At 36.8% G+C, this 72,089-nt stretch overlaps 4 protein-coding genes across 5 annotated transcripts; 2 read left to right on the top strand and 2 right to left on the bottom strand.

Moving 5' to 3' along the window:
• The first annotated feature begins 10,505 nt into the window (after positions 1-10,505).
• LOC130470071 (FAD-dependent monooxygenase apdD-like) lies at positions 10,506-12,014 on the top strand. The gene is made up of 6 exons (XM_056839640.1): positions 10,506-10,640; positions 10,751-10,863; positions 11,037-11,133; positions 11,267-11,328; positions 11,621-11,721; positions 11,939-12,014. Exons 1-6 carry the CDS (start codon positions 10,544-10,546, stop codon positions 12,012-12,014), a joined length of 546 nt encoding a protein of 181 aa, XP_056695618.1. The 5' UTR covers positions 10,506-10,543.
• A 15,814-nt stretch (positions 12,015-27,828) lies between these two features.
• LOC110777575 (uncharacterized) lies at positions 27,829-35,937 on the bottom strand. Its single transcript, XM_021982176.2, has 16 exons — positions 35,549-35,937; positions 35,251-35,349; positions 35,061-35,152; positions 34,861-34,961; positions 34,315-34,405; positions 33,058-33,116; positions 32,839-32,959; positions 32,207-32,272; positions 31,541-31,593; positions 31,343-31,451; positions 30,855-31,025; positions 30,560-30,718; positions 29,638-29,730; positions 29,023-29,208; positions 28,602-28,780; positions 27,829-28,481 (listed from the first exon to the last, which is right to left on the bottom strand). The coding sequence occupies exons 1-16, from the start codon at positions 35,679-35,681 to the stop codon at positions 28,106-28,108; spliced, it is 2,088 nt and encodes a 695-aa protein (XP_021837868.2). The 5' UTR covers positions 35,682-35,937; the 3' UTR covers positions 27,829-28,105.
• Positions 35,938-36,765: 828 nt separating this feature from the next.
• LOC110777573 (uncharacterized) lies at positions 36,766-41,517 on the top strand. The gene is made up of 9 exons (XM_021982174.2): positions 36,766-36,925; positions 37,170-37,400; positions 37,598-37,690; positions 37,815-37,959; positions 38,066-38,176; positions 38,284-38,366; positions 38,449-38,506; positions 39,397-39,488; positions 41,111-41,517. Exons 2-8 carry the CDS (start codon positions 37,173-37,175, stop codon positions 39,474-39,476), a joined length of 798 nt encoding a protein of 265 aa, XP_021837866.1. The 5' UTR covers positions 36,766-36,925; positions 37,170-37,172; the 3' UTR covers positions 39,477-39,488; positions 41,111-41,517.
• LOC110777571 (protein PIN-LIKES 7) lies at positions 40,514-55,015 on the bottom strand. Of its 2 annotated transcripts, none has more exons than XM_021982172.2 (11): positions 54,725-55,015; positions 43,552-43,757; positions 43,371-43,450; positions 43,146-43,270; positions 42,702-42,826; positions 42,431-42,616; positions 42,233-42,331; positions 41,615-41,715; positions 41,406-41,458; positions 41,129-41,314; positions 40,514-41,016 (listed from the first exon to the last, which is right to left on the bottom strand). In XM_021982172.2, exons 2-11 carry the CDS (start codon positions 43,684-43,686, stop codon positions 40,895-40,897), a joined length of 1,212 nt encoding a protein of 403 aa, XP_021837864.1. In that variant the 5' UTR covers positions 43,687-43,757; positions 54,725-55,015; the 3' UTR covers positions 40,514-40,894. The 2 variants fall into 2 exon arrangements, with proteins under 2 accessions (XP_021837864.1, XP_056696764.1); XM_056840786.1 differs by lacking the exon at positions 54,725-55,015 and adding an exon at positions 47,452-47,718.
• Between the last annotated feature and the right edge of the window lie 17,074 nt (positions 55,016-72,089).

Raw genomic sequence — 72,089 nt, 5'->3', positions numbered from 1 at the left:
TGATATTCGGAATCGACGGATCTTGGTTTCAGTGGGAGATGAGATCGGCAAAGGCAAATAAATGAATCCACCGGACACGATGATATTTCCGGAAACGGAAATATAGATCGTATCGGAAATATAAATATTATCCAAGTCGTAGATATTTCCGGAAACGGAAACATGGTACGTATCGAAAAATATTATCGGAAATGAAAATATTGCCGAAATCTGAAATATTGCCGGAAACGGAAATATTGTCGGAATCGGAAATATTATCGGAATCGAAAAATAATTTCGGAAACGGAAATATTAAATATTCGTTCGAAACGGAAATTAATTCCGGAATCGGAAATGTTAAATATTGTTCGTATCGGAAATGAATTCCGGAATCGGGAAATTAATCGGAAGCGCGTCGTACGAATTAGCATCGGACGAGCTTGCTAGACGAAGGCCCAGCACGAAGCCAGGCCAGCGTCCAGCAAGCTAGCGCGCCACACAAACAGCCAAGACCACGCCAGGCCCAGCGCAAGGCCAAGCCCAACAGGCCGTGGCTACGAGCGTAGCCGCGAGCAGGCTGCGAAGCTCGCGTGGGCTTGTAGCTCGCGTGGGCCGAGGGACCGTGTGGGCTGTGCGCGGGCATGGCCTGCATGCTTGCGGGTCGTGCTCGTGTAGTGTTTGTGCTTCCGTACGAAACCTAAAACGTATGAGATTCGTTTAATGATTAAATTCCTAATCCTAATGGATAAATTAATTAATAAGAGTTCTAATAAGATTCTACTTAATTAATTCGTATCCTAGTAGGATTCGATTACTTTTTCCATAGCCTATAAATATGAGATCAATGCTCATAATTTAAAACGAGTTTTTTTTAAGTATTCAAAAGGTGAGAATTTTGAGCGAAAAATTCAGTCACATACTTTGCCCATATTGACCGAAAATAATAGTACCTTAAGGGCGATTCTAGGTAGTCAATCTTAAGGTGGATCCGGACGTGCTGTGGACTTTCTACGGAGGGACGACACTTGGAGTCCTAAAGACTTGTTCTTGTTCGGTTCGGGCGCAGCAAGGGAGGGCACGCTACAAAGAGTATGCATCCTAATTATGCTAATTATTATGTGGCAATTAATTTGGAATCCTGGCATTTATGGTTTTTCCGCATGATTTATATTCGTTTATATGTATCATAACCTAACACAGTTTGTGCACGGCCACCGCCGGATCAATGCCTGGCATCTCCTCTACCGTGAAGGCGAATATCTCTTTGTATTCTCTTAGCAGTTGTACCAGTGCCGCTGCCATGGGGTCGTCAGGAGGAATTCCAATGGGAACTGTTCGAGACGGGTCCGCTGGGTCTAGGACTATATCATAGTGCGCTCCCACCGGCTCAGGACGTCTGTCCGCATTATGTGCCATAGGTGTCTCTCTGAGTTTACGCTGGCTTTTCAGTGGTTTCAACTGTTCGTTTTTCTTTGGAGAGGCTCCCCATGCTGGCGGTTCCAGTATTGATAAGTAACAATCTCTGGCCAGCTGTTGGTTTCCATAGAGGGATCCAATGCGTCCATTGCTTCCTACGAACTTAACTAGTAGTAAATGGGGAAAAATCACGGCTTTTAGGTCATTGAGTACTGGACGGCCGAGTATGATATTAAACGTGGTGAGGCTTGCTACAATCGTAAATCGGATGACACCTTCTTTGGTCACTGGAGGGGTGCCAATGGAGACTAGGAGCAGGATGGAGCCAATTGGGCGGACGATACTTCCTCAAAATCCTATTAAGGGCCTGAATACTTTTTCTATTGCTCTGGCATCATGCTTCAATTTTTGCAGGCACTACAGGCTGATTATGTCGGACGAGCTTCCCGTGTCTACCAGTACTCTTTTCACTCTGAGATTAGCCACCTTAATCTCCAGGACCAAAGGATCATCATCATATGGTGCTGCCGCCTTTCGGTAATCGTCTTTGGAAATTTCTACAGGAGGTAAATCCATTTGCGCGGGGCAAAGATAAGACGAACCTGATTGCCGTCCTTCTTTACATGGTTCTCCTGCCGCTATCCCTCCTGATATCACTGCAACGAATCCTTCGTCTGAATAACTGTTTTTATTGGTGGGGAGACTCGACTCTTCGCTTGCATTTGTCAAACGGATGTACTGACGTAAGTGTCCTTTAGCCGCGTAGTCATTCAGTATCTTTCTCAACATCCGACGGTTTTGAGTGTCGTGCCCCTCTTCTCTGTGAAAAGCGCAGAACGGGGCATTTTGTTTCGAGGCAGCCTGGCGTCGGGGGGGCCGCTGCTCTATTCCCAGATTCCGTCCCTCAGCCGAGAGAATATCTTCAAGAGCCGTGTTGAATATAAAGGAGTTTCTTGCTGACGGCTTCCTTCGTTTCCTTTTTACTTCAGTGCCTCGACCACTTTTTTCCCGGGTGATGTTCACATGCCGCCTTCTAGAAATCATGGGGGAGTGATAATCCCGGGATTCGCAAGTCGTCTGCCGTGAAGATAGGCTCGTCCGCCTTCCCGGACGCTCTTCTCTTACATGCTGACTTTCCTTCTCCGTGCGTTGTCCCTTCCGGGGTGGATCATGGTCATCTGCTACTGGTTCCACCACTCTGCCGCTACCCTGCTCAGGGTTGGCTTTGCTGAAGGATCTGGTGATTTCTTCTTGGAGGACGTTCTGAAATCCCTCTTGCCATTCATCTGCAATGTTCTGATGGAGATCGTATAACAAGTACCGCAGGGACCTCGCGGAGGCAGGCCGGCTGGTTGCGGCGTCACAATGATTGCTAGTCTTGTTTTTAACAGGGAGCTGCCCTCCGTTGGTAGGAGACCGTGCTCGTTCCCCTGATCCCCCGTTGTGCTCTTCGCCCTCAGATTGCAGTTCGGCCATGACATTGTACCTCCCCACATACGGCGCCAAATGTTGTGGGATCTTTTACGGTGATGATGTGTCACGCGTTCCTTGGGGGTATCAAGTATGAGCTGACACGAACCCTCTGGCAACCTACAAAACAAGAATATTCCCGTAGAAATATTCCCTCCGATGCCTAAGTAACTATAGGCTAGAGAGAGAAGTAATTTAAGAGAGAAGGCAGAGCAAAGATGGTTTTAGGTAGGTGGGAATGAATTGATTACCCCTTACCTTGGGATCTGAGCTATTTATAGGGCTAGGGTTTCTTGGGAATTGATCCCTCAACCCTAGCTGTGGGATGCGTGCCCCTTGGGGATTTAGGACACGTGTCTTTTGGCCAACAATTATGAGCCTTTTACAAATTGGGCCTGGCTTCTCAGAGAAGGTGGGCTTTCCAATAATAAGCCTTTGCCCTTATTTCGTTTAAGTACCAAGGTCTGGGCCTACTTCCTGGGCTTGGGCCCATGAATCGCCTGGGCCGGCCTATATTGGTCATTCTAGCTTTTTTGGGCCTTATGGTGGAGATATTCAGGCCCACATCAATTCGTTTCATTTACTATACGATTAGATTTGCGCAGGTTTAATTGTATTAGTCTAGCAATATTAGGTTAAGATTCGAGAGATGCAATTTGATATTTAGGCTTGTTTCAATAGGTAGAATTGGGATTAATATGTAGCGAGAGCCCGTTAATTCTAAGTCTATGATTAGTATCGATTCGAGAGAGCATGCTAGTCTAATTAACTGCTTTATTGATTATTATTGATTGTTTATCATTCTGGATTGTTGTTCATTGGTGAACCTATGCCCTAGACCTTTTAATATCTGAATTCCTCTTTGTTTAATTATTGTCGTAGTTTTAGTTTACAAATCAACCAACTTTGTTGTTTGCAAATAGTCTAGACCTTAGTTTTAGTAATAGAAAGAACGCCTGTTTTCCTGTGGATACGATCCCTACTTCCCTTACTATCTTGTTAGTGGACTTAGGTGTATCTTTGATTAGGTGATACGACTTTAGCCTGTCACTGATCTGGCGCCGTTGCCGGGGAAACGGTTTTATTTTCTGCTATTAATTTTGTAGTCTAGTTTATTTTATTGAGTCTCGAAGAACTTCCAGTTCTTTGAGACCACGTACATATTTTCTTTTCTTTAGTTTCTCTTTGAAAAAAAAATGGATTATTACTCTTTTCCAGTTCCTCTTTGTGAATCTTTTGCAGGTACTTGCTGTACTTACAAAGAAGAGGTGAATGCTTTGCAGAGAGCTCTATATGGTGAAGAGCTTGTCCACCATGAATGCCAAAAGACAGAGAGAGTTATTTCATTGATCATTGAGGTTGAAGAATCAATAGTCCGCAAAAAAACTTCCATAAGGAGAGTATGCCTACATTCTCTTTTCCTTCTTTTTCCTATTCTTCTTTTATTATTGTTTTTTTTCTTTTTGTTCTTCTTCCTTTAGGCATCCTACTCCTTACTGGCATAGAATTCGTTCGGACTTTATGCAAATGTTGTTGTTGATTATCGTGCATGTCTTCTTGCACGAAAGATGTGCGAGTGCGCGCGCATGACAAGCTTATGCGCTCGTTGGTTGGTTATTTACTAACCAATTGCTCTGCGGGAGGCACATAAGAGTTTGAGCCGGAGGGGTTCAATGAAGATTGAGACCCTCGATATCTACTCTTTCAAGCACTGAGGACATTGCTGAGTTTGGCTTGGGGGAGGTATGTGTTATTTCTTTCTAGAGTAGTTTATCGCTTTTGAAAAAAAACGTTCCGTTGAATACATAATCATGCTTCCCTATGCCCCTTGATTGAAAATTGTTTTGATTCTTGGTTTTTGATGACAAGCAATGTTGATATGTTGGCCATGATTTGACATTTGACAACTTTGATGCCTTGACATGAGTCAACTTTGACCAACTATTTGTGGACTTGGTGCTTGGCTAGTTGATTTGGTTAGGAATGTGTGATAACTTCATGTTATGTCATTGATTTTGAGTATTGGTTTGCAACTGTTAGTAATGTTTTATGGCTCATATATATGCACATTGAGGAGGACGAATGCGTTTGTTTTCTATTTAGGTAGCCTTCAGATGAAATTAGATACATTTTTTCCCTCTTTTCTACCTGTAGACACCTACTTTTGTCCCCATTCCCGAAAGGGAAGGTTCGATGATGAGAACATAAATCTCCACTTGGCAACGCATCTCCTATAAAATAACGAATCTCAATCACCCTTTTCATTTCACCCGAAACCTGCTTTTTATAGGGACCTGCTATTTATGGAAACCTGCTAAAAATAGTAACTGCCGTAATGGGTAGTTGTTAAAAGTGGCAAGTCATAAAAGATAGAAACCTGTCAGAATTAGGTGTTGCACTCCAACATAAATCCTAAATGAGATAGAAATTACAAGAGGAATCCTATTCCCAATATGATTCGAAAATAAGAGTTACGTATTAATTAAAATCCTAACGAGCTTAGAGTTCGTAACGGGCCCATACGCATTCCGTCATAAAGTTAAAAACGCGCTAAAAGACTCGAATAAGTCTCAAACACTCCGGATTCTAAGAGTCCAAGTCTGACAAAGAACTCGGCCCAAACATCATTTTCAACCCACAGGCCTGGGCGCTGGAATTGCCTGGATCCCATTTTCAACGCCCAGAGCTGAGCGCCGAAATCTTTAACGCCCAACCCTGGGCGCTGAAAATACCTGGGTCGTGTTCTCTCCGAATTCTTCTTGGATTAGAGCTCTACAATTCTATCTTTCCACGAACTCTTCCCTATAAATACAGCCCCAAATTCGACGTGAACACAACACACAATTCGTTATTCTGAGTATTGACTCCAACCCCTAAGCCTAAGCCTCACGCTGCGAAATTGATCACGCGTTCTGTCGCAATCGATCCAAAAATCGAACAGAACGTATCCTGTCCCGTAAATTGAGATTCGTTAAATAAAAGGAGCAATAGCAAAGTCAAAGTGGTTAGTTTTCTGAGAACCGTGACGCACCTCTCAAGGGTGCGTCGTAATGTGCCCCTTCGCATGATTTAATTGCTTTCCTCGCCCTTTTATGAACTGTTAAACTAATCAAATCTGATTGTTCTATCACGCCTAATAAAGATAATATGTTGGGAAATTGGATTATCATGCTAGGTTCCTTAAAACACTCTAAATCAGATAATCGTGATCGATCTAGTATTATATGTTGCATATTGTTAAAATCAACTCAGATTAGTTTAATAGTTAACGCATGTCCCTTCAATTATTTATGCTGAGCTAGTAAGGATATCCTGCCTCTGGAGTTATCGAAGAGCGAGTACTCCTCTCGGTAGTTACAGTCCCCCGAACCCTCAATCTCTACCTTGCGGGTGTATGTTGAGAGATCCCCACACCAGGGATCACAAGGGAACCTACGGCCGTCGTGGTCAAACATAATTACACTCCCTTTATGTCACGATAACCGGGTTTTGTCAGTTTTTCTCATTGTCGTTAAAAACTGAATGGCGACTCCTATATTACTAGTCAATTGGGTGTAAACTCACAGGAAATCCAATTACACTTGATTTGACAAAAAGAAACGTCACACCCACGAGGGACGAGGTCACGCATTAGCCTCGTGCTTTTTCGACCCCCTCACAGTGGCGACTCCACTGGGGATAGTGAAGGAAATACTCGTGCTCGTAGGTAATCAAAATAGCCGAAGGGTGAAACGATCCTACCCCGCGTTTATTTCCCCATCAAGTTGGGACGACCTGAAAATCAGCATATTAATGTGAACGGGCAGAACCGCATAACGAATCTTGGCTCCCTTAGGGAGTTAGGACTAAGGATACCCATCGCCAACCGGGGGGTGCATACGCTTCGAATGTTGTCCACTCGGCACTTTCGCTAGTAGTACACCCATCCCAAACCGAATCGCTCGCCCATTAGGTCCCTCTCATTGGTGCATGCCCCCTTGGCTTACATCGTGATTGGCCTCTTGGGCGAAATGCGTCTGTTGAAGGCACTACCTCAACCGGGGCATGTGTTGGATCTGCGATAGAAGCGGTACCAAGCCAGGCGCAAATACTACCCATAGAAGCCTATCATAAACTACATGACATATTTTTATTGCCTCATGATGTAATGTTAGTTATGTGTAGAGAAATATGTGATTGTGTGTGACAAACAACGTTAGAAAACAAACGACCTTAAAAATTGCCTAAACATTCATAAACCAATTGGCCAAAGAGTTATACAAAAATACGTGTTCCGCAAACCCGAACGATCGTCACAAAAATAAGCGACGCTCGGGATGGCCTGTAACAAATCCCACAAACGCTGCACAACGCGTAAAGGACGTTATTAGGCAAGCACACAAAATCGAAGTCGCATAAACAGAAAGTAGACGCAAACAGAAAACGAGAACCAGCCAGGGACGCATTTTCAACGCCCCTGGCTGGGCGCCAAAATTTCTCACGCCCTACGCTGGGCGCTGAAGTTGCTGCCTGGCCTCTTGGTCAGGCACAACAGCCTCGGTGCCCACGCATGAAGAAAATACGTAGCAAAAAAAAAACTTTTCGTAAAATAAAATTTGCTACGAGGGCGTACGAAAAGGCACTCAATTCTAAGACACCTTATAAAATAAACAACTCTTTGTGTCGTCATTAGGCCTCCTATGACGACAATGTTCGGCACCAAAACCGAGCATGCTAATTAAATGACCTTGAATGTCACATGGGCAAAGTATTCAAAAATAATGTTCAAATGGAGTCTTCAAGGAAAAATAATGTTCGAATAAAAAATAAATCCGAGTCTAGACTTGGCTATGCCAAAGTACAATCTAAATCCTAAGTCTTAGTTGTCTTATCCATAGAATCGGTCCTAATGCTTGGTATCGTTCTGCAAGTTAAAAGGTTAAACCATATTGAGTCTCCCTTTCTAACATTTAAATCAATAAGCACCCATATGTAATTGTCATCCCTTGCTAAGAATCTACGGCCTCAATACTCTCTCTCACCAATAAAAAGAATATATTATAGTATTTGCAAAATGGAAACGGTCACATTCTGAAAATCATTCCCCCATAGTCGCATAACCCCCAAAGTGAACCTAAGGTGTCAATACCATTAGCAAAAATTAATGGCCTCAAGGCTTATGATCACATTGGGTCACGACTATCATAGTCCTCTCGAGCCACTCGCTCCTTAAAATACTCCTAAGTACGGACTAAAAGATTTTCCATAAATGCAACATGACGAACCATGAAAATACCCAAATCGGCATACCATAAGGCTACCATTGGGGTAAAGCAATACACGCTAAGAGGGAAGCCGCACTAATGATTCTAGTCTTGCAAAAATAAAAATTCGATCTCCCCAACTAACTACCTTGCCAACATTAAGCAAAATGGTGCATGACAAATGAACACCCAAGGGTTAAAATCTAAAGTGTCAACCAACGAAAGTTATGGTCCAATTAGCCTAAGTCTGAAAGTTGCTTGGTCAAGTATTATAGGCTTACGCCACGTCATTATTTTGAGTCTAGGCCACCTCCTTGTATTCCTACACGGGTTATAATCAGAAAAATTAATGAAAGTTCGAGTCTAAATCACAACTTCCAATTAAATCCCAGAAACTGGATTCTGAAAAGAAGCAAAAAAATTATTTTCGATGTAATCCTTTCGTTAAATTTCAATAAGGTAAAAATAACATTTTGAATCTACGCTATTTGCACATTTTAAGAAACGACTAAATACGCTTGCAAAGTAAGACAATTTAAAGGTCCACCCTAGGCCTACTAAAATTAAAGGTCCACCCTAGGCCTACTAAAATTAAAGGTCCACTATAGGCCTACCAAACGAGGCTCACTCAGTCTCGCCTCGTGACTCAAAGACCACAACCATCTACCTTTTAGCCCAAATAAAAAAAATCTGAAGGATTTATGTTGGGAGAAATCCCAAGCAAAAAGAAAAAATAGAAAGAGAAAAGGGAAAGCGAAAAGAACGAGCCATGAAATACTTAGCCCGTACCTCCCAAAGTGCGAAATTTACCCAAGTAAACGAAGGAAAAGAATTGAGTCAACCAATCCAAATCATGCCACAAAAACTACATAAAGTTCTACGATGTCTAGCATTTCCAATCCTTATGTTATTAGACGCCTTCGCTCTGGGGCCCCTGTTCAGCTCAATTAACCCATCCATGTTCTCATTGCCATAACCCAAGAAACCATTACCTCGACTCTTGTTTTTGAACTTGTTGTCAACGGCAAACCACGTACGGCCATTGACACGTGCGTCATGTCCATGATTTCCAAAGCCCAAACCTGCTCTTACACCACCATTAGTATAATGACCATATAACTTGTTTGGATACACCCTTGAGTCGTCCCCATGCTACTCATTGGCCTTGGTTGATGTAAACTCATGACACTAGCACGAGGCTGCAAATTGTGAGTCCTAACAGATGTAATCCTCATGCTTGACTAATACTTATACAAATTATCCTATCTCATTCAATCCATCTTTCAAACCGTCTTAAGTCACGAATAAAAAAAAAGACAAATAAAAAGTACAAAAAATAATAAATAATAAAAAAGCAAACTTTGCAAAGCGCCTTTAAAAGTTCATCTAAAAAGAAAAAGAAGCATTTAGCGCACCAAAAAAGATCCGCCCAGAAATCATTTTCAGCGCCCACAGCTGGGCGCCGAAATCTTTAACGCCCCAGCCTGGGCGCTGAATCTCTCTGCTTGCCAAATTTTGTCCAGAAGTGCTCGTCATTTTATCCGCACATAACGGAAAAATAACGAACACTTGGGGGGGTACATCACGTATTCAGATATACGTACCACCAAAAAATACATGTACTCAAAAAAAAATATAAAACAAATTTTTGGCTTACGGCAAGGCAGCAGATTAAAATAATAATAAACTTCACTTATTCCACCCACTAGTGGAAAAAACCCCTGTTGTAGCCCCCTTGTTGAGGGGGGCATATATAAGTGAGCCTCAATAACCCCTTAGTCAACGCGGGTCAAAAGTTTAAGCATGTGGTTGGGGCGGGCTTTTGTTATGTTCGCTTCTACAGAACCTGTTGAAGGGGGCTTTAAGTTGCCCGCCTCAATAGGTAGTATTCTAAAGGGGCGGGCTTCCCGTTGTTCGCTTCAATAGATATTCACAAAATTTTAAATCAACTGAAACACACCGCCAAACAGATAACACACAATCCCCAAATCTGTATTCGAAGCAAGAACCTTCCACCGCTCCTCACCGCGCGCTCCTCACCGCTCCTCACCTCCTCTTCACCGCGCGGCTCCACCACCACCACCACCTTCCTCGCCTCCTCTTCCATAACAGTCGCCGCCGACCGTCGTCTTGCCTATCTCGGTTGACTCTATTTCACACAGTGACGCAATATATCAAGGTTAGTTTATAATTGATTCTTGTTTTGCTTGGTCTTAAAATTCAGTTTCTCTTCAATTAGTTGAGCATAATGAGTTGATTATGCAGAGAATTTAGGCTAATCTTCTAATATTGGATGAATTTACAAATTAGGGTTTGATATTTATGGTTTGGATGTTTTGGATGTTTTCCCCCACCAGATGTGTGAGGATTTGATTTTTTAATTGGTTGGTCATGAGCTTGAAGATATAGCTATACTCGATATTAAGCCTTGGGTAATGCATGCTGAAGTTGCTGAGAAGTTTTTGTCCTTTGAAAACCAAGTTTTTCTAGCTGGTGATGCCGCTCATCGTTTTCCTCCAGCCGGTGGATTTGGTATGAGAAAATCTACTAATTTACTAGTTTCTTGAGTTGAGATGTGAGGCACATTTATGTATCGCAACTGTGCCTTGTAGCAATGTACTACTTTTTCATGCTATGTGTAGGCATGAATACTGGGATTCAGGATGCTCAAAATCTTGCTTGGAAGCTGGCTGCAGTTGTCAACGGTATTGCTCCAACCACACTTCTCAGCACATATGAAACAGAACGGAGGCCGGTATTGGCATATTTTCTTTGGTCTGCTATCTTATTTTTATTACTTCCTGAGTTTCTCGTACCTCAGTTTCCCATTTCTTAACCATTTTTCCGGTAATTGTCAGATTGCTATGTTTAACACTGTCTCTTATTCCTCAGTTTTTCATTTCTTAACCATTTTCCGGTAATTGTCAGATTGCCATATTTAACACTGCACTTAGTGTTCAGAACTTCAGAGCAGCCATGGAAGTCCCTGCTGCCCTTGGACTTGACCCTACAGTTGCAAATTCAGGTGCTCAAACTTCAATTGACTCGACATTCCCAACCAACTACTTTTAACTTCCTTATTCGTCATTTTTCTATTGCTGTTAGTCACATCTCATCAGTTGTTCAATCTTTTTTCTACCTGATGGTCTTGTGTTCAGCTTGTTTTTTTTCCTTTTGTCTTGCTATGTACCTTGCAGTTGCCCAGATGTCTTTGTCTCATGTTTTCTGTACTCAGCTCTAGTTTTGCATTGTTATGATTGACATAGAGTAATTATATCACAGTTTGTTGTGTGAACTCCGTTAAGGCTAGTTTCAACAACAGCTGCCCTCGTTCTATTTTTCCTAAGATGCTTGCTTGTTGAATTTTTTTTAACATTTTCAGACACAAGTCCTGATTTCCAGTTCCCACCTTTTTATATATGAGTTTTGCATTTGGCTTGGGAGCTATTTGAATTAAAAGCACAAAGCAACCAAAGTGTAGGATCTTTAAGACAGATGGTTTTATTTTGCAGCTATATATCCAAGTCCTGCAGCATCTAAAGCTGAGTTATGAAGTCATGATCAGTATGGTTTATTTCAGGATCACAGCCATGCTCAATGTGGAATTACAGAGGTATTCTACTAATTGTTTAATTTCAGAAAATAGGTTGATGCATTTTTTTGCTTGTATATACATATACTGCTTTCCAATTTCCATCACATGTCTTGTATTCCTGGCTGTCATCTCATGGCTTTCTGAATTAATGTTCTTTTATAATGTTATGTCTGTAAACAAATGGAATGAAGACGGTGTAGTAAACTGAAGGCCTTATTGAGTTGTTGACCGGCAGGCTGGATCATGTCCTTGATGCTTGTTACCATGGATCTAAGGTTAATGATGTCCAGTCAACACCTTTTATACCCTAAATTTCTGTCAGACCTGTTTTATACCAAGCCCACAGATATTGTTTAGCCTGAAATCTGATGTATATCTCAGCTGATTTGTTTTAAATTGGGAAAATGTCGGTGGTATGCCACTACTTTGGAAGCAAATCATAGCTCCATGTAATCATATTCTCATAGGTTAAGGTCTTCACTGACATATATAGATTTGAACTCATCAAGTCTAGAAAAATGATGAAAGATAAGTTAGGATTGGAGTCCAATCAGCCAATTTTCCTCTTTGACATGATGAATCTAGTGATTTTTCTTGTTTTCTTTGCTCACATTTAAGCTCGAACCGATCTCATGGAGTGATTGAGTACAAAGGGACATGTGCAGTAGCCTTGAAGGTTCTAGGAAATTCTGCCTTTTAATTTTCATATTAGCAACTCATTTGACTCTTATTACATGATTAATATGCATATTTTTAACTTTCTAAAACTCATTCCAATCTACATATGCACATTTTAAGGCTCATTGAGTCGTTATAGGTCATATTTAGAGCTAAAATAACATTTCCGCTCCCAACTTTGAACTAAAGAACCTAAGGACTCATTTGATTCTTATTACATGATTAATATAAATATTTTTAACTTTCTAAAACTCATTCGAATCTATTTATGCACATTAAAGGCTCATTAGGTCGTTATAGGTCATGTTTAGAGCTAAAATGACATTCCCGCTCCCAACTTTGAACTAAAGAACCTAAGGACTCATTTGATTCTTATTGCATGATTAATATGCATAGTTTTAACTTTCTAAAACTCATTCCAATATACGTATGCACATTTAAGGCTCATTGGGTCGTTATAGGTCATATTTAGAGCTAAAATGACATTTCCGTTCCCAACTTTGAACTAAAGAACCTAATGACTCATTTGATTTTTATTACATGACTAATATACATAGTTTTAACTTTCTAAAACTCATTCGAATCTATTTATGCACACTTAAGGCTCATTAGGTCGTTATAGGTCATGTTTAGAGCTAAAATGACATTTCTGCTCCCAACTTTGAACTAAAGAACCTAAGGACTCATTTGATTCTTATTGCATAATTAATATGCATAGTTTTAACTTTCTAAAACTCATTCCAATCTACGTATGCACATTTAAGGCTCATTGGGTCGTTATAGGTCATATTTAGAGCTAAAATGACATTTCCGCTCCCAACTTTGAACTAAAGAACCTAAGGACTCATTTGATTCTTATTACATGACTGATATACATAGTTTTAACTTTCTAAAACTCATTCGGATCTATTTATGCACATTTAAGGCTCATTAGGTCGTTATAGGTCATGTTTAGAGCTAAAATGACATTTCCGCTCCCAACTTTGAACTAAAGAACCTAAGGACTAATTTGATTCTTATTACCTAATTAATATGCATAATTTTAACTTTCTAAAACTTATTCCAATCTACGTATGCACATTTAAGGCTCATTGGGCCGTTATAGGTCATATTTAGAGCTAAAATAACATTTTCGCTCCCAACTTTGAACTAAAGAACCCAAGGACTCATTTGATTCTTATTACATGACTAATATACATAGTTTTAACTTTCTAAAACTCATTCGAATCTATTTATGCACATTTAAGGCTCATTAGGTCGTTATAGGTCATGTTTAGAGCTAAAATGACATTTCCGCTCCCAATTTTGAACTAAAAAACCTAAGGACTCATTTGATTCTTATTACATGATTAATATGCATAGTTTTCACTTTCTAAAACTCATTCCAATCTACGTATGCACATTTAAGGCTCATTGGGTCGTTATAGGTCATATTTAGAGCTAAAATAACATTTTCGCTCCCAACTTTGAACTAAAGAACCTAAGGACTCATTTTATTCTTATTACATGACTAATATACATATTTTTAACTTTCTAAAACTCATTCGAATCTATTTATGCACATTTAAGGCTCATTGAGTCGTTATAGGTCATATTTTTAACAACTTAATTATCTCTATAGTCTGCAACTATATCTTTTTATGCTTCAATGGAATGTAAAGATAATATCGTGAGTGTGAACTTTGGTACTCTATAGCTCATATATTTTCCTTCCATCTTGCAGGGATCGAGTCGATTGGAATTAGAAAGTCAACACGGCCTTAATTAAGGTTTGTAATGCATGATCTAAAGGGATCTAAGTGGCCGGATTAGAGAAATTTGTTAGACTAGCTCTCTAGCCTTTTGTCTTTATTTGTTAATATTAGATTTAATTTGTTAGAATAGCTAGCTAGGTGTTTAAAAATTGTAAACGTACGTACTATACGCTTTTCTCTATTGGGTTAATATAAATTAAGTTAATTTAATGATTTATTAATAAAAAAATAAGCAGATTCATACCTTTGCTATTCTGGTGTTGATTGGTGCGTGTACAGGTTTCAATACTCAATGGTGTATATATATAGATTTGGTTATTGCCATCTATTTTATATTTTAAAAGAATTTGGGAAAAAAAATAATGTTGTTGAAGGGGGCTTTTAATGTACGCCTCGACAACATATGAATTTATGGCGCCAATGTACAGGTATTGGCGCAAAAATACAGGTCTGTTGAGGGGGGCATTTAAGAAGTGAGCCTCAACAGAGGTGTCTGTTGAGGCGGGCTTTTGTAAAGCCCCCCACAACAGGTCCTTATTTTTCTCTTTGGTTTTGGGCTGTTGAGGCGGGCTTTTGAAAGCCCCCCACAACAGACCCCCTGTTGAGGCGAACAAAGCCCGCCTCAACAGCTATGTGAGCTGTTGAAGCCACGTCTGTCGAAGCGGGCCTTGTTCGCCTCAATAAGCCCAAAATGCCCCCCTCAACAGGTATTTTTTCCACTAGTGACCGTTTCAAATAATAAGTTTCCACCTCAGAACGTACTTGTTTAAAATCGGCATTCTAAGAAACCATTTTCTAGGCTAAGGACTACGCAAGACCTGATTCCAAATTAAATCTATTTAAGGCGGATACGTAGGCAATCCATGATTCGATCCAACCAATTTGCAAAAATATTAAAGCCTATAGAAAAACAAAAATAAAAAATAGAAGTCCCTTATTGAAATTTAATTACTTGCAATCCAAGTCGAAAGAAAAATTTAAGTCAAAGGAAGAATCCAAGTCATCAAGATGCCAAAATTAATGAGCACACGTCGAAAAATAATAAAGGCACGTACCCTTGCCAGAAGGAGCACTCACACTCCTAGGCACTTAGCCAAGACTCAAAAGATCGCTTTGCCTCAATTGAATGGGGGCTAGCGCAAGCGTCCATGACCTCTAAAGTACTCAACTTGACCCTCCCTAAAGAGAACTAACTCACTTAAAGACCTTCTTTCACCACTAGACATAGTCGTTCGCTTAAAGACCTTCTTTCGCCACTAGACACAGTCATGATTGCCAACAAGTAGTAAAGGCAGTAAGCTTGCAATAAAGAGGATTGTTCTACGGCATCGCCCCATCGTTCCTTCGAACTCAGGACACCCGTTCATGGTAATTCAAATGCTTGCTAATCCCCTTTGAAAAAAAATCAGACATTGTCAATAGGTCTTGGCACTTAACCAAGGCTCACCCTACTCAGACATATGACACGGGCATCTGAAATCGAAATCAAAAAGCATCATTAATGAGAAGACATAACAGCAACTGGGGGCTAAAAAATTGAAATGAAAGAGCTAAGGAAAGAACTAAGTATACCTTGACCTTTTTGTGCAGACATACACCAAATAAATCTAAGTCAATTTGAAAACGGTTTATATTCCCGCAATTCCGGAAAAGATAGGCCCTAAAAGCCCAAAGCATGTGCCACACGAGTAATATCTTGACGCTTGCACCCTGGCTTCCAGCAAATCCTTAGACAGCATTCCAAAAATCGTAACAGTATTTTGATTCACTCATGTAATCCTGCACGAACCCTTCTATAAGTCAACTTACTTAGGACACCTCGGATTGTACACAGTAAGACTCGGATTTCAAACAATTTTCAAAGACTTCTTCGAACATAATAAAGAATCATTGGTTTAATCTAAGTATGCGTTTATCTCGACGTTGCAAGTGAGTCAAAAAGATTTCTAAATATGATTATGGGTAAAGAAAGGCACCTAGCTTTTGGGCAAGGCACACTTCAACATGTGACTACCTTGACCATGGCAATGTCGCACAATACGACATTTACAAGAAAAGTAGCAAATCACTACTCGAACGTACCTCGCACTAAACGAGTCTGGTTCAAACTATTCATGATCCGTGTCACCATGAATGCATAAAAACGTATGCCAAGCATTATAGCACCAAGCCAATCCCGTAGCTACCATTGGGGGCTTGAGAAAAACACTCTAAAAATGCTCGAAATGACGATTTTATCGCAAATTCTCGACGCTAATGCTATACACACGTCATAGGGGCACAATCCTAAGGTTTGATCATGTAAAATGAACCTTAAAATGGCTACAACCCCTCCTAAATTCTAAGCGCTACTTAGAATATATAAAGTCACCCCACTAACAAGGGTAACTGAAAATCGCGAGTCACCAAAACTCCGATCAAACTACTGCACATAACGCTCGCCCTACAAGCGCCCGTTACACAGTCTACGCCGTTCCAAAGCAAAAGCGAAAGAAAAATCAAGGATAAACAAAAAAAAGGAACATCTATGAATCCTCGCATCGAACGAAGTAATAAGCCATGCACACCCACGCAGAAGGTGCTACACTTGTTCGAGCACCAGAACGAGGCGTGATGAAGTACTCCAATGCAAAAAATAAATAATGATATCCCAACACCTGGAGAAATGTTCTAATACATGCGGTTGGGCCACACAAGCCTACGTCGCACCATAAGTTCAACCATCCCACGGTACAAGTCTAAAAAAAGAGAGTAAGGCATATTGCACTAATGCGGGCACGACCAAAGAGCATGTGTAAAAGAGGCAAAGACTACTTATCGCCCAAAATCAAAATGCAAGCCACACGACTTCTACATTAAGGATTAAAGGTAGCAAAATATTACCTACCACGGAAGGGATAGCTCGCACCTACACGAGCGGAACCCCAAGGCATCTTTCTCGAAAGAACCTACAAAAATCGTACGCCAAAAGGAAGCATCCCAACATGCATACTTGGGGGCTCCAAGCTACGAAACAACCATGGAAAAATAATAAAATCTCGAAGCAAATGTTTGAACAATCGAAAGGGCACGATGTTTGAGCCCACTTCATGAATGGGCCTGAACCCTACCAAAGCTTCTAAGCAAACTATTCAACATCAGTCATTGCTCAAAAAAAAATGATTCAAGCGAACTGATTAATGGACCGCACGCAACGGCCATTCTATGAACGCTCGTTCGCACGTACATTCTAAGTATCGAACATTCACGAACACGTTCAAAAGGGAAAAATATATATACGTTCAAAATAACAACAAGATCGATCAAAGTCTTACGCCTCAAGGTATGTTCCTCGGGCCATATAGACTCGCTCGACTATTGCAAAAACTGTACGCCTTAAGAGCGATAATTCCTTTAAAAAATCGCCCCAAAGCGACAAACCCCGTAGTCCACCAATCAGCTACGGCTTCTTGAGAAATCATCACGAGAAAGTCCTGCCTGGGAAATCAACTCAATTAATTGTGATCTCTAAAATTCTACGAGAATACGTAGAATTTCCAAATAAAGAAAACGAACGAACGAACAAGAGGCCAACTGTGTCACCAAAAAACCTCGCCAGAAATCATTTTCAGCGCCCAGCGCTGGGCGCCGAAATCTTTAACGCCCAGGCATGGGCGCCGAAAATGATCCCAGACCCAGAAAAGGCTCTGACTTCTATAGGGCCCTGCCGTATCCATTCGACTCGAAAATTGCCGATTTCTTTACTAAAAGTCGCACCTCACGGCTTTGTTAAGAGTAGCACACCACTACAAAGATCGCTCGCACTTACGAGCACAATCCCAAACATGATCAAGGACATCACAAAATGCGTATCCCAAAGGAATCTCTTTGACAAGAAATGACCATCAAGCACGAATGCTTGGGGGCTCGAAAAAAAATATATATTTCAAAAGAGAGTATGCAAAGTTAAAACAATATTCCCAGACTACGCTGTACGAAGTCCCGTGTTTGGATAACCTCAAAAGATAAAACCGGATTACGACCTCAAGACAAAGGTCGCCGTTGATACTTATACATAGTCCCCTAATCAAGGACCCAAGTAGTGGCAAAATTGAGCCGTAAAGACTAGCTCAAAACCATGAAAGATGATGACCACGAGACAATGGTCCGTCTAAGCACGTTGTCAACCCACATTCAGGTTGCAACTAAATCCGAGCATCCCTCGAAAGAAAATAAAAAAAAAACAAAAAACAGGCTCGCCCACCTTCAGCGGGCGGGGTCTGCGCCACTAACCGCTCAGGTCCTCAGTTTTCGAAAAATAAAATCTTCAAATTCAAAATAGGCTCGCCATCTTTAGCCGGCGGGGTCTACGTCACAAACCGCGTAGGTCCTTATTTTCAAAAAAAAGCAAACAAACTTCAAAAAAGATTCGTCCACTTCTTTCGGACGGGGCGTCCACCCTTAGCGGACAGGCTCGCCATCTTTAGCCGGCGGGGTCTGCGCCACTAACCGCGCAGGTCCTTAGTCGCTGCAGCGATAACTTTTTCTGGTTTTCCCTTTTTTCCAAAAATTAAAGGATTGGTTTTCCGTTTTTCCAAAAAAGAACGATGTGAGTAGTTTTCCTTTTTTCCAAAAATTAAAGGATTGGTATTCCGTTTTTCCAAAAAAGAACGATGTGAGTAGTTTTCCCTTTTTTCAAAAATTAAAGGATTGGTTTTCCGTTTTTTTCCAAAAAAAAGCGATGTGAGTAGTTTTCCCTTTTTTTCAAAAATTAAAGGATTGGTTTTCCGTTTTTCCAAAAAAAGAACGATGTGCTGGATTTTCCTTCGTTTTACGTCCCATAAAAACAAGGGGGTTTTCTCGTTTAGCTAACCCTGAAAATGAGAATCTTTAAAAACCTTTTACCTCGTGATTGGGCTTGGCCAGGCCCAATTACACTTTATAGCTTTGATTTCGAAAACATCTGTAGCTACTCCCAATGACAAAGTGAGGGAGTTTCTACACCTCTTTAGATACTTCCAATGACAAAGTGAGGGAGTTTCTATACTATCCGTTGACAAATCCCAATGACACGTGAGGGATATGTCGACACTTCAAGTGATGACCCTTAAGTCAAATGTTATCACTCGGGGGCTCGTGAGACCCTCGCAAAACAAGTCACATACACTATGGCTTGTGTGACGCACTCCGTCTGGTACTTTGACCATCGTCTCATCCCGAGACTCAGTCAAAGTGGGGGCTAACTGTAGACACCTAGTTTTGTCCCCATTCCCGAAAGGGAAGGTTCGATGATGAGAACATAAATCTCCACTTGGCAACACATCTCCTATAAAATAACGAATCTCAATCACCCTTTTCATTTCACCCAAAACCTGCTATTTATAGGGACCTGCTATTTATGAAAACCTGCTAAAAATAGTAACTACCGTAATGGGTAGTTGTTAAAAGTGGCAAGTTATAAAAGATAGAAACCTGTCAGAATTAGGTGTTGCACTCCAACATAAATCCTAAATGAGATAGAAATTACAAGAGGAATCTTATTCCCAATATGATTCGAAAATAAGAGTTACGTATTGATTAAAATTCTAACGAGCCTAGAGTTCGTAACGGGCCCAGACGCATTCCATCATAAAGTTAATACGCGGTAAAAGACTCGAATAAGTCTCAAACACTCCGGATTCTAAGAGTCCAAGTCTGATAAAGAACTCGGCCCAAACATCATTTTCAACGCCCAGCCCTGAGCGCTGAAATTGCCTGGATCCCATTTTCAACGCCCAGAGCTGGGCGCCGAAATCTTTAACGCCCAACCCTGGGCGCTGAAAATACCTGGGACGTGTTCTCTCGTAATTCTTCTTGGATTAGAGCTCTACAATTCTATCTTTACACGAACTCTTCCCTATAAATACAGCCCCAAATTTAACGTGAACACGACACACAATTCATTATTCTGAGTATTGACTCCAACCCCTAAGCCTAAGCCTCACGCTGCGAAATTGATCACGCGTTCTGTCGCAATCGATCCAAAAATCAAACAGAACGTATCCTGTCCAGAAGTTTGAGATTCGTTAAATAAAAGGAGAAATAGCAAAGTCAAAGTGGTTAGTTTTCTGAGAACCGTGACGCACCTCTCAAGGGTGCGTCGTAATGTGCCCCTTCGCATGATTTAATTGCTTTCCTCGCCCTTTTATGAACTGTTAAACTAATCAAATCTGATTGTTCTATCACGCATAATAAAGATAATATGTTGGGAAATTGGATTATCATGCTAGGTCCCTTAAAACACTCTAAATCAGATAATCGCGATCGATCTAGTATTATATGTTGCATATTGTTAAAATCAACTCAAATTAGTTTAATAGTTAACGCATGTCCCTTCAATTATTTATGCTGAGCTAGTAAGGATTTCCTGCCTCTGGAGTTATCGAAGAGCGAGTACTCCTCTCGGTAGTTACAGTCCCCCGAACCCTCAATCTCTACCTTGCGGGTGTATGTTGAGAGATCCCCACACCAGGGATCACAAGGGAACCTACGGCCGTCGTGGTCAAACATAATTGCACTCCCTTTATGTCACGATAACCGGGCTTTGTCAGTTTTTCTCATTGTCGTTAAAAACTGAATGGTGACTCCTATATTACTAGTCAATTGGGTGTAAACTCACAGGAAATCCAATTACACTTGATTTGACAAAAAGAAACGTCACACCCACGAGGGACGAGGTCACGCAATAGCCTCGTGCTTTTTCGACCCCCTCACACTACCTATGTTGTTTCCTGTACCCTTTTATTCGGTGACTAACCATATTACAAGCCCATTAAGCCCCATTGGTTACTAGTCCCAAGCTTGGCTTGGGGGGAGCTATTAGTGAGTGAGGCGAGGGAGTTGTAGTGTGTTTCATTTGAGCACGACTTCGGTATTGGATAAAGAAAGGGAGTTCTTCTTATTCTTGTGTGGTGATTAGAAAAAAAATTAAGTAAAATATGAGAAGAATTGAGAATGTGAAGGTTCCCAATAAGAAGAAAAAGGAAAAAAAAAAGAAAAAAAAATTGAGCAAAAAGAAAAAAATCATTACTTTTGGAAAAATTCAAAGCATTAATTTCACTCCAGTATTGCAATTCCATATTCCTATGAGTGATCGGGTTATATAGATGAAAAGGTGAAAAGGTATTGTGTGGTTTATTTGTAGCATTCTCATGTGTTGAGTGGGAGAGTTGTGGTCATTGTTTATTTTTTTATTATGAGATTTGCTAGGATTTTGGCTCCCCAAAGCTAATTCTTTGAGCTCACATTTTATCCAAATTTACCGAAACCCTTACCTAAGCCCAACATTACAAGATTTGAAGACCTTCCGACCTTTATGCATAGAGTCATATTAATGTGAAAGTAGTTGTTTATTAATGCAAGTTATGACATGACATATTCCGAGTCGACTGTTAGCTAGGTTGAGTGCATTTTCTTTTAAACACACGAGTGTTGTGAGTTTGCGAGGGCATTGTTCACATACATTGTTGGGAGGAGAGCGAACGGGTACATTTTTTACCCGCCACACAAATGAGTGAAGAGTGTGTAAGCACTAGTCTTGAATTCCATGTATACTTGTGGTTCGCTCTGCGTGACGATTGTTAGGGAGGATTTGTGGTCGAATAAATTTGATTGGTTGGCATTGATGCATGCTTGTTGGATTTTACCTTGAATCGTATCCATTGTTTTGAGATGTGTTGGGGATGAAGTTGATTTATGTATTCATCGATGATTTCCTTGCTTAGGGACAAGCAAGGATCTAGCTTGGGGGAGTTTGATATATGCGTTTTATATAGAGTTTTCACCCCTGTCCCTTAGTACTTTTTGATCTCAAATGAGCTCTTCGGAGCGATTTTTAGTACTAATGTGCTCCTTGTAGTGTGTTTGTAATTTCAGGTTCATCATTGTAATAATTATCATATTTGTGTGAATTTTCTACTCATTTGAATCACTACAAGAGATTATGTACTTACGAGAGCGCCAACACTGAGTTGGAAAAATTTTCAAGCAAAACGAATAGTGAAATAAGTAGAAAACTGAATCTCGACCACTTTTTTTTTATCATAACGCAAGTTATACAACTCCAAATGCAGCGATTCAAATTGAGTTGGATTCTAGACTTCAAGATCTTTCCAACGAGTGGTCACTCGCCTAATTCCGACTTATAACGAAGGAGATATAGTGTTTTTAAGATACGGGATCGTGCAGTTTGACGAGCAAATCGCCCGATCGGGCGGCCCATTTCCCGATCGCCCGATCGGGCGGCCCATTTCCCGATCGGGCGACGACAACCCCTGGGCGCGGTTTATAGCTTATGTTTCCGGTTTTTTCTTCTACTTTTGGGCAAGAATATAAATATAGCCTTTAGTCATCTTATTTCAGCATCTTATTTTTTAGACTCTTAGTTTATTACTTAGTTTTATTCTCTCTCTAAACTTTTGTTAATTACTTTTATTATTCAATTCAAGTTTCAAGCTTTAAATTTCATCCTTTGTTCTTCAATTTGGTATTTCTTATTTCTTTCCTTCGTTATTCAATTTTAATTATGTTTTCATTAATCATGTTTGCTTTGTTTAAATTAAAATTAAATATGTGTGAGTAGTTTATATTCTAGGGTATTGGGAATCCATGAATTAATATGAAGGGATGATTGAATGTTGTTGATTGTTGGTATTGTGGATAATTCCTATTGATTGGTTTCATTTACTATGCGATTAGATTTGCGCAGGTTTAATTGTATTAGTCTAGCAATATCAGGTTAAGATTCGAGAGATGCAATTTGATATTTAGGCTTGTTTCAATAGGTAGAATTGGGATTAATACGTAGCGAGAGCCCGTTAATTCTAAGTCTATGATTAGTATCGATTCGAGAGAGCATGCTAGTCTTATTAACTGTTTTATTGATTATTAGTGATTATTTATCATTCTGGATTGTTGTTTATTGGTGAACCTATGCCCTAGACCTTTTAATATCTTAATTCCTCTTTGTTTAATTATTGTCGTAGTTTTAATTTACAAATCAACCAACTTTCTTGTTTCTAAATAGTCTAGACCCTAGTTTTAGTAATAGAAAGAACGCCTGTTTCCCTGTAGATACGATCCCTACTTCCCTTACTATCTTGTTAGTGGACTTAGGTTTATCTTTGATTAGGTGATACGACTTTAGCCTATCACTGATCTGGGATTCCTTTGTGGATAGGAAAGGTGATAACCAGGATATCTGCGAGTCTCCTCCCCCGTTTCCTTTCTTGAATTCCCCTACTGAGCTGGACGACACCCTTGAGTAATTTCTCACACTCTTGGGTGATCTTGGAGTCGGCCCCTCCAAACTTGTAGGCGTCCCCCTTGGTTCTTCTTCCGAGCGATGGCCCTTCCCTGTGGCCCATTAGTCGCTCTGCATCAGTTATGGCGGCCGAGAGGGTGTCAACCTTCGCCCTCAAAACTTCACACTGCCCCATTCTTTCAACCCGTGAACAAAGTTGAACAACCGATCATTCTCATTCATGTCTCGGATATCCAACATGCAAGCCGAGTATTCCTTCACATAGTTGCGTATGGAGCCCTTATGGTGGGACATCCGATCCTTCCTGTAGCTTCATTCTTGCAACAAACTCGATGTTCTCGGGGTAGAACTAATCTTTAAGTTCCTTCTTGAACTCTTCCCATGTATCTATCTTTACTTTCCCTTCTACGATGTCGGTGTGCTTTGTGCGCCACCATAGCTTCCCATCATCCGACATATGCATGGTTGCGGTATCTAGTGGCGGAGCCAGGATTTCACGGATGGTGGGTCACCATCGTCCACCGCTCACCTTACAATCAATAATCAATGCTCAAATATAAAATTTTACTACTTAAAAAAAAAAGTATCCCAAAAGTAACATGTACCAATATTGCAACAAAAAAATAGTTCAAAATTACAATATGTTTTGATATCTTTCTATAATATCATTCATATTAACATTCAAAAACAAATCTTTTCTAGATAAGTAATCAAACAATCATTCAACATTTGATCTCCCATCAACGAGAGGTATGCATTTCATCCACAGTTGGAATCCAAACTAAATCCAAATTTTCACTTTAGAATAAAGGTTTTAGTGTTTTACAATCAAAAGAATTTGACAACACAAAAATAAAAGAATTAAGACACAAATAGCATACGTATCAGTAATAATAATAAAGAAAAATAGCATTGCATAATCTAAATGGGTTCAATTAGTTAATGAACAATCTTACTGGGAGAGTTCACACAAATTCATAAATAATATCAATCTAAATTATCTAATGCCACTGAAAATAGAAAACATAATAACAAATTAGCAAGTGGCAACCAACAAGATTACAATTTTGAGGAAGAAAACAAGTAGAAGCACAAATGCCAATTTAAATTCAAATTTACAAGGAATTAAAAGTGAGGAACCCTAACTATTTTATAAATTAATTAAATAAAGTACCTGTAAATCTTAATCTGCAATGGAGTTAGAGAACGGCGAGCAAGTGAGCAACCAGAGCAACCGGCCAGCCGTGCAGGGTTTCTGACTTCCTTCAATCGACGACGAATCGACGAGGGCCACCGGCCACGACCTGCTCTGCTGAGACGACTGGACGAGGGCCACCGGCCACGACCTGCTCCGCTACGCGACTCGACGAGGGCCACATGTTCCGCTGCGGTCAGCAGTTGGGGCTGGGCGGTGGTGGACAGCAGTAGAAGAGCTCAAGAGGGGTTTGCGACTTTGCGTAATTGCTTGAAAATTTAAAACCTAAAGTATGAAACTTCATTTTCGTAATCATGCGTCACGTGACATACGATGACACAGGGTAGCTCCGCCCCTGGCGGTATCCACCTTTAGAGTGTCACTCAGTTGACAAACTCTAAAGTACTGCTCCATGTCGAAGAGGAAGTTATCAACTTCCTTCGAGTCTCTAGCGCCGCTATAGCCTCGAGGCTTTGGAGGTTTGATCTTCATTGCACCACCTCCACCCGAGTCAGTCCTTGCAGCGCGCTTCAGTGTCGTGAACATATCTTGTGCATCTTCAACTTGCCCTTTGATAAAGCTAAGTTGCTCATACAGTCCTTCTCTTTCTTGCGTGAGCTCGTCGACTGCATTCTCGAGTCTCTCTATTTCTTTGGCTTGGCCATTCTCAATTTCCTCGAGTCGGGTCCAGTTCTCTGACTTGCCTCTCTAGCTAGGATAGTCTTTCTTAGATCAATTCCATCTCAGATTGCTTGCTCGGGTCTCTTGATGCCTAGGTTTGAACCTTGGCTCTGATACCAACTGTCACGGTCCGAGTGTATTGACACCGGATCGTGCGGCGTGCTCTTGCCTTTAGGGCAGAAAGGGCGCAAGATTTGTGCGGAAAGTGAATCCCAAGGCTTGGGGCACGTGAGGATTCTTGCTTCAGAATGGGCACTCTTGCCTATTGGCGACAAAAGCGAGGGTCGAGGATCGATCGGGGCACTTGGGTGCGCACAACAAGCACAAGCAGGACCAACGAAAAGAATGTATTTGTTTTGAGGGAGACTTTGTTGAGTCTTGAAAAGCTTAAAAACGTACGACAACACAATATCTATAAAGGCTAACAACAACGCAAGTGATTAAGCAAAAGAAATTTCTGATGAGAGGTATTGTTTCATACCCTCATCGAGGTTTATTTTGAATTACCTAAAACCTGCCAGAACCCTGGATTAACAGAAACAAAATAATTCTATCTAAATCCTAGAAAACTATTAGAAAGCTCCTAGAAAGCATAGATAAGAAAATACAAGTAAAAGTTGAACAAAAGGAAAAAAAGGAAAAAGAACAGTACCCAAGATGCTTCTATAAACACCCTATGGTGTACTCCTATGTGATTCTTCTCGTGATTGTGGTTGGCCCGGTGGGACTATAAAATCACTTAATTAATAAAGAGATTGCGCGATTGACCTGTTCGAAATGTTTTGAAACAACCCATGTCTAGGTAAAATCTTTTGGGAAGTAATCTAGTCATGTATATAATGAGGTGTAGTTAACGAGCCAAGCCCGTTCGCGAACTACTCGATGCTCGGCTCGATAAAGTGTTGTTCGAGCAGGCTCGTACGTGCTCAGGTTCAGCCCGAGATCTTAATAAGCCAAGTCTGAGCTATCGGTGACTCGGCTCGAAGCTCGTGAACAAACTCGAGTATAAAATAATTTGCATAAATTAATTTTTAATAGATAATTGTTTTTAACATATAAAACATGAAAATTTTGATAAACATTTGATGATCAACCTCGAACGAGACTATCGAGTTTTGAGCTGAATCGACTTCACTTTTAATGTTTCGAGCTCGAGTCTTGACTCGGCTCGGTCTTAACTCGGCTCATTAACACCCCTTGAGCGGTTGGCTCCATTCTATTCAACTTATTTTGTTTGAACTTATATTATCCAAACTTATCTGAACTTAACTTATCATGACTTATTTTATTTGAGAAAAAACTTATATGTGTGTGAAAATGTATGAATTTCTGAATTTATATTAAGAACTTGTCTAAACATACCTAAATATATTTGAACTTATTTTGTCTAAAATATGTCAAAATAAATCATACAGAGACTTAGATTAAGGGCAGCGCGTCTCCTGTGAGACCAGTCACACCATCAACTTGATGGTGTGACAAGCGCGAAACCAATAGCGTACATCCCCTAAAACTAAAAAAAAAGTAACAGATCTAAACTATAGAAGTAACATACCTAAACTAAAAAAGTACTTCCTCTAAAATTATATATATATATATATATATATATATATATATATATATATATATATATATATATATATATATATATATATATATATATATATATATATATATATATAAGTAACATGTCTAAACTATAGAAGTAACATACATAAACTAAAAATGTACCTCCCCTAAAACTATTCCATATAAAAAAAAAGTAACATGTCTAAACTATAGAAGTAACATACCTAAACTAAAAAAGTACCTCATCTAAAATTATAAAAAAAATTAACATGTCTAAACTATAGAAGTAATACATAAACTAAAAAGGTACCTCCCCTAAAACTAATCCGTAAAAAAAAAGTAACATGTCTAAACTCTAAACTATAGAAGTAACATACCTAAACTAAAAAGGTACCTCCCCTAAAACTACTCCGTATAAAAAAATAACATGTCTAAACTATAGAAGTAACATACCTAAATTAAAAAAAATACCTCCTCTAAAATTATTAAAAAAAAGTGTAACATGTCTAAACTATAGAAGTAACATGCCTAAACTAAGAAGACATCTCCCCTAAAACTACTCCGTATAAAAAAAGTAACATGTATAAACTATAGAAGTAACATACCTAAACTAAAAAAAGTACTTCCTCTAAAATTATAAAAAAAAAAAAAAGTAACACGTCTAAACTATAAAAGTAACATACCTAAACTAATAAGGTATCTCCCCTAAAACTACTTCGTATAAAAAAAGTAACATGTATAAACTATAGAAGTAACATACCTAAACTAAAAAAAATACCTCCTCTAAAATTATAAAAAAAGTAACATGTCTAAACTATAGAAGTAACATACCTAAATTCGCAAGTGTGAACTGGTCTCACCATCAGTTGATGGTGAGGACAATCTCATATAAGAATTTGGGGATTAAGTGAGGGCGTAGATATTCCTTGAAACCTTAACAAAAATAAAAATAAATGAACAGAAAGAACTCATAAGCAATCGTTCCTCGAACACGCTAATACGTTTAAAGATCAGTACAACGCAACTGTATTGCCCATGATGCTGAACATGATTCACATGACATACTACTCAGTACTCACACTAAGATTTCCATCAAAATAGTAAGCTTTAACTTTTAAATAACACATATCGTTTACAAATTTTATAATACTAGACACATAATGACATAAATACCATCACAAATTGCAAGGTAAAAAAAAAGTAACAAAATTTTCTGCTTTGACCAGTTAGTTAAACTCTATAATCTCAAAATTGACCTCTTCCTCGGCCTCTCCCTCGACTTCCTCTTCCGCCTCCTCTACCTCCTCTGCCGCCTCCTCTGCCACCTCGGCTCCTCCTCTCATAGTTTGTAGGCTTAAGACCTAATGACTGAACACCCCTTTTATTACGTCGTGCATCTTTACCGTCGTCATCTTCCCGGTACTTGGCTTTACTTCTAGAAACAAAGGAAATCTCTCGCGACCCTCCTCGTCCCACCTTAACACCACTAGGCAAACGAGATGCTATTTCGTCATCTTGCAAAGCTGCCACTCTCTCTCCTAAAGGAAGAGCGTCCACATCAGCAAGTGACACGCTATCCAAGAACGCTTGTGCATGCCTTTCATCCTTCACTTCATATAACCTGAAGAATTTGATCGAGGAATTTAATAATTGCAAAAGAAAAAGTGAAGTTATCTTGCTTTATATTTTATATAACTCACTGAAATAAATGGAAAAAAGAAAAAAAAACATAATAGCTCACCTAGGAGCCCGCGATTTCTTATCCAGCCTGCCTTCATCCTCAGAAGCATCACCATCACTCAAACTCATCTCATCCTCCATGATAGGCTCAAAGTGTTCATTCTCCAAACGAGTCCGCTTCTGGGGAGCAATAGGATGAAGAGCCATATATTCTTCGGAATTCTCGTCAATCTCAAAGTCCTGGACAGAGAAATTCAAAAAGAAAAAGTTACAATAATATGTGATGGAAGTGGAGCAAATGTCGGTTAAGAGTAGGAGGTCAGAAATAAGGTGCCTGGATAACAAAAAATCATGTTGTTTCGGGACATCGGTAAGAAAATTAAGTTGTAGCCTACATCAGGCACTCCTTAAGGTAAAACTAGCCAGAGTTATGAATGCGAAATGGAATATATTATAATGTTAATGGTATAATTAGGCAATACCGGATTGGCGAACATGGCCGCAAATCTATCATTTTTCAGTATGTCACTGCCCAATGCCCCCTTCTTTTTCTTGGAGAATTTCTTTCTATCAACATCATTACCATCTTCCCTCTCATTTTCAGCCTCTTCGTCCTCAAGAAGAGTACCCGCGAGTTGACGGTTAACCTTTGGTAGCCTCCTCTTAATCTGTGAAATATAATACCCACAAGAGAACAGAGGATATCAAATAACTATAAGCAAAAAAATTACATGATCAGGTAGAGACAATTACATCAATAACACAATGAATTCAAAATTTACTTTCTTTATTATCAAAATGCATGGCTGTCATCAAACTGGTGATTATATTATGACCCTAATCCAGACATATGGAAGGATCCAGAATTTACTGTCAATTATTTGATAAAATAAATGACAAGTTCTCAGATCTTAAAATTTTCAGAACAGAACAGAAATGATGTAACGTTAGCATTTGGTAAATCACAGAACACCAAAGTAGGGTAAAAAAATATGATATGCCAGGCTCACATGTTGCGCGTAATTTTATAAACTCAATATTGAACTGATGGGAAATAGTAAATTAGAAGCTACTTAGTTTTGAATGACAAAACTGACCGTTATGCGTTCACGATGCAGGGCCTCCAGCTTCTCCTTCTTACGCTGCTCGATGTAGACATCATATGCAAATGGATCCGCCATAGCCTTTGCCTGCAATTATTCCAAAATACTTTTCCAATCAACTGTCCACAAAACAAGGGATATCCAAAAATCTAATCCATAGCACTAGGAAAACAATAGAAAAAACAATGAGGAAAAGCTCTCCTATGGAAAACAAGATTACAGATCTCCCCAATTTCTTTGTAGTTCCCCAACCGAGTAACTCTTGAAAGCCCCACCCGCCTTAGCCCATAGAGATGATAAATACATGACCTTGACCCACAACAAGTCGGAAGTTAAAGCTGCTCACGTAGTATTGTTGCACAAAAAGCTTGTCATGCTTAGAAGCATGACTCTAGTCAGATGGGATAGGGCAAAATACCTGATGGACAACATGCCCCGCCTTCCATCTACAATTGTTCATGTGCTAGTGCTATATAGCCTCTATGTAATACTTCTTATGTTTTTTTACTTCAATAACCCCAAACATGAGAATAAAGTGGTGATGTGGTCACAATTTCATAAAAGCTGTATCTCACAGGTAGGTTTGCGTGCATCGAGAAGTGATTATAAACTGAAAATTTCCACTTTATCTTGGTAATTAAAAAGTTTCGTAACACATTCTTGAAACTAAAAACTCATGCTCCTTGTAGATTTTATGATGCATGAAACATGGATGTAACCCGATTTTAAAATAAATACGAATCGCGAAAAGGCTTTAGTTGGATGCCCTTTGCTTGTTCCTCCGTGAAAGAAACTCCCACACATCAAACTTATTTGGTCTCACGACATCACATGTAAGGTACATGCATAAAAATTAATAGGCGTAACCAACAAAATCGAAATTCAGAATGCATTGACAATAGATCAGACTATCTACCTTTTTAAATAAACGGTAATCAATGAAGAACCCATGCATATAAGCTCTAAGAAGGTTGGTTCCAATTAAATTGGTCAGGTTAAGTCTTTCGAGTTCTTCTTTGGTTAAGAACTTGTAATCATCGTATATACTTGTCTGAGCACTCTCTTCGAGCTCTTCCTGAAAAGACAGAGCAAAATGTGGTAAGACACTACAGCAGAGTATAAGGAACATCACAAGATAACTTAGCTAAGTATTTAAATGTCACTAACGGAAACTATCACACAGTACAAACGGAGTAAGGCCAAGTACTTACAGTCAAGTTTTCCAAATATGAGCACCACTTGGGGGCAGGCCCAAGAGCAGGAATGAAGTAAGAGGGTATATGACTTGAGTCTAGAGCCAACAACATTAGCCCGCTTTCACCGAATACACACATATCATTGATTGCGCCACCTGTTGGCTCAATATTGGTCATACCTTCACCCTGCGATTGAAAACCATTATTTTTAAGGAGCGATACAGACCAAATTTAGCAAAAGCTGATACAGAATTTGAGATATGATTAAAGGTCAAAGCTTCCTAAATGATTTGTCAAGCAACGAGATTAACTCAAGCACTATTATAACCTTAATCAAGCTAATTGGGGCTTGCTATTTCCAGCTAAATCTCATGCTTGCTGATAGGCCAGCTCATCTTGTCATAAATTACAGCACAAAGAAAAACAAGGGGAAAAAAAGACTTTCCAGTATTCACTAAGAACAACAGGTATAGACACTATAGAGTAAGGTGAAAAAGTCTCACAGTCTCAGGATCCCAAATCCTGACAATGTGATTATCTGCGCTGATTATCTTGGGATGTTCTGAATTCAAAGTCCGATGCCACTTGATATTCAAAATTGGGCTTCCATACCTGTTAAACAGGAAGACTAGACATCAGAAGGAATTGTTACCCTACCCATTAATAATCAAAGACCAACACCGTATAAACAGCATGCTTACATGTGATCCTTGACTCGAATAGGATGGGAAGATCGCAAATCATAGATCAGTACCTGTACCATAACACTTTCAATAAGACCGTTACGTAACTAAGAAAACTTGACTCAAACAGGAAGATCACAAATCATAGATGAGTACATGTAAGACAGAATAAAACAAATAGATCACATTGTCAGACACTTACAATACTAACAATAGGACTGTTATGCAGAGCAAACTTGATAGTAAAAAACAACAGATGTACTTAACAGTTCCAACAGATGTACTCATTTGTTACTTGATAACCAGAAAATATATTTTTCAACATAATACCAACTTTAGAATAAATAACGAAGATTAACTTGTTCCAAATGCAATTAAGGCCGTGTAGCACTACAATCTGTGCCTAACATATATTTACTCCATGTGAATACGGCTCCAGTTGAACAGCTGCATCACACCTGATGAGAGCCCTACAGTTCCAGTCGTCAACTATTGTGGTCCAAGTCACAGGTAATGAGTATCCACAATCATACATTACCTTTCGCACTAATATTGCATGAAGCAAAATTCTCAGCCAAACATGTCCAAACAATCAGAATCCCAACCTAGAAAGTAAACTAGACAAACTGTGCAGGGGAATAACAATATAAAGTTAGGAAATTGCTATAAAAATCCATATCTTACCTTTCCCTCACTGCTTCCTACAGCCATTTGGAAGCCTCCTTCCTCATCAAACTCAATTGCAGTTACCTTCAAGTGATGCAGCAGAAAAGTTAGCAAATATTCCTCATCTAAAAAACTACCGTCCTAATCTTTTCACCTGATTTTCAAAGATTGAGATAATTAAAACTGAGTTCTACCGACTAAGACTGATTTGAAATGGATATTTAAAAAAGAGCCTGTTTCGAAAAGATGAAGAAACCCAAAGACAAAACTGCATATTGGTACACAATGAAGGTAATGATACCACATAGTTCATCATTGACATGTCTACAATGAAGCCCACTTGACCCCTTTAAGCTAACAACAATAGCATATGGAAAATTTCCACAGCCAAATCTACAATCAGAAAAGTCCTTTTGACATACAGTTCAATTTTGCGCATCAAGCACAATAAAATGACAATGTGACATACAGTCAACATACAGTCAAGTACTTAATGCCACACATTGCAAATTAGTGGATGCCAACAATTTTAGTTGGATAAAGTCTTTAGGGGGAGATATCCCAAACTTGGAATCAAATCTCGTCTACTTCATTTTCCCGTTGTGGCTCTCTCTACACACACACACAAAATTGCAAATGGAAAACAGTACCTGACCGTCATCCTCAGCAGCTGCGACTGCATTAATTCTACCAACAGATGACCTCGCTCTCGTATCAAAGCATTCAACAGCACCATCCTCGCCACCACAAGCAACTAACCCGTGAAGATTGCTGTTCCACCAGTAAGAAGTTTTCATAGATATTAGAACAAAGAATAACTTGAGAGAGCGATACGCACCAAGAACTCATCAATATGACAGAATCATTACCTTCTAGATACAACATTTAATCCAGGAGATTGAGTAGTAAGAGGAGCAAGAAAACGACCCTACAAGGAGTAGTCACATAGAGTGTTAAAAAAAATTATATGCTCAAAAGATACAAGCAAGCTAAGGCTGATATCCAAGATGAAGCAAGATAGAGCAATATCTAAAGGAAAACTTCAGAAAATTAGCATGAGTCGAGTTCAAGGAATAAAAGAATTCATATCAAACTCCGGTTTGCTTGTGCTCTAATCAGGATAATAAGTCCGGTTTTCCCTCTTATTGTTTCAATAAACAACAAAAGGTAGACTTGGGGAAGCAACATACAAAATTCGGAAACCATCTCAGGGGAGGAAAGAATAGTCTTTAACTTAAGTTCGAATTCTGAAAAAATTAGCCGAACTTTATCTCAGCCGGACACATAAGAGCATTATTTAAGTACGGCTCCGTTCTATACGACTTAATTTGTCTGAACTTATCTTAACCTATCTGAACATATTTGAACTTAACTTAATGTATCTGAACTTATTTTAACTTATTTTATCTGAAAAAAACTTATTTTGTTGAAATAAACTTATTTATGTGTGCAAATGTATGATTAATTTTTTTTCCTGGACTGACTGAACTTGACTGAACTTATTTTGTCTGAAATAAGTCGAACTGAACAGAGCTTAAATGTATCCTATGTGCGAGTATCTAAACTTTCGGGAATTGGATATAAGTGTTCATTTTTTTCTAACTCTAGGTATCTAATACCTAGTCCAAAACCAATTGCAAATGCACGTATCAGATCAGGTATACAACCGTTCTTGAGGATACGGGAGATTGGTGGGTCTGCTTGACAAGAAAAGCAAATATCTTACTCTAGCTAGTTTATTTTTTCTAGAACATCAACTGACAACTTGCCATTTACCACAAAATTATCCAATGTTAGGCCATGTAAATGTAATGGTTGTATGTGCTATTCAAACACGCCCACAAACTTAAGCAATGCCCTGAATTCCACTCAAGTTGGCTTTTATGAAGCTGTGAACGGTGGCACATAAGCCGAACGCCTCATCAACAAACTTAAGCAACGCCCTAACTTCTTCTAAAATTGGCTTTTATGATGCTGGGAACGGTGGCACATAAAAGGGATTCTCCTCTCTATGAATAATGGCAAATATAAATGTACATTTTAATCACAGTCTACTTTAAGAGTTGGATCGGAAACCACAATAAAACCTGTCAACCACAAATCATTTGAGGGTAATCAGGGCAAACCTGCGCTAAATTTATTCTGTAAAGATCTGGCGAGGAGGCAGCACAGAGCAAATCGCAGGACCAAGAATCATATGCCATATCCCTTCCCATCCTATTCACAAGACACAATAACGATTCACAAGGCATGAAAAAGTTAAGTTTATATCCACCAATAAACACATTAGTATAAGATATATATGCAGGGTCTAGAAACTCAGAGATCAAGTAACTGCAATTTACTTTCACATTTGTACTTCCTGATAATAAGTTCGAAATGATTCGAAGAAAAAAATGATAACGTTCAGGTGATGTTTCTTTGTAGAATTTCAGAGACATGATCTAAAGATGAAGGTTAAATTTACGTGGAAGCTCCTTAAGTTTCTTTTCTCACGAGAGAGATAAAGGGACGTGAATTTGTCAACAAATAAAAAGCACGATGGAAACAACATTAACACAAGCAAATCCTCAAAACCCCAAACTATAAGAAACCATAACCTTAGCAATGTAATTGATAACATTTTTAAATTAAGTACAAAAAACACATGTTTATAGTATGGGGTAGCTTACCTAGGAATCCTCACATTATAATGACTTCCATATTTAGCATGTAAACAAACTGACCGATCAGCACAAAGAAATGCAATCTTTGAGTAATCATCGGACAACACCTGTTTCAGCCATGGATATTATCCCGGTTATCGGAAGTATTATTTGAAGCACAACGATGTTTGATAAGCTTTAATATGAAACAAAACTATAGAGTGTACCTGGAAATCAATAATTTCAGAAACTAAGTGTCTTTCAAACTTCAAGGAAAGTTCCCTTAATTCATACACCTTAACTTGTGGAGGGTAAATACCTAAATTTTAAGAACACTAATTTGATCAATATTGTTCTCCACGAAAATTCCAGAGATGCAATTCTCAAAAATAGGATAAATAATAAGCAGTAAATCACCTGAAGCAAGAAGAAATTCTCCATCAGGTGTGGCCTTGATTTTGGTGGTTGCGGTTTCAAACTTCAAGTCCTGGATTAATTCTACTCTTTGCATATAATCTGAACAATAGGACACCAAATTTTCCAACACATTTATAAATTTATACTTGTTATACATCAAATAACGAAAATATGGCAACTTAATTTAGCTTCATATGCAAATTCCGCCATTTTTTTAAGGTGGTTTGGCTAAAATCCTCCATTTTCCAGACTTTCCGACTATAAATTCAAATATTAATTAAAAAGAGGTGAATTTGACCTTTGTCTTTGCGGAGAGCACGCTGTTTCTTGGGGTTAAGCCAGGCGGCAAGAGAACGTTGATGGCCGGTCAAAGAATATACTTTAACGCCATTAATGGAGGTGGACTTGAGTGTGCCTCCATGGTAAGCCATTATTGTTCTTCTGGAACTTCAGAAAAAATAGGGTTTTGCAGAGAAGAGAAGAAGCAGTGGGAATGAAGACGATCAGTTACAACGGCGGGGAAGACAGCAGCCAACCTCCCTGCTCAGCTTTGCCCTTTTTCTTTTTCTCGCGGGCCGGGTTTTACACGGGTTTTGCTTTATATTTTTTTACCGGCTACGGACTTGACTGTAGCAAAAGTTTTAAACTACCCGCTTAACTATTATAGTGATATTAATAAATTAGCTTCGTTCAAGTTATGGGCAAGCTAATTTGCTTGGAAAAGAAAGTTGTCTAATAATAAGTTAATTAAAATAAAGTTAAAACTAAATGATAAATTGTAAAAGTGAAATCATTTAAATATCAAGTCACTTTGACAAATTAGTTTGTTTTTTTTGAGGGAATGACAAATTAGTTTGTTATTGAGATATAAACGCTAAAAAGTTAATTGGCTTAAACTATTAGGTGACATGTCATTACAATCTAAATTGATAATTGGCTTATCATTGGAGTTGTTCTTCGTTACATAAAATATGGAGTACATGTTATAATGTTACTCCGTATATGCAAAGCACTATGCCATAACAAGCTTAACCATTTATGTAGATTGAGGTGGTAGAATAGTGATATCGCTTTCCACTTTATATCCCTGTGCAGTGAACGAGAGCATTTGATGAAAACTGTTGAGGTAACCGAATAAACTTTTGATTGAATTGCGTAAATGATTTACAGAGTAAATGATCCAAAAAAAAAAAACTGGAGTAAATGAATTAAAATAATAATACTCCCTCCGTCCCTTAATACTCGCATCGCTTTCTTTTCGGATCGTCCCTTAATACTTGCACCGCTTCTATAAATAGAAATTTTTATCAATATTGAATTATTTTTCTCACTTAGCTACTACCCCACCTACACCCCTATTCTTTACAAAAAAAATTATTTAAAAATTTACATCCTTCACTCACCGCTCTCCATCTCACACACATTTCCCATTAATAATATTAAAAAATTATCCCACTATGGGCACTATCAACGGTCAAATCGGAGGGAGTAATAAATAAATTAAAAAAAAGCAAAAATCCTTGTCATTGAAAAAGGACCGGTGTTGTCCTCGAGCTTCTCTTCTCCACATAAACCCTAAACCCCTAATTTTGTTTGTTAGACAACATAAACCGCTAATTTGATTCACCATTCCTCGACCTTCTTCCTTGTTGCTGCACATTTGCTCTTGATTACGGTACAACTCTCTCTCCCTCTCGTACTCTTATCACTGGAATCCAGCTCTTGTATTCAAACTTCCGATTTTCTCTGTATTTTTAATTATTTTTACATAATCTGATTATCTTACATAATTTTCTCTCCTTCGAAGTTACTCGCTTTCCCAATTCGACCCATATTTTCAATTCTTCAGATTTTTGTATTAGTTTGATGTTGTCGGAATGTATGGCCTAAAATGCAAAGAAATTGGATTTTGTATGTAGAAAATGCCGAGACCATTCGCAGTAAAAGCCGGTAAGAAAAGGAAGAAGAGAGAAGAAAATTATGATAAAGAAGAGGAAGTAGAAATGGTAAACGAGGATATTCCAGCTGTTGATGAAGTTGATGAAGATGATATGCCGGGGATTCCGATTACTGTTTCGGATAAGAAAAGCAGTTCTGGGGCGGTTTTCATCCTCGAAAGGGCTTCCCTTGAAGTTGCCAAAGTTGGGAAGGTATAACAATTATCAAAGTTTTAATGTTTTCTATTTTGTTTATGTTGTATGTTGTATGTTGCTTGGTTTGTATGTGTAGCAAAGACTGGGTCTTGGTATGAATTTGTAGTTGTTTGGGAGGGAGATCAGATGAAAGGGAATCCGGTTGTCGTTGTTGTTCGCCGAATTCTGATATCACCATTCGTATGTAATTGCAGGCCTACCAAATTTTGAACTCTGAGGACCATGCTAATTTCCTGAAGAAGCACAATAAGAACCCTGCTGAATACAGACCAGACATTGTTCATCAGGTTTGTAATACGGTTGATAGGTTGCAAAGATGTATGATATTGATCTTGTATTCTTGTGTGTTTGGACTTGACTTTTTTCTGAGGTAGTTGTGAACTTGTGATTCTGAATTTGCATATTTTTCAGGCTCTTTTGATGATTCTGGATAGCCCCCTGAATAAGGCTGGGAGGATTCGCTCTGTGTATGTAAAAACTGAGAAAGGTGTACTTTTTGAGGTTAAACCTCATGTTCGTATTCCAAGAACATATAAGCGTTTTGCTGGCATCATGTGTGAGTACAAAATATTTTGTCTTGCATCTTATAATGTGATTTGCTACTGAGGGACTGACAAGTGGCTGTCTTACTCCTTAACACCCTCTCTCATTTATCGTTGCAGTGCAACTGTTACAGAAACTGAGCATATCCGCAGCTGGCAAGCGAGATAAACTTTTCCGTGTGATTAAGAATCCTGTCACTCAATATCTACCTCTTAATTCTCGTAAGATAGGTAAGCGTACACATAACAAATGATCCTGTCTGGTTTGTGTTCAGACTACTTCTGTTTCTGTATTCCCTCCTCCACAGTTGATGACATTTGGATGTTCTTTTTATCAGGATTTTCATTCAGCTCAGAAAAGTTGGTTAACATCCAGAAATATGTGGATGATGTTAAAGAAGAAGAAAATTTTGTCTTCGTGGTACGTGTGACTGATATTGTTCCATTGTTTCATGTTTTATTTGATTGAGACATGGGTGTTTTTTAATCCTTTGCTTGATCAGGTTGGTGCTATGGCTCATGGAAAGGTTGACGATGAGTATGTTGAAGACTACATATCAAGTAAGTTTTTGCCTGAAGTTACTCATGTTTTCTGATTTCAAGGGAAACACTTTGTCGACGTTTAGATGGTGTGATTAACAGAGTTAGTTACAACACTGGATACCATTATAATGTGGGCATATTGATAGATGACAGAATCTATCATAGCGTGCCAGCATAGGTGTTGAATGTATACCACAGAGTTTTATGACATCTTCTCCACCTATAAACTCCCCATGTCCCAACTCCTCTCCCCTACAGCCTTTACCCTCAGTTTCCTATGGTATCTGGTTCTCACTCTTTCTTTTGAACCTATATTTGAATTCCACCAAAACATTTCATCTGCTGCCCTACCTTTGCCTATGACTATTGGTGCTCATCCTTCTTTTTAAACCTTTTTTACTTAGAACTAGTTTCTTAAAACCCCAATAGATGTATCATATAAATTATTGGAGTCCTCCCAACATGGTCTTTTCTTGCCAATTGATTGAGACTTGAGAATCCATGGGGCCAACCATTTTGTAGTAGTCAAGGCTTTTGGCTGAATTTGTTTCAAAAGGGTAGGTTGGGTGGCAAGTTGTCTTTCGTATTTTTTTTCTTTTGGCAGAAGATGTCTTTCCTGTAATGTGTTGCGCATTCATATTTTCGAAATTGTGTCATCCATGGTACACATAATATGGACCTTTATGATTTGGGGTGGGGATTCTCTTGGATATTGTGAATAAAAGATTAGAGCCTCTATGACTAGTTGTGATCAAGCCTTTTCAGTAACCAACTTTCAATATGCTCCAGTAAATCTCTGTAATGGTATCTTTGTTTCAGTGAACAGTATAATACGAAAAGTAGTAGTTAGTTTCATTTCACAGTTGAATCACCATTTGGTGCTATTGACAATTTGCTTTGTTTTGCAGTCTCTGGTTATCCGATGAGTGCGGCATGGTGTATAGCAAGAATTTGCGAAGGCCTCCAACGTAAATGGAGTATCAATTGAATTTCTTTCCTGGTTAGTGTTAGCTATTGGTAGTTTGAATTGTAGCGTACATTGATCCTTCACTTATTGAAGAGAACAAGGTTAAGCTAAAGTTTTGCAGTTTGTAACATTGTTCTTAAACTTTTAGTCATCCAATCTCCAATTCCATAGTATTATTTTGAAGCAAATACTCAATGAGATCTTCACAACGATATTCCTGATATGTAATACAAAATACTAGCCATATCTTTATATGACAGTGGGTACATGACATCCAGTTTTGATCTCATTCCATTTGTGAGTATGGCGAGGATCATCTTCAATATAGCTGTAAATATGTTTAGGAGAAAGGAGAGGAAAGGAAGGTGAAAGGGGGATTATAAAACAATCTCGTGGTGCATGTTAAGGTATTAAGGGGGCTTAAGTTGTTTACTAACTCGTGTTCACTCTCATCTCTAGTTCGAGATATGTTGATTACGAATGGTTGCATGTTTCAAAGAGTAGCTTGCATTATATTTTGGCGCCACTATAAACTTTTGAATTACTGGCCTGTTGTAGACTATTACCTCTTTTTTAACAGATTGAAGATCTTTTTGACACGCCATTTTTGGCGTTTAAATGATAAAATGCTGAAATTTTAAGTCATCTTAGATGATTGGAGCGGTTTGTCGAGCAATTTAAATTGAATATAGGGTTTTGAAATAGACTTAAACTGAGACGTTACTCAAAGTAACGTTTCAATTTAAGGTCCTTAATTTTTCATGTATTATAGCTTTAATTTTTTATTTAAAACAATTATTTTATAAATTTCAGCTCCTTAAACCATTAACAACTCATCTAATCAGGTACCTTATTAGTTTCAGCTATAACTTTTTCAGTTTCAGCTAACTTATCAGTTTTAACTCTATTTCAGTCAGTTTTGCCAAACATAGCTTGAATTTGGAGAGTGATTCATTGGTCTATGGTTCTTGTTTTTTCTTGTTTTTCTTCTTCTTCTCCATATTTCCATATATAGACAAGTAAAACTGGGGAGAGGGAACAAGTATTTACTAGATACATTATTGGAACAAATTTCGCAGCTTTTAGAAAAAGTACTAAGAATGATACAGGTGAAAGAGAATAGTGAATCGTTTCCTGAACCTAAACTTTGCATACACCGTGTTTTGGACTTAAACCTTGTACACTGTTTTATGGACCAAAACCTTGTACACACTGGAGCTGAAAGTGTCTAGTTTAGCCGTAATCAACCATATCGAACAGCCGCAAGTTCACCATATCGTATAGTCGCAAGTGCACCCTATCGAATTCTTCATCACTTCAAAAATTCTTGTTCCTGATAATCAGACTATAAAACTATCTGTCTGACAATTTCTAAGAATACCTGTGTCTAAATCTGTCTCCTTAAAGAATGATAGCAATATGCTTGCCCCTAAGTTTGTTTATAGAATCGACATAAATACAGTGGACCAGAAAGTAAGTGCAAGTGCTGCAAAAACATATGTCCATAGAAATATTACTGAGCATTCCTCTTGTCCCACATCAAACAACTGTGCCATAGTCCCTGCAGCAACCATTCAAAACCTTATGTAAACCAATTACTGCTTGTATAAAAACAAGTACACTGATGCTAATGAAGATGATATTTTATACATCAGGAGTTGATAATAACTGACCGATGCTCATGGCGGGAGGCAGTGTGAACTGAAGCATCAACACGAAGTGATACAAAGGATCTGGTGGGAGGAACCCTAAACTATCAGCAGCTTTTACTACTCCGATTCCGATCACCGGGAGCAGCAAGTATTTGACAAATAAGATCCCCAATATTACAGTTGGCTTTACTTTTGCTGATCTTAATCCTGTTCAGAGTTTCAGACCAAGTATTTACTCAGATATTGTTTGTTATCCTGTTCAAAACCAAATATTTATACTGATCAGTTAGTTAGTTACCTTGAATTAGGTTTCCGCCTAGTATAAGGGTGATACAAGGTATTGTTCCATCCCTGTAAAATAGTTCACAGGGTAATGATAAAGTTTAGTAGTAGTATTTACTTTTTTTTTACTCTATTCTCTTCAACTTCGTGCACTGAAAGTTAATTTCTATATGTTGAATAGAACAGAGTCGTTAATTGTGAATTTCACCCAAGATTTATATATACCCGAGCAGTTTGAGGCAGTCTTGGATCACTCGAAGTGGAGCACCATCTCCGATGACGATGTCCCTCAACCAAGTTACAGCTCCGAAGATGAGTCCGATAACCTGAAACCAAAACGTAAAACTGAATAAGCCAGGCCAGTTGAAGACACACTTCCCTAACTGTGGGCATGGCATATAGGTGTGTTTGAGTCGACTCTACATAAATACATGATCTTACAAATGTTAATGTTTTATAGAGACCGAGATATAAAGATGGTTGTGGGCAGGGACGGGCTTCGGGACAAGCCCATAGACCATGAGCCTGGACGGGTCCGGCCCATGCAAAGGCCATATTACATAAGGCCGGGCCATGTCGGGTTGAAACTTTTAAAATAGGGCCTAGATCCACGGGCTTTGGTGTCGGGCCGGGTTGGGCTGTCATGCCTATGCTTATTTTACTAAATTTAGTGTGCTTTATCGTGCCGGATTAAGTCTTGTCGTGCTTTTTCTAAGAAAAAGCGATCAAAGCCCGACCCACGGCTTCGTGCTCATGTTGAGCCGTGCTTTTTTCGTTCACATGCCGGGCCTTGGGTCGGCCCGGCCCACTGCCATCTGTACGGAGAGAGTAAGGGAGACTCACTGCAGCAACAGTTGGAGGTGCCATGAGTTCCTCTACAATCTGACGTAGAAACTCTACTATCTTCCTCCAAACAGGCTCATCTTCCTTTCCAGGAGATACCTACAAAGTTTTGACAAATATCGATAAGTTTGACTATTACTCTTATTATGCAGAGAGTCTATACATAGGCATACTACAGAACAGAAGTAAAGAACTTACAGGATAGTTTTCTGCATCATACCCTTGATTGTTGTCTCCATTAAGAAGATGTGTTTTTATGTCGGCTTCTAAGTCCTCGTATGGATCCCTTGCAGCCTCCTCTTCCGCGGCTTTTAGTTCCTTAAACTTAATGGATGAACTCTTTACCAAGTGGAAAGTGTATGTCCATATGAAAAATCCACCAAGCTGCATATACATATGAGAAACAACAGCATAATCAATATATTTAACTACTGAAAATCAGAGTTTATGTTTTCATTGTGTTGCATACCGCCATGGAGAAAGAGGCGTAGGAGAGGCCAATTGCAGAACAAGCAGCATGGTCGTCACCAAACGGACTGCCATCCTCATGGCAGATTGCAGGGAGTACGATCAGAACAAGGTTTCCCAAGTTTGCTGGATAAGAAAAACACTGTTAGAAAATCTGACAATTATATATTACCTCCGTTCCTGAAAGTTCTTTACACCTTGACCGTAAATTCTCATTAATACATCAAAACATTATCACGTAAGATCTTGTTAGATTGGTGTTGGCATATATTTTCAGAATATCAACTTTTATAATTTTTTCACATACAGAATTGGATATCTGAGTGGTTAAATTGGATATCTGAGTGGTTAAATGTGTATAGGAGTCTGCAAATAGTAAATGTAAAGAATTTTAAAGAAGGGGTAGTGTTTTTTTAAGAAAAAACTTCAAAAATGATGGACTTGCCTGCAGAGCAAGAAGCAATAACCAGGCCTTCAAGATGTAACCCAGGTTTCAGTAATTTTACTGCAATCCATCCAAGGATTCCTCCTATTAAAAATGTTAGCCCTACATTTATCGGCATAAACCACCTGCAGTTGGAGATATACCGAAGAAAGATGTAAACTGTTATAATACACAGAGATTGATCCATAGATAATCTCAGCAGAAAAATATAAGATAGCTGCTAACCATGAAACAATGTCTTGTAACGTTACAGTCTTGGCAAGACTTGCAAACATGAGTGCTGGTGTGAAAACCACGTACACTATCTGCATTACAAAAGAATTTCCTGGTTAATATTCATTCACATCGATCTGCATAATTCCTCGACATGACAGTCTTGTTATTGGAGAAATAGCTGGTTAGTTACCTTATTCAAAGATCTTCTGGCATCTGCAGTCAAAAGATTACAATAACCAGTTGCCAAAAAAGCTCCTAAACCACTTATTATTAGCACTTGCAGAATAGGCATTGATGCCACTTCTAAGAGTGACAAAAAACCCATCTTCTTCTTTTCTTATTTCTGCTCAAAAGCTTCAAGTTTTCCTATGATCGTTGAATGAATCAACAATGTTTCTGCAAGAAGTTCAGTGATTAAGTTTTATACTTCTGAGTTCGACAAAATAACCCAAGAAGTCCTGATAAAAATAAAAAATAAAAAGGGTTTCGTCACAAAGTAAAAGACTGATCAGAAATTTCCATGAAACTGCTATCTAGAGTTCATTATGCATAAATTTAGAAATGAAAAAAACAAAAGGCAACAAATGAAAACAAGATTTGGGATCTAATTTTTGTCCCAACGCCTAATTTGATCTATAGAGATTAGTATTAGTAGTAGTCCAGTAGGAAGAACACATGTTTTCGACAAAAAGTAAAGACTATGCGATCCAAAATTGGCTACGCAACACAATACAACACATATTTTGACATATTCTCCATGTGTTACTATCGATCTATCAAGCCTTCAGTCACCGAAGCGAATAAGCGATGAAACCTTCAAATTATTTTTGTTTTTAAGCTGCATAATAATTATTTATGTTGGGTATATGTCACAAATTTTAATTAATATTTAATTATTTACTTGGTATCCAAGGCTTGAAGACCCTTGGCCTCCAAGGTCAAGGATATCTCTTGTAGTATAAATACCCCTTATGCTCCCCTTGTATCACCAACACACAATATCAAATAAATACAAAACACATCACCATACTCCATAATATAACTTCGAGAGTCATACCATATTCTTGTACCCTTCAGGGTTGTACTCTCATGAGAGTCATACCATATTCTTGTACCCTTCAGGTTTGTACTCTTATGAGAGTCATACCATAATCTTGTACCCTTCGGGGTTGTACTCTCATACACATTTTTACATTGCATAATAATGTTGGTCGTTTGTGGGTTGTTTACCTCTTTTGAGGATTTTGCCCACGTTAATTTGTATGTACCTCTTTTTCTTTATCTTGTCCTATCTTTTGTCTAAATTTTTTTCATTCTCTTTATTTGCTTCCGCTTGCACTTCTAACCCCAACAATATATGCTATTAATCAAGGGACACTTTGTTCATAAGTACATACAATTATATAAGGATATATCTATAAAACAATGATTTTCCCAAATTTGTTCGACAATGAACAGCCATAATATTTGGTAATATAGTAGAATACAGAGCATTATGTGTTTCAGTTAATAATTAATTACTCGAAATAATTTATTTAGGGACAAGAATTGACCGGCGGCAGTCCGATGGAAAGTCCGGCGCTTCTACTACCGGAGTACCAATTAGTACAACAATTTTCATGTTTTACAAGTTATAAATCTGAGCTACTGATAAGTGATAACCAATGGAAGGTGAATTTAAGTTTGGTCAACAAGTCAAGAAAAAGATACAGTACGTAAGAATCATCCAAGTCAACTAAGTTGGCGGCTATGATTGCCCAAATCCAATTACGGAGTACTACGTATGAATTATTCATGACATCTTATTAAATAGCTTTCGTTTTCCCTGGGCTACCATTAACATTAATGCAAATTCATCCTTCTTCTCTTTCAATCTCTTCAATCTTCATTAATTCATACCTGCCAATGCCCATCCAGATATCATATTTAAAGTGCACCCGTGTTTGGGTTCCTCAACGTTTATTAAATCTTGGCTTGTTTGATTACTCTTGGTGTAGTTTCAATTTCTAAAATACTTCTTTTTGTACTTTTTCCGTCTCTTTTTGTTCTTTATGTTTGGATTTTACACGCGTTTTAACCACTAATTAAATTTGCATTGAGATTTCTCTATTTTTCTTATTTAAACAAGAAAAATCACGTTTATTTATAATGTTTTCACTTTTATCAAAATTCTGATATTGAGAAAATGAGAAAAATTTAATATCCCAATGGAAAAGTGTGATAGATTAAATGATTAATTGGTTAAAATAGTTATTAGACACAAGTTTTGATAGAATACTAAAATATTTACTCATGTGATAGTATAAAAGGAAATATAAAGAACATTTTGGGACACCTAAAAAGAAAAACGTATAGAACAGAAAGAGACGGGGGAGTAATTTTATTTCCAATTGTACTAATGTTAGGTAATTCGAAAAAAAAAAAACTTTGCAAGCATTTACCAACCTATTTTCTACTGTAATTATTTGTGTTATGTACTCTCTTCATCACTTATTTATGCTCCATTTAACGTTCCATATCTCAAAATATGTTTTAAAAACCGAATATATCTTATTTTACACCCAAAAAGTTCTAAAAAAATAATATTCTAATTAAAAGTGTACGTAAAATATTAAACCGAGTCTAATAAAACCCTACATAAATATATTATTTTTTTTAGATTAATGAATTCATTAAAAAATATAATGGGGCAAACATTAATGTGAGAATGTACCACGAATTACGGATCGAGTAAAAAAAACAAAAGAAAATACGTATTCTCAACGAATCACTCCGTATATATAACTCTTTTACTATTGCCCTAGAGATATCAAATATTATCGTTAAGAAATACCAATGGTGACTGGTGAATATAAATTCAAAGGTCATACGTACATTACATACAAGATCAATTTTCAATTCTCCACCAAAATCATTGTTTATGCAATTGTTTATTTGCAGTCTAAATACCGTGTAATTTGATACGAAGTATCTTTCTGGATTATAAGAAATGACAACCCGCTACCCACAAGATGCTCACTAATCACTGTATTTAATTTTTTTTAGGAAACTATTTTATTTTCTAAACATACAAAGTGTACTCTTCAAAACTAAAAAAAAATTGGCAAAACTAAAATGAAGAAGCTCCACCAAGTTGGGAACCCTTTTGAATCAATCCGGTCCGAGTTAACAGGCAAGATAGAAAAGGGGAGGATAGGTGCCCATATTGTGACTTGTGAATTGTTTTTTTTTTTTTGTAACACCCGGTTTACCCTTAGAGCTAATCCGAATTCGGGGCGAATTCTGAATGGATAGGTTACAGTCTCCGGGTCCTGGTGTAACTTGTGAATTGTACAATCTCATGTTTGTTTTATTTATTTTGATTTTATATTATGCCTTTACTTTTGCTCTTTTTCCCCCTTGTATTGTCAGTCACACATGATAAAATGCATGTTTTTCTGCGTACTACACAAAAATATAATGTGAGTTTTTCAAATTTTATTAGAAAAAAATTATTGTTTGAAAAATATTTTTGAACTAGTAAGCCGAGTAGTATGTATGTATTTATTAGTTGTTCGAGACCCAAGCTTTGTTCTGTTCATTTTATTTCTATCTATTTTAGAAAAATTAAGTTAAGTTCACAAAAGATGACTTTAAGAAAAATAAGGGTTATAAAGTACAATTTATAATTGAAATTAATCTAAATTTTAATAAGTTTAGATAAGATAAGTTCAAATAAATAAAATAAAAATCAGGTGAATATAACGCAATCTTAAACTTTAAATTTTATGATCAATGGATAAATTCAAAAGCATTAATCATAATAATTAACAAGCTAAAATGCCAAATCATCAACAGCAAAGAAACTACTGGAAATTAAATTATCTAGCTGGTTTTCTTTCTTCATATATACAGAGTACATACCAAATTAACAATCCACGAGTGAAGGGAAAAAGAGAAAAACAAAATTCCAACGATTTATTATTTAATCTTATATTAGTACCATACTACCATGCTTGCATAAAAAAAACTTAAAACGATTGATAAATGCATAAAATTTATGATACGGTATAATGAAGCAGAAATGAAAAATTAAGAAAGTAAAACGAACCTGAACTTGATAAATACGACGAGAGAAAAATCTAATGGTGATCTTAAAAGTCACAAAACTGGTCTTCTTCTTTGTAATGGAAGGTCGTAGGAAAAGAGTGGAAAAAAGATGAACAATTACTCTATAGTGTTGTTTACCAAAAAAAAAGAAAACAGAGAAATGTTTGAAAAAAAAATTGGGAGAGAAAACTGAAGAACGCGGAAATGAAGTGCAGATACACGTATATATTCCAAAAATCTGGGGTTCGTTCGTTGTTGTACTCCGTAATTCTAATCTTTTACATGTCATTATATATATATTTTTTATTTTTACTATAGTTGTTGGATAGTTGCCTTGTTGGAGATCAAATCCAAATATATAACTACAAAATCATTTTTTTTTTAATAAGAATCATTATCTGGACTTTGCTTCCTATAATGTGGCTTATTAGTTGCCGCTTCGGATTTTCGCAACCATATCCAAACTCTGATTTATTAATCTAATTAGATTAGATCCCGTGTATGTACGGATTTTGATAAATATTTATACAAAATATTTAATTGAATATTCTATAAACTATTGCATAATTATTAAATTTTGAACATATTCATTTAATTTATTCATCTGATATATGTATTTTATATGCGTAATATGTTACTTTGACCAAAATATTGAGTTAATTTATTTTTCATTATTAATGTACCGACTTCACTAAAATATTAACAAAAAGTACTTAGAAAATTATTATGATGTGGTATCTATTATTTCCATAAATTATAAACTAATATTTTTTTTCTATACATAAATTATTTAGAAAAGAGGCTAGAGAATAAAAATAAAATAAAACATATACACTTTTTAGGAAATTGATTTTGGCGGGAAAGTTTTACACCAGGAACTCAGAAAGTGACACATGTCATTCCTGGTTTGTTTTAGTATAAATAAAGTAAAGTAATAGATTCGAGTCGGGTTAAGTATTAATGGGAGGAAGCTCCTCCTCTAGTCCTCTAACACTGAAAGTTAGGTATTATTCGGGTGTATTACACACTTAAAAGTTTTTTTAATATCCATTGGTAATCCTTATCATATTTTTTAATTTTTATTCATATATAAAGGGAAAATGTGAGAGGATACCTAATATGTTCGACTCTAGTATGCTACCACTTATTGATCTCTTACCAAGATTCGAACCAATCACCTCGGTTAGCTAGGTTGAAACCGCTTACTTTAAAGCTAATCTAAACTAAATATGTACTCGTTATATCATTATAATTTAGTTAGTAGATCTCGAGTTGGAACAATACCGAACCCGCAAGAACGAATGAGGTGAGCATGTGACGGACCGTGTAGGCCGGTCCACATGTCAGGCCCTTGTGTCTTCCGAAAAGGGTAAAGAGAAACTCGTGAAGTGTAGGGGTCGTGCCTCTCTTTCTGTCTTTCATCAGGTTCATGCATGATCCGTCTCACGTACTATATACTAATTGGTGTTACGGTAGACCTATTGTAACATTAGCCCGTCGTGCTAGTGTCAAATTTTTGAAATGATGCCGATGATCGACCAATGGTCCATCGTCAGTGGCGGATCGGAGGGAGGAGGGGCTAGCAGGGGCGGCCGCCCCCCCCCCCCCCCCCCCCCCCCCCCCCCCCCCCAACATTTATATATAAAAAAAAAAGAATTCGTAGAGATATAAGTAGTTTTAATATATAAATATATCACTAAATGCTCTTTGCCTTGGTGGTTATTGTTGTTTTAGTAAGTGTGGACCCAAAGGTCAAGGGTTTTCATATTTTTTCCTCGCCCCCTCCCCATTTTAGCTTCATTTTTTTCCTCCCCCCCCAACGTACAATCCTTGGCTCCGCCACTGTCCATCGTCTTGCCTCTCGTATCATGACGAGTTTATAGTGTGGGGCATTGACAGCCCGCGTGCTGGCCCTGCCAGTTTCCAACTCTAACTGAAGTACTGAACAGATTGTATAAAATTAATTGAGCAAATTGTATTGAGAAATCTAATCTTATATGTTTAGATGATATCATGGCTTTTAATCAGAGCCATAAGATAGAAAGTCATGGCCTGGCCAGGCATTAGATAATCTATCTTTTCAATATTGACAATTTGACAATGTGGAAGTGTGGAACCCTCAATTAGTCCTCAACCTATGAAAAATCGAAACAACATAAGCAGACAATTACTACGTACTAGAATTCAGTAATTTACCACATTTCATAGGAAACACGTACATAACACCTAGCCAATGAGGACGAAGTATGTTCTACGTAGTACGGAGTATGTATTAATTAAAGATTTAAAGGGAGTGATTGTGTTATTAGTGGCGGATTTTGGCCAAAAATGATGGGAAGACAAAGTTTGAAATATCAACATATATCAAGTGTATTAATTAGGTTAATATATCAACGGCATTTTATATGTTTGTTTTAGTCAGCTTGTAAAATTAAAATTTTAAAATATATGTCAAAAATATATATTCATGTTAGGTTTTGTTTGATTCGACTGAATGAGTACTTTAAAAATATTAAAATTTTATAATTATTACTAATGTATAATTAAATATGAAATGATATAATATCATAAAATGTACATTGGCAAACGTATAATCAACTGAAATATCATTATGGATCGGAGGAAATAATGTTTTGTTTTAATTTGTATTTTTGAAAATAAAATAAAAATAAGAGAGTAGATCAGGCATAAAAATCCATGCTGACCATGCATGCATTCATGTGGCAAGCAACTTGGTTAATTTGAACATGTGGGATTTGTTAGAGATCCATATATCAACAACTTTTATGTTAAGTACGAAATGGAGAGATGATAATTAAAATTGAGATAGTACTAAATTCACATGTACTACAACTAGACCTGTCAAACGGATCGGTCGGGTCGGGTTGTAAAATTTTACTTTCGGGTTAGGGTTGAATCGGGTCGGTCACTTTCGGGTTCGGGTTTACAAATGCTTGTTCAAGACCCAGAACTTTCGGGTTCGGGTCGACCCAACGGGTTGAGAGATTTTAAAACGCGCATTATATTTTCATTAATTTAGGTGAAAAATATACAAAATATTGGCACAAGTTAACAAATTTTCCTACGAAAGTTTATATTTTGTCAAATTCAATCATAAAATGGCGTATAATTCAAATTAAAATCATATTACACAGAACAATAGTAAAAACAACGTGTCTTTTATGCTTAAATTTTCTCATAATCTCATTTATTACTATAAATACAATGATTTTCAATCGGTCGGGTCTAAAACGGGTTCGGTCGGGTTTTGACCCATTCCTTTTCGGGTTGTTCGGGTTCGGATAAAATCGGGTTACGGATCACAAAATCTTGTTCAGGACCCAGTATTTTCGGGTCGGGTTCGGGTCGATTTTCGGGTCGGGTCGATTTTTAACAGCTCTAACTACAACGCCCATATAATTTAGCAATGAATAAAAAATAAACGCCAACAAAAGAAAACGAGATTTGGGATCTAATGTTTGTCCCAAACCCGAATTTGTTCTATATAGATTAGTATTAATCCTATTCGATCTACTAGGAAGAACACATGTTTTTGACAACGCCCATATAAAATTAACGGATTTTTCATGAAATACCCCTTAATTTTCACGAAATTCACCAAATGCCCCTCAACTTTCAGAAATTCACCAAATGCCCCTCACCTTTAATATAATACCCAAACTACCCTTACTAATGACGCGCCGTTAGTCCGCCGTTAGTCCGCCGTTAGCCTACTTTTCTAATTCACCAAATGCCCCTACAATGTAACTTATTTCACCAAATACCCCTATTTTAAAATATAATTCACCAAATGCCCAAAGGTAAAAATTACCTTTTTAAAGCCCAACGGCTAGTTTTTTGGGATTGAAAAATAGCCGTAGCTTATTGTTTTAGTATAAATAATCCTGTTCTGAGTGTTTATTTAGTCACCAAATTGTTTTGTTGTAGTTTCATCTCATTTTGTGTCATGAGTTATCATTCAAAATCATCATCCACACATAATGAGTCTATTACCTCTTGTTTTGCATGAATATAAGTTAAAATCACTACTCAATGAAAGGAAAGGAAAAAAGGGCCTCCATATTGCAGATAACCAATTGATATTACACTCTATTACCTCTACTAATGGAGTATCATAATCCTGTTGTCCAAGCAGATAAGCGGGAAGAAAGTCATGTTCTTAATTTCGTTTCGTGGCCTCAAATAACCGTGAACCAAACACGCATCAAACTCATTAAGTGGTGTTAGTCTTTTGAGTAGAGTTTCATTTGGTTGGTCTTTTATTTTGGAGACATTCTCTTAATTGTATCGCTCTTTTCATGTGCCACTCTATAAGAAATGTAAATAAGTAAATTGAGGCATTATATATTTGTATCAAGTGTATTGCTTGCATATACAAAGTACCAAGTAGTACTTGGCCTAACCTAGTTGTTGAGATTGTATCTTACAACCTCAAAGTTGTATTTTGGGGGTGAGGATTCCCTTCCCTTGAGTATCCTCTTATGCTCAAGGGGCTTACTTATTAACTCGGATCGAATAGTTCTAAACTGTAACATTGCCACAGTATCTATCATCACACTGCCTTATATCTTCCATAATCTCAACTCTCAAGTGACTGGAAAGTTTTGGTGACTAAAACAATAAGCTACGGCTATTTTTCAATCCCAAAAAACTAGCCGTTGGGCTTTAAAAAGGTAATTTTTACATTTGGGCATTTGGTGAATTATATTTTAAAATAGGGGTATTTGGTGAAATAAGTTACATTGTAGGGGCATTTGGTGAATTAGAAAAGTAGGCTAACGGCGGACTAACGGCGTGTCATTAGTAAGGGTAGTTTGGGTATTATATTAAAGGTGAGGGGCATTTGGTGAATTTCTGAAAGTTGAGGGGCATTTGGTGAATTTCGTGAAAATTGAGGGGTATTTCATGAAAAATCCGTAAAATTAAATGACAACACACATTTGGATAAATTCTCCATGTGTTATACTATCGATCTGCCATGCATTCATTCACCGAAGCGACGAGACCTTCAGGTTGGAGGTTCAATCCTTAATAGGGTCGGTTGAGGGTCTCCTTATACTTCCCCTTCCTAAAATATCTATCCACTAACCCGAGCCGGGTAAACCTGAGAGGAGTTTCGGCTCGATAGGGCAATTGGTTGTGTATTAGCACGAGATTTCTATAAAATTAGTAAATAGAGCATTAATTTGAATTTCGTTCTTTATCCGTATTATTATTTAAATTGACTAAAGTTTTTTCATATTTTTTCGTCTTGTTGATTTTTTAATTTCATGCTATGATAGTTTCGTATTTGAGTTAGCTTAATTTAAGAGAATTAAGAGGATCATGTGGAATAGTTATGGTTTAAGATTTGGGACTTTAAAAGTCTCTTATTGCACATCACTCTAGATAATATAGATAACCAAAAATAAATCTAAGTTTGGTCAATAAATCAAGAAAAAGATAAAGTACTCTCTCCGTTTCTTTTTGTTTGTTACGTTTGGACTTTTGCACGTTTATTAACGTGTATATTAAAGATTTTTTTTTAATTAAAAAATAAACCCAAGTAAAACCTCAATTCACTAATCATTACAACAACCAATAAGATTGTTTTATTTAACAAAATGAACCAACAATGGAAAAACACACAGATTGCTAAGTTAACATACTTAGGAAATTGTACAGAATTTAATGAGTTGAAAAAATTGGACCAATTAAAATTAAATGTTGGCACAAAAAATAACATTATAATAAGTTAATAAAAGGAAAGATTCTCTCATGTAATAAATATTGTGAAACACTCTAAAAAAAATACGTAACAAACAAAAAGAAACCGAGGGAGTAGTTAAAAACCATGGAAGTCATTAACCAAGTTGGCGGCTATATATGAATCCATGATTGCCCAAATCCAATTACTCCTACCGTCCTACGTATGATTGTAAATTTGTAACAATGATTCATGCCATCTTATTAAATGGCTTTCGTTTTCGTGGGGCAACCCTTAACATTAATGCAAATTGATGGCCTGTACGGTCTTTCTTCACTTTCAACCTCTTCATTGATACTCCATCATCCTTGCCCATGCCCACCACGTTTTTTTTTTCTTTTATGAAATCTCGTTAGATTAGTCTCGGTTAGTTAACCTTAAATTATTTTTTTTTGTAATTTTTATTTCCAATTGTACTAATACTCCATATTAGGCAATTGGACCGACAAAAAAAACTATGCAAATATATACCTGTAGCCTATTCTATACCATATTTTTGGTACTAATTAAACTAGGGTAAAACATAACTAAAAGTAATAAAATCATAACTAATTGAATAACAAAATAGTTAAGGTATAAAGACAAATAGTTAAATTTATGAGTCGAATTGTTATTATTTTTGAACAAACTTATTATTAACTAAAACTCATAAAATCTTAACTAATTGATCTGATTGCTTAACTAATCAGTTTCATTGTTTAACTAATTGGTTCAGTGCTTAACTGATTGGTTCGGTTGCATAACTAATTGGTTTCGTTGCTTGGTCTTTCTGTTATAGCGTCTTTCCTAAAAGTTTATATTTAGGCTAACCGGATCCGGATTATCCCCACACTTTTACAAGACAGAAGTGCCCCTATTATTGATCGAACAACTCAACAACCTCATGTTTATTTTATTTATTTGTTAATGTTGCATATGGTACGTTATATATCGTTTTTTGTTTGTTTATTTGTGATTAGTAAGTTAATCTAATGTCGCCAATTTAGAATTTTACACAAGTTTGAATTTTATTTAATGCCTTTACTTTTGCTTTATTTTCCCCCATGTATTGCCAATCACACATGATAAAATGCAAGTTTGTCTACTAAGAAAAGTGCAATAATGAATGAAGTAATAGTACTTACGGAGTATTCATTAGTTGTGCTAGACCTAAACTAGTGAAATTCAACGATCCTGTAGTGTAATTATGGGTAAATTCAAAAGTATTAATCATAATAATTAATGACAAGCTAAAATGCCAAATCATCAACAGCAACGATCGTGGTTTTGCCGGATTAGAATTTTGTTTGATCCAAATTGTTTTGTATTTGTTAGTTTTGATTTCTATTGTAGATGTCGTATGATTATTTTATAAATCAACTAATTTTTACCTTCAAAAAAAAAAAAACTACCGGAAATTACCAATCTGCGAGAAATTGGAGAAGGGAAAAACAAAATTCAAACGTATTGATAAATACATAAAATTAAATGAAGCAAAAATGAATTAATTAAGAAATATGAAACGAACCTGAACTTGATTAAGTAATAAATTAGGTCTTCAGAATCTCATTAGCTTAGAGAAAGATGCAACAAATGACGAGAGAAAAAGTATGACGATTGATAGAGAAAAAAAATCTAATGGTGACCTTGAAAAGTATTAAGCTCGCAGGCGGCAGGAAAAGGGTGAGAAAATCATGAATTATTACTCTTAATTTAATGTTGTAATCCAAAAGTATTAAAAAAAATACTATATGTTTCTGAGTTGGGAATTATGATTTTTCGAGAGGTGGAAAAACAAAAATTGGGAGAGAAAACTGAAGATCGCGGAAATAAAGCTCTTTTACACGTATATATAAAAATCTGGGATTCGTTGTTGTACTCCGTAATTATAATCCTTTGTTTTTTTTTACCTTTTTTTACTATAGTTGATTGCTAGTTGCTTAGTTTGAGTTCAAATCCAATTATAACTACAATCTATTTTTTTAATAGAATCTTATATGGACTTTGCTTCCTATAACGTGTCCCAGACTCCCAGTTGCCGCTTGAAATTTTTCCAGGGGCATCAGGTAATTCTAAGGCCCTGTTTTTTTTGAACTTTATTGCAGTTCTATTCAGTCAGTTCAGTTCAGTTCCGCTCTGCTCCATTCAGTTCAGTTCAGCCAAATAAAGTTCAGAAGAACAGAGACTAAGTCTACTAGACTCTTCTGATGACTAATTTGAATTCGATACAGATCAAGTTTTAATTGGAGGAAGCTTGTTCTCTCTACCTTCGTTGATTTGTTCAATTCGTATATGTTGAGTTAGAACAAAAACGATCCTAGAGGTGGGCACGTGTCGCGTTGTGCACATGTCAGGCCCACGTGCCTCCCAAACAGGCCGTGCTTAGAAGAAGCCATGTAGGGCTCGTTAGGGGCGGACCTACGTACCTCTAGAGGGGTCCAAATGGACCCCCATTATTTTTGGAAAAAAACGTAAAATTGATATTAGGGGAATTAATTACAGTTGAAATAGTTAAGTTATGTATAATTAACTTACATTTATGACAACACAAATTCTTATTTACATGGGTTGTACGATAAATATTGTACACCGAAGTTAAAGTTAATGTAAAATGCTTAAAAGTTACCCTTATATACGTAAAAGTTATAGATTTTTACTGATAATTTTTTTCATTTTAATAAAAAATATTTATTCAAATCACTAATAATGTATAAAATTTATCATTTAGCCCTTTAAAATATTTATCTATCAACTTATTTTTTATACTATAGAAGTTAGAGAAAATTTGGTAAAAGTTAGAGAAAATTGGGTAAAAATTATGTTGGTGTACAATAAATTTATTGTACACCCAGTGCATGCAAGACCTTTTGTTATGACAATGAAATGTACTTGAAGCATAATGGTTGCTTGAATACTATGTTACCCATGTGACTAGCTAGGGTCGAATCCTTTTAAGTGAAGTTTATTATGATTTTTTTCCCATTTATTTTTTTTTCTTTTACTTCATCCCCTTAGTTGATCATCTAAATTCTTTATGGTTATTTTTTTTCTTCATCGCTTTTTTTCTAGAATGATTCATGATTTTGCTTTTACAAAAACACAAGATAATAGTAATGTTATTTTTTCTTCAAAAATATTTTGTATTTTTCTTAAGATATACTTCTAGTGGTAATTATTGTAATAAGGTAAATCTCATTTTAAGTATGAAGAATTCGTTTTTTTCATTTTAAGTTGAAATCGCGCCAAGTTATTGTTTGCAATTTGGACTAGGTGTTGAGTTTTATTGCTATGAAAATCCAAAATTAAAGTTCATAAATCCTCCACATATAGTCCTCCTACGGTGAACAAAAAGATGAACCCTACAGCAAATAACATGGGTGAATTGGGACCAGAACTTTTCAACTGCAAGAGAAAGTTTTATTATGGCGTTTTTAATATTTCGAGTACTTACCTCTCAACTTTAACCAAAGAGCAAATATGAAAAATTAGAAAGAAATCATATTTTTTTTTGGACCCCATTTATAAATTTCTGGGTGCGCCCCTGGGGCTCGTGCCTCTTTTCCATAAACGACATGTCCTATGTAATGTGTTAGTGGACTCTTTTACTAATTTTTACAAAATGGCAATTGTGTTTATAAAACTAAGAAGAGTGAAAGAGAAGATTCAGCTCTTGGAGAGCAAGCAAATGAACCAAGACTGAATTGAGGGAAGGAGAGGAATGAAGAATTTTCTTCCATTCTTGCTTTGTACGTGGAGAGCAAAGAGAGAGATCCAAAAAGAATTTTAGCTTGTAGGGGGCATTTTCGTAATTTCACCTAGTTAGGAAAAATTCTGAAATTTCTTTGCTATATTTAGAAATTGATATAAATAGGAATGTTTAAATAAAAATCAGATTTTCAAATAATTTTTACAAAATATCGATAGCATAAAATAAATTTAATTTTCGAATAAAATAAGAACGTTCCGAAATTATTAAAAATTCGAAATAAACAAGATTTAAAACGGTAGTTTAAGCTCGTAAATATTAAATTATAAAATCTGAAAAATAAATAAATCGTGTAACGATATTAAAACTTAATTGCAATAAAACTTCGTTAATTAAAATAAAGTTTGAAATTAATTAGGATTTAAAACGATTCTAAGCTAAATAAAAATAATTAAGCATAACTCATCGAGTTTTAAAAATTCGGGGTATTACACTCTTACCCCCTTAGAAAAAGTTTCGTCCTCGAAACTTGAAAATTAGATTTATAAAATGTTTGTTGAAAATTGAAAACGCTCGAATAAAAGTATGATGTTTTATTTAAAGCCAAGATCTCACAATTTTAATTCTGACAATGTCTAGCTTTCATTCCGCCATCATCTTTTAGGACTCTGCTTCAACCCGAGACCTAGAACCGAAGAGTAAAGAATACAAAAGGGGCAAAATTATATATTGATTCTTAATCGTCATTAAGGTCAATTACATTTCGCCATCGTCTTTCGTATCTCCACTTGACTTCATATAATAGGATCGAGGAGCAAAGAACATAAAAGGGGCAAACTTGTTAGCTTAGACTAGGCTCACATTTTACTTTGTGATATCTTGTTTGAAATATTTTCGACCGAAAATAGTAACTTTTAATGAAAAATTAAATTATAATTCTGAAAATATATGTATATGTAGTGAAAATAAATATTTATCAACCAATTTCAATACACGAATAATTTGTAAAAGTCATTTTAATATGTCTATCTCGTACTCTGAGCTCAGGCGAACTTCCATCGGAGGCGGCTTCCATGTATAACAATTAGACTACCAGTACATTCATGTCAGCATAAACATAATCCAGATCATAAAGACATAATTATTAAGCATAAAATTCATAATCATTTGATCTAACACACGAGCATGGTTTATCATAACATAATCATTCATAGAAAACATAGTCATTCATACATCATATCGCTCGTGGGCGAATAATTAGAGATATTTCGCTTTCATTCTCTATTGGTCTCTTGTTGCTGGAATCTTGTCGTTGAATTGACTTCCGTTATTCGATTCGTTTCGATTTCGATTTCTGATCTTTTCTTCTGCGTCACACAACTTGTTGACTACGTTCGTTGCGGGGGTTTGAGTCCAATCACGTGACAGGAACTAAATCATTAGACGTACGACTTCGTTACTTATCCTTAGTATTTTAAGTCGACAAACACTTGGGTTTTGGCGGATAATTCTAAGCCATCACATGTGCCTTTATCAGAAACAACCTAGGTTCCAGAAACTTAGTTCAGACTACCTGGATGTCATTTCGTCGATTTTCTTTTCTTAACTCCATTGCATTCCTCAATCATTCATAAATTATTATTTTTTTCGAATTTCATAACATTCATTGGTATCATCAACCTCATAGACAGACTAATTCTCGATAACTTACATTGGTAAGATCCCCAAAACTTTATGCAAACTTAGTTTCATCTTTTCGATCACCATAAATCATGTTTTCCACCTAACATTTTGCAAAACCTTAATTCTCTCGCTTAGCTTTCTTTATGGAGATAATCAAGCATTCTTTCAAAAACAATCCCTATAAATGATGCGGAAAGGTATACTGAAAACACCATCAACCTTACTGACTGACTAATTCCTGATTACTTCCTTTGGTATAATCCTCAGAACTCCATGTGTAACCTTAATTTCATATTTTCACCATGATTATGTTTGGTCTCGATCACATAATATTTTTGCATAACTTTTTAATATTCTAGCTTAGCTTCCTTAACATATCTGCAAATACACTTAGGTGCTTATAACCACAAAACAATCATTATGAAGGGTGCGGGAAAATAACCCATAAATCAACCTTAATCATAACTTAAATGCTTTGAACCCTGAATAACCTTGATTTAAGTGATGATTCACCTTTTATGAAATACAAACTCACATTCTTTGTACTCTATCATTCATCCTTAAATACAAACTCATGATCTTTCGGTACTCTAAAAATCGACCTTAAATTGGTACTCAGAATTGGTACCCCTAGTATCTTTAAATCTAGCAGCCAAGTCAAGACAAAATTCATGCCATTCCACATGTCCTCTAGCAGACAAATAACTACTAACCCAACTCTCAGCCTTATCAGTCATGTTTAAAGAAGCTAAATCAACCTTTTGATCATCAGCAATTTTACACAAGCTAAAGTACTTGCTATATTTTCTAATCCAGATTCTGCAATTAGTACCATCAAATTTAGGAAATGACAACTTTGGATTATATCCTAAAGATTTCCGTAATGCATTAGTTTCATGATTACCTCCACTCCTAGAACCTGTAGGAGTTGAATCCTTCCATTGATTCTTCATTTCCATCATCACAGCTAGCATGTCATCAATCTTTCTTGATTGATCCAGAATCTGTGCAGATTGTGTTTCCACCCTTACAAACTGCTCATGTAATCTTTCCTCAAGCTGCTTCAAGTGATCCTCCATCACTTTTCGAGTTGCAGGCGCCAGTTTAAGGAATTGCTCAACAATCAATTTCAACCAAATTGATCAATTTCTAATTGCTAATGCGAAAATCTCTTTTTTCCAGAATTGATTTCCCAGGGTCTTATCTGAGATCATCAAATATTGTTTGATGTCAATAGTTGCTATGATACCAATGTTGCAGTCACCTTAAGTGTGACTGCTTTGATCAATATCTTTGATCAATTTCTTGCTGATCAAGTCAAGAAGAACTAAGAAGAAGGAAAGAATAGAAGATAAGAGAAAAGAAGAAGAAGAGAGAAGAATGAGAGTACGAAGAATCAGAGAGAGAAAGATAGGAATTAGGATTTTATTTTGTTATTTGATAACTGATCACAATCAGCTTATCAGTACTTATACAATGCAATATCGAATTTATACAATACAATGCCATGTCATCAAATTTGTTATAATAGCTAACAAACTCTTAACTAACTAACTGACTAAAGTCAACATTTTGCAATCATTGACTTAGTGTATTATCATTTGTGCCTTAACACTCCAATTGAAAGAAATCATGGTTTTGTGCTTCCTTCCCGGCTTGCAATAACGAGCAGTACAAACTGCGATCTTGTTCTTGACTTACATTTTATAAGCTTAACCTTGAAGTTCGTGTACCAAATTTAGATTTACCATCAACGCGCAATTTACACATTTGATTCAAGCTTTGATATTGATGACCATGGTGAGAAGGTTTAAGGAAAGCATTCAGAGGAGGAAAAGTGCAGAATGCCTTGGGTTTGACTAATCATGAATATTCTACCTTGTCTTCATATTTTATACTTATGGAGTTATGGGGCACGAAACTCCCTTAATGATTGGTAATGTTTAAATGTGAGACTGGGAAATGAGGAGCTGTTAAGATTTAGTTATAAGAATTTTTTGGAGGGAATAAGTGATTAATGATGGAGGAAAATGGTTAACTCTAATTAGGTTAATAAGGTTTATTAGGCCAAAATTTATAAAATAATGTTATTTGAGAGAGAACTTAGATTACTAATGCTATTTTAGAGAAAGTTGCAAAAAATTTGTTACCAATGAGAATTTGCAAAAATATGATGCTACCAAAGAGAATTTCCCTTATTAATATGTGCGACATAGTTATTGCAAAGATCATACAGTAATTGTTAAGTTGATATAGTTGTACTTGTATGTAATATAATTACTCTAATAGTCATACAATAACTTTTTGATGTCATTTTGATAAGAATTCAATTACTTAATAATGTATACACAAAGATATTGACTGCTTTAGTAAATATTTCTATCGTATAGAAATAGTTACTCTTCTATATCATATAGTAACTCTTTCTATTCTATATTACTATTAACTCTTTCAAAAATATAGTAGCACGTCCTCTCCTTCCACGCCCGGGTCCTCTCCTTCCTCTACCACGTCCTTGGTTTTCATTGTTGTCAGAGTTTCCTCTTTTTCTTTTCCTGCTTTTGTTTTCCTTGCAGAAGTTATATATTTTTCGCACGACTTCAATTTTAAATGAATCATCTTTGTATTTATGAATTAATAATATATAAACTAAGTTAATAATTTAACATTTAAGTGTGAAAAAATGACATAGTAACTATGTAAAACATATAATTTCTATTATGCATCATACAATAACTCTTAGAATTAATGATGGTAAGATATTCGCAGAAATGCAAATATAGTTATTGTTATAGTCATATAGTTACTGTCATAATAATATAGTCACTCTTATTACTAATAACATAGAGACAACAAAAAAAGAACAAAATGATAACATAGTAACTATTAAAAACATATAGTTACTATTATACATGATATAGTATATATTAGCAGAGTTGCACATATAGTTATTGTTATGATCATATAGTTAATGTGGTCATAACATAATAACTCTTATTAATAATAACATAGAGGACAACAAAGAACATAAAAAGAACATTATAATATACATAATAACTATATCCAACATATAGTTACTATTATACAAGATATAATACCTATAAATATTATTGATGATCATTTAGTCACATAGTTGCAGACATAGTTGGTGTAATAATAATATAATAAATCTATCACTAAAAATATAGAATAACACCAAAAATATGTGTTAGGTTATGATTCATATGACAAAACATAAATCATGCGGAAAAACCATAAAGCCAGGAAAGCATATTATTTACACATAATCATTTAACATAGTTTAGATGCATACACTTTGTTGCGTGCCCTCCCTAGCTGCGCCCGAACCGAACAAGAACAAGTCTTTAGGACTCCAAGTGTCGTCCCTCCGTAGATAGTCCACAGCACGTCCGGATCCGCCTTAAGCTTGACCAACTAGAATCGCCCTTAAGGTACTTAGAATTTTCGGCTATTGTAGGCAATTATGTGACTGAATTTTTGCTCTCAAAAATCACTTTGAATACTTGAATACTTCAATTGTTGTCTATAAATTATGACCCTAGGCACCTATTTATAGAGGTATGGAAAAGGAACTGGAATCCTATTAGGATACGAATTAATTAAACTAGAATCCTAATAGAATTCTTTATTTAATTAATTCATCCTTTTAGGTTTAGGAATTTAATCATATGTCGAAACCTGATAGCTTTAGGATTCGTATAGCACACAAACACACACACGCACAGCAGCCCACGAGGGGCGCCATGCGCGCGCGCAGCCCGCGAGCTCGCAGCCCATTGCCACGAGGCCCACACGCTGCCGCAGCCTTGGCGCGCGCTGGGTCTGGCGTGGCCTTGGCTGTTCGTGTGGCGCGCTTGGCTTGCTGGGCGATGGCACGGCTTCGTGTTGGGCCTTCGTCTGGCAGGCCTCGTCCGATGCTAATTCGTACGATACGCTTCCGATTAAATTCCCGATTCCGGAATTTATTTCCGATACGAACAATATTTAATATTTTCGATTCCGGAATTAATTTCCGTTTCAAACAAATATTTAATATTTCCGTTTCCGGAATTATTTTCCGATTCCGATAATATTTCCGATTCTGACAATATTTCCGTTTCCGAAAATATTTCCGATACCGGCAATATTTCCATTTCCGATAATATTTTCCGATACGTACCATGTTTCCGTTTCCGGCAACATCTACGACTTGGATAATATTTATATTTCCGATACGATCCATATTTCCGTTTCCGGCAATATCATCGTTTCCGGAGTATTCATTTCTTGCCTGTGACGATCTCAGCTCCCACTGAAACCAAGATCCGTCGATTCCGAATATCCATAGATGGAGTATTTAATGCCATTAAATACTTGATCCGTTTACGTACTATTTGTGTGACCCTACGGGTTCAGTCAAGAGTAAGCTGTGGATTAATATCATTAATTCCACTTGAACTGAAGCGGCCTCTAGCTAGGCATTCAGCTCACTTGATCTCACTGAATTATTAACTTGTTAATTAATACTGAACCGCACTTATTAGACTTAACATAGAATGCATACTTGGACCAAGGGCATTATTTCCTTCAGTCTCCCACTTGTCCTTAGGGACAAGTGTGCATTTCCTAATTCCTTTGTCGCTCGATGCTTGCTCTTGAACATAAGGTAAGAGTTGTCATCCTTATTATGTCCAGAGGTGTTCCTCGGTTTCAGAGTTCAACTGATCAAATAAACAGATAATCATAGCCTATGATTCATCCGAGCACGGCCATGCATTTCACAGTTTTTAGCTCTCCGAGTGGCCTTGTACAACTTTTAAGCATCTCATCCCGATTTATGGGAGGACAATCCCAATCTTGCGATCTTGAGATTAGACTTCGTTCGATAGGTGATTACCTGAGCGTTGCCTTTATAGCCTCCTTTTACGGTGCGACGGTTGGTCAACGTCAAAGCAACCAGTTCTCAAACAAGTAATCTCAAATCACTCAGGTATTGAGGATTTAGCGTCTAATAATTTTAATGAAATTTACTTATGACAGATTTTCATCTCTTACAGTAAAGTTTCATAGGTCTTGTCCGATACTAGTCTTCCCAAAGTAAGTATCTATGCAAATGATTATGACATTGCCATGTCCACATAGTTCAAGAAACAGAACTACTAGTCATCTTGCATTCTAATCGTCTAACGTTTTCTATGCGTCCAATTTTATAGAAAACTCCGACTAGGGACCATTTTCAACCTTTGACATTCAAGTTCACTTGATAGACATTTCTTAGTCACAGGACTGGTCCTGACAGTCTATCTTGAATATATCGTCAAATTGAAGGGACTCATCATTTAATACTAAACCAAGATTAAATGGAATATGAAAATACATTTCATATATGATAAATGTTCAACCCCATTGTTTTACAACCATGGGCCTCAAACCCATCTTTAAAACAGTTCATGGAATTTCAAAGCTATGCTTGATTTCCAGTGCTACAACGTGAGTGTTGCTTCTCACTTGTTGCATAGGTTTAGTTATCACGCTTTGCCAATCTTAACATCCTTTTCATCGAATGTTCTTCGAGATATGATGATAAGAACTTTTGAGTATGTTTATTTTGTGATCTAGTCTTTCTTGCTACATTAGTGGTACTGCGCATTTTTCAATGAAGAACCATTAAGTCAACAGACATGTGATCTTCCCAAGTTCAATGAAGAACTCATTAATATAAACAACTCTGTTTTATTGCTTCTTAGGCAATAAGTACTTTTACTTCAACTGTTTAGGTTGCTAGTGATGCTTTGTTTGGATTTACTTATCCAAGCAGTTCACAGATATGTGGAAGACTTTCCAGCTGTATCTTTGGAACATAGAAATTTATATTTTAATTTCCCACGCAACAACTCATGGTCTCCAACCCATGTTGCCATTTCAAAACACGATGCTCTATAGCTCGTCCTTATCAATGGTTAACTCCAAGGGAATCTTGCTTAATCCTTTGCCAGTGTTTATGCGTGTAGCATCAATATTTAGCATATCTTTATTTCCTTGAATCAAGAACTATTCCTATGTACCTTTTCAAGTACCATAAGTTTTTCTTGATCTCAATCTAGTTGATCTTTACTTAGATCAATAGAGATTGGTATATGTTCGTCATGCCCAAAGTCATACGATACGTTTTTGGCGATCCTCATATTATATCATTACATGATAAATTCTTTTGCAGAATAATTCCCAATTGAATTCTATTCATGTAACTTTAGCTTATCTAGTTTCAGTAGATACTAAATTCAGCTAAATTCTTTGACATATAATATAGGTTAAGAATCTCAATGAGACTCTTTGATGTTTAACTTAGTAAATGCTTATACATAGTTCAAACATCCTTTACTTAGATTTATTCACATGGGTCGAATATCTCCAATGGAGTCATTCGTGTTTGATTTAGTAAATGCCATTACTTAATCTAAAACATTAATATAAGATCTTTGTAAATAGATCTTAATACCCATTATGTATTAAGTTTCGCCTTGGTCCGTCATTGATGAATAATTTCAAATCTAAGTCATTAGCATTTGAATGTTATTTCACAATAGAGAGATATGTGTATGATACACATAGGACCAATTAAGTTTTACGTACTCCCACTAAACTTCCTATATATCTATAAGAATCATGTACATTTTATGAAACTAAAATACTTATTAGCTTCACTAAAATACAATTCCAATTCCCAATTGCTTGCTTAAATCTGTACTTAGATTTTATAAGCTAGCTTTCTCTTTCAAGCATTTATTTGGATCCACAAATCCTATGACATACCATGTACATAGTTTTCTTCCAACATTTGATTGAGGAATACGTTTTGTCATCCAATTGCCATATGTACCAATATGCAATCATTGCTTGAATTATAGACTTGAGCATTACGATTATGCATGAGGTTTCAACACAATCCATGCCATGAATTTGCTTGTGACCTTTAGCAACTAATCTAGCTTTGTGTGTGAACCCAATTCCATGTTTGATGGTTTTAATCCTTAAAACAAACTTGCAACCAATAGGTGTGAAACTATTCTTGCAAATCAACAAAATTTCAATTTTGTCATCAAAACATTGGTTATGTTTTATGGCCTTTAACCAATTAAACATATAGTCTATATATGGCCTCTAACCATTTTAGGGAATCTATATTTCGTCATAGCTTTCTTACAAGTCACAAACTCATTAATCTACATGATAATAGTTTGACTGCAAGTTGTAGGTTTCTTCACTATCTAATAGAAGAATCTCATAGTTTCATTGACCAGAACTCTATGTTTCTTTACTATCTAATAGAAGAATCTCATAGTTCCAGTGACTTGAACTCTATGCCTACTTGGGTATAGAACATCAAACAACAGAATATCAATAGCCACTTGAAAGTTCTTTAAATATTCTGTTCTCCTTGAAGCACTTGTAAAGTCTTCTAAGAGATGTCTTATTCTTTAAAGCCACTTCTAAAGTCCTTAAAGAATACATGTTCGGGTTTTCTAAAGAACTTCGAAAAGCCTCCTGAATGTCCGTTTATGTTTGTTGTTCGCCTCGAAAACTTTCGAGGTCTATTTTCTCCCACTTGTCATTTTGGAAACGAATCTCCAAAAGGACATTATTTCGAGCAAACAAACATTATGTTCTCAAAAATTCGTGGTAGAAACAATACTCTTGTGTCTCATTTGAATAAATCACAATGAAACATATATCTATACTTGGGCCTTAGTTTGTCGAATGACAAACACTAAGCCCCCACTGAGTTTTGCAACTCTCTAGATATATATTATCGAAAAGATATTCTGAAATCACTTTTCTATAGCTTTGACGAATTTAGTTTAGTTTGGTGGTAGTTGAGCATTTTGTTTTAGAAATTAAAGGAAAAGTCTTTATGATCCATCATTGATCGAATCAAGTACTAATCGACTTCGATCATTCCAACTTAGATATGCCATATCTTATGGAGCTAGATTGTGAAATTACAACACACAATCATTGATGATCATATTTGGTCTCAAGTAATCATGATCTAACCTAGATCTTTATGATTTCTTGCCAAGTGGATTTTATACTTCTGAATCTTTGAACTAGCCAAACAGATTCAACTTATATCACATTTGAGTAAATAAACCTATATTCACTCAAATCCATGTGAAATGATAAAGTCATAAAATCTTTCTTTAGCTTTGAACTCTATTGTCTAGGCGTTCTAACAATATTTCATATTTTTTGTTACTTTCAACAAGTAAGACTAGCTTGTCTTGAATTGATATAGAAATCAATCAACTTTCAAAAGTCCATTAAAATAGAGCTTGTGAATGTTAACTTGTTGATATGGTCTAAGCAACAGTGCTAAAGGTTAGTGGAACTCAAATCAAGAGATTGATTTGAACCTAGTAAAGTTTCATTGTTAAAGATTTGTTTGTTTTAATCAAGCATATTGACTCAATCCGTAAATGACCATTTCATTCAAATAAACAAACAAACATTTGTTTTGTTTTTCTTGAATGTGAGTCTTTCTGTGTTTGAAGCAGAAATTTAGGTATGCTGATTATGGAACAAAATAGCCATTAAGTTCTAGCCTTCGAAAGGACTTAAAAAAACTAGATGACCCTACAACTAATGTAGCATTGCTATGCTTCATTTCCCACTTGTAGGCCATTAGTGTAGCCTAGCTTCCATTGTTTGAGTTATTACCAAAGTAAGAACCTCAAGCGGTATATGATACCAAGGAAGTTTGATTGCTAGGTCACTTCTCTCTAAACATAAACTTACAGGTAGAAACGGAATTGTAAATTCCTTTCATCTGTTCCTTTGTTTTCCTATTTCTTGTACCCTTTCTTATAGTCTTAAGAATTGAATTCTTTAGTGTTGACTTTTATACTTTGTTAGACATGTCCAATGTCATTCCAACAAGGTTCTTACCATTTATGTTGAATATTCTGTTTCAACTAGATGATCTTACCAGAAGCTTCTAAAGTTCTCTAAGCATCGATCTATTCGAATGTCTTAGGGATTAGACTCATTCGAGAATTAAATGGACAAAGATGTTAGGTTGTTAACCATTGGTAAAGCTGAGCATTTAAGCTCAATGCTTTATGATCTCAAAACTACAGTGTATTTTGAATTCACAAGCACCAATTGGTTTGCCATTCGATTTTGATATTCGAAAACAACCATAAAAGTCGATATAAGTACATTTTAAATTGCTCACTTTCTCTCATTTCCGTGAATCGTTCTTGGATTCACTACCAATCGAGGAAATTTACTGTTACCTTTCTAAAAGAATTTATTGCAGTGCAAGATATTTAATTATAAACAATAATTAAAACATACATTGAAGCATGCAAAGTCTAAACATTTATCATGAATAATAACTTGAAAATTAAAGCAATCATGCAATTCAAACAAGTTATTAGCATTTTATTCGAATTTATTGTTCCGGCAGGTGTGAACAAAATGATTCCAAGATCCTAAAATCATTGAAGAACTAAGCACAGTTTGTCGACTTAATCCTAAAACATCTTAGGTAAGCAAAAGCCTTTTGCTAATAGTCTAGAAACTATTCTTGGTTGATAGGTACGTCTAAGAACTTATTAGGTAAACCTATCGATTTTGCCACGACATAAAAGGACTCCTTACTTATATCGTTGAGTTTCACCAAAACTAACATGTACTCACAATTATTTGTGTACCTTGCCCCTTTAGGACCAATAAGTAACACCTCGCTGAGCGAAAACTATTACTAGATTGATGTAAAGGATATCCAAGCAAGTGTATATTTTGGCATGGCACCTTTTAACTCAATTTTTAAGTTTGGAACTTAAAGCTCTTACTATGTTGGTTAGATTTTAAGTGAACTAAAATCCTTAATCATGCAACATAATCAAGCTTTGATCTCATGCATTTTAAGACATATTTAAAAGCAATAAATAACTTAAAACATGCATAAGATAAATGTGATCTAGTATGGCCCGACTTCATCTTGAAGCTTTAACTTCAAAGTCCGTCTTGAAAATCTCCGTGGGAGGCACCATTTTCTTCAAATAGGATAAGCTATAATTAAAACTAATTACAAATATTTGATGGTACGCAGACCATATTTGAATTGAAAAACAACTTTGGTACTTTAGACCAATTACATTCAAATTAATGGTACGCAGACCATATTTTCTATCCTATTTGGGCCATACTAGTCACTTCATAACTTGCAAAACAGTACATATACAATATATACCATTCACCCATTCATTATCATGAATGGCCCACATAGCTGGTTAGTAAAACACATTATGCATCACATAAACATTTGCAGCAATTAATCAAGGGCACCAATAATCTACAAATTATTCAGTCCTTATTAATTCTAATCAAGTTGTTTTAACCTTAAGGATTTGTAGACCTAATCAAGAGTTTATGACTAAAAAAGGGCTCCCACTTAAACCAATAAATTCATATGCTTTACAAATTTTAAACATAAAAATGTATTTCTAGTCTAACCGGAAACATACAAATTTAATTAAAATTTAAAGCTCATATAAATTTATAATTGAATCCATAAATTTAATTTAATTTCAGTCGTATTTAAATTAATTCATGATTTTAATTTTAGTAAAATAATTAGAATAAATAAAATTTATTATAATTACAATATTCAAAATTAAAATCCAAGAAAATAATTTAAATTATTAATTTTAAAATTAATTAAAATTACGTAAACTGAAAATCTCAAATCAAAATTTCAAAACGATCTAATCGCAACGCAACAACCCCACGCAACGCACGCCCATGGGTCACACACGCACAGCCATCGCTGGCCATGTGCGCGCAGCCCATGCGCTGCGTCGCATCGCTGCTGCTCACCATCGCAAGGCATCAATCGAACACGCGAGCTGGTGCTCGATGCGCGCGCCAGTGCTCGATGCACGCGAGCAATCGCTCACTGCGCTCGCTTGCCAGCGCTCGATCCATGCGAGCCATCGCTCGCTGCGCGCCTGCTTTTCCCGCACGCGAGCTTGCGCTCATCGCACGAGGCAACAGTATGCGAGCTGGCGCTCGCTGCGCGCGAGCCATCGACGCTGTGCGTAGCGCTCGTGGCACGCGAGCTTGCGCTCGCTGCGCGCGAGGCTCCGCATGCTTGCGCGAGGCAGTGCGCGCTGTGGCGCAGCACGCTTGCTGCCCACACGCGACTGCTCGTGCCTTGCTCTCGCCCCTGCCCACACGCCCATTGCTCACAGCCCACGACACAAGGCAGGGCTGCTGCCTTGTGCTCGTGCACCATGCCCTTGCTCGCTGCATTCGTACCGCATGGGCGACGAGCTCCCTTGCTCGTCGTCGCATGCCCGCACTATACAACACCCCTTAAGGGTAACACGTAGCGTCCATTGCTTTGTGCGTGCAAGTTATATGAGCGAGTCGCATAAAAATTAAAATTTATATTCAAAATTAATGACAAATTAATAAATAATATTAATTTCATAATTTTAGGGCGAAAAATCAAAAATTTATTATTTAATTGATTTCTGATTAACATGGATTCAAGTCTAGGTCATAAAAATTTAAAATTTAACATAAATTTACAATTTTTATGGTGGTTTTTAATCATAGGTATCTAATTAAATTATAATTAATTATGAAAATCAAATTAATTCTAAATTATTCCAATTTTCAACAAACTAATCATAATTACAAATTAGATTGCATAATTAACAAGGCTAGGCATTCAAACTTGTTAAACATATACAGTAGGTCAATCAAAAATTCAAGATTTATCAACAAGAATCGCAAATATTTAATTTAACATCTTAAATTTACGAAATTTTGCATTCGAAAAACTAAAACCTTCGAAAAGTCATAGTTAGGCTTCGAATTTGAGAATTCTGGGTTCGGCCAAAAAAAACTATTTTTGTCAAAATTTTAGAATGCCTTTTACATGCGGAATTGACACAAAAATCACTCGATTTGGATGAATAACGAAGAAACTGCCGAAACACTGCGTACGTATAATTAAATAAACGCAATTTGCAAGTAATTAACAATTACGAAAATTAATCACCCCTTTTAATTCTTGCAAATTTGTAATATTTAACCATGTTCATGCAATTTAGATTATGAAAATAATAAGAGGCTCGTGATACCACTGTTAGGTTATGATTCATATGACAAAACATAAATCATGCGGAAAAACCATAAAGCCAGGAAAGCATATTATTTACACATAATCATTTAGCATAGTTTCGATGCATACACTTTGTTGCGTGCCCTCCCTAGCTGCGCCCGAACCGAACAAGAACAAGTCTTTAGGACTCCAAGTGTCGTCCCTCCGTAGATAGTCCACAGCACGTCCGGATCCGCCTTAAGCTTGACCAACTAGAATCGCCCTTAAGGTACTTAGAATTTTCGGCTATTGTAGGCAATTATGTGACTGAATTTTTGCTCTCAAAAATCACTTTGAATACTTGAATACTTCAATTGTTGTCTATAAATTATGACCCTAGGCACCTATTTATAGAGGTATGGAAAAGGAACTAGAATCCTAATATAATTCTTTATTTAATTAATTCATCCTTTTAGGTTTAGGAATTTAATCATATGTCGAAACCTGATAGCTTTAGGATTCATATAGCACACAAACACACACACGCACGCACATCAGCCCACGAGGGGCGCCATGCGCGCGCGCGCAGCCCGCGAGCTCGCAGCCCATTGCCACGAGGCCCACACGCTGCCGCAGCCTTGGCGCGCGCTGGGTCTGGCGTAGCCTTGGCTGTTCGTGTGGCGCGCTTGGCTTGCTGGGCGATGGCCCGGCTTCGTGCTGGGCCTTCGTCTGGCAGGCCTCGTCCGATGCTAATTCGTACGATACGCTTCCGATTAAATTCCCGATTCCGGAATTTATTTCCGATACGAACAATATTTAATATTTTCGATTCCGGAATTAATTTCCGTTTCGAACAAATATTTAATATTTCCGTTTCCGGAATTATTTTCCGATTCCGGTAATATTTCCGATTCTGACAATATTTCCGTTTCCGGCAATATTTCCGATACCGGCAATATTTCCATTTCCGATAATATTTTCCGATACGTACCATGTTTCCGTTTCCGGCAACATCTACGACTTGGATAATATTTATATTTTCGATACGATCCATATTTCCGTTTCCGGCAATATCATCGTTTCCGGAGTATTCATTTCTTGCCTGTGACGATCTCAGCTCCCACTGAAACCAAGATCCGTCGATTCCGAATATCCATAGATGGAGTATTTAATGCCATTAAATACTTGATCCGTTTACGTACTATTTGTGTGACCCTACGGGTTCAGTCAAGAGTAAGCTGTGGATTAATATCATTAATTCCACTTGAACTGAAGCGGCCTCTAGCTAGGCATTCAGCTCACTTGATCTCACTGAATTATTAACTTGTTAATTAATACTGAACCGCACTTATTAGACTTAACATAGAATGCATACTTGGACCAAGG

The sequence above is a fragment of the Spinacia oleracea genome, chromosome 3, assembly GCF_020520425.1.
Source record: "Spinacia oleracea cultivar Varoflay chromosome 3, BTI_SOV_V1, whole genome shotgun sequence".
Taxonomy (NCBI): Eukaryota; Viridiplantae; Streptophyta; class Magnoliopsida; order Caryophyllales; family Amaranthaceae; genus Spinacia; species Spinacia oleracea.
Note: the sequence above shows the minus strand (reverse complement) of the source record. Positions and strands in the feature narration are given on the sequence as shown.

Excerpts from the sequence above, each read along its gene's own strand:
- LOC110777575 (XM_021982176.2), bottom strand. The coding sequence starts at position 35,681 with ATGGCTTACCATGGAGGCACACTCAAGTCCACCTCCATTAATGGCGTT. Across the intron at positions 34,962-35,060 it reads CTGAAATTATTGATTTCCAG|GTGTTGTCCGATGATTACTC; the intron begins GTACACTCTATA and ends TGGCTGAAACAG. Across the intron at positions 32,273-32,838 it reads CTGCTGAGGATGACGGTCAG|GTAACTGCAATTGAGTTTGA; the intron begins GTACTGTTTTCC and ends CATCACTTGAAG.
- LOC110777571 (XM_021982172.2), bottom strand. The coding sequence starts at position 43,686 with ATGGGTTTTTTGTCACTCTTAGAAGTGGCATCAATGCCTATTCTGCAA. Across the intron at positions 41,716-42,232 it reads CACCTCCAACTGTTGCTGCA|GTTATCGGACTCATCTTCGG; the intron begins GTGAGTCTCCCT and ends TTTTGGTTTCAG. Across the intron at positions 41,017-41,128 it reads GCCTCCCGCCATGAGCATCG|GGACTATGGCACAGTTGTTT; the intron begins GTCAGTTATTAT and ends TGGTTGCTGCAG.
- LOC130470071 (XM_056839640.1), top strand. The coding sequence starts at position 10,544 with ATGCATGCTGAAGTTGCTGAGAAGTTTTTGTCCTTTGAAAACCAAGTT. Across the intron at positions 10,864-11,036 it reads ATGAAACAGAACGGAGGCCG|ATTGCCATATTTAACACTGC; the intron begins GTATTGGCATAT and ends GGTAATTGTCAG. Across the intron at positions 11,134-11,266 it reads CCCTACAGTTGCAAATTCAG|CTTGTTTTTTTTCCTTTTGT; the intron begins GTGCTCAAACTT and ends TCTTGTGTTCAG.
- LOC110777573 (XM_021982174.2), top strand. The coding sequence starts at position 37,173 with ATGCCGAGACCATTCGCAGTAAAAGCCGGTAAGAAAAGGAAGAAGAGA. Across the intron at positions 37,960-38,065 it reads GCGTTTTGCTGGCATCATGT|TGCAACTGTTACAGAAACTG; the intron begins GTGAGTACAAAA and ends TTATCGTTGCAG. Across the intron at positions 38,367-38,448 it reads AAGAAAATTTTGTCTTCGTG|GTTGGTGCTATGGCTCATGG; the intron begins GTACGTGTGACT and ends TTGCTTGATCAG.